This window comes from Acomys russatus, chromosome 14 (genome assembly GCF_903995435.1).
Source record: "Acomys russatus chromosome 14, mAcoRus1.1, whole genome shotgun sequence".
Taxonomy (NCBI): domain Eukaryota; kingdom Metazoa; phylum Chordata; class Mammalia; order Rodentia; family Muridae; genus Acomys; species Acomys russatus.
The window spans coordinates 10,765,824-10,826,771 of record NC_067150.1 but is presented as its reverse complement, the minus strand read 5'-3'; the positions used below and the strand labels follow the sequence as shown (position 1 = coordinate 10,826,771).

Genomic DNA, 60,948 nt, shown 5'->3' with positions numbered 1-60,948 from the left:
TACAGCTTCTTTCTGTCAGTCAACAGTGCTGAGCTTCCATCTACACTTTTGTTTTGGGAAGCAAGGGCCCAAGGACTCCTCAACAATGCTTACTAGATAAGACAAGTTTGTTAAGGATCCCAAGATCAGACTCAAAGTGGCATCAAAGGCCAGTCTGGTCTACAGAGTGAGTTCCATGACAGCCAGGGCTACATAGAGAAACTCTATCTCGGAAGAAAAAAATACCAACCAACCAACAAAACAAAAACACTGGACAGAGTAGCGGGTGCGGGGCGCGAGTTGTGCCTGCCAGGCTGTGAGCCACAGCTGGCAATCTGCTGATGCTCCTTGCTTTTTTTCAGTGCAGCCTGAATACTGACAGGAGGAAAAGGCATTGCTGGATCTGAGGTCTTAACTTCAGGAGAAGCAGTACAGCAGAGTGCCTCTTGGCAGACGACATGAGTAGTAGCCAAAATGGGGCACTGGGGCCAATCATGGCCATCTGTTTGGTTAGCGACAGGTGTTTTTAGTCTGTATGTGTACATGTCTGTATCTGTATGAGTGTATGCCACATGTGTGAGGGTGGCTGCAGGGCTGGACAGACAGCATAGGCCTCTACTTTGTCACAAGCCACCAGTCACAGTGGTCCCTCCACCAGGGCAAGTGCATCCTCTCTAGCCAAGGTGAAAATGATTAATCCAGTTTTGTGACTGCACAAAGCCCTAGACGGAGCTGCGCCTACTGGATCAGGACAATAAGTTGCAATCTTTTGCATAGCCAAGTGTCCTTGGAGTGTTTCAGACAGCTGGTGCAGTCTGAAGGGTAGTGCTGCTGTTTGCTGGAGGCAGCTCCATCACCAAGAGAGACTCCAACAGCTTCTAATTACAGTTCAACCGACATCTACAGGGTCCTAACATAAATGTAAAGCACTTCGTAATAGTACCTTCATGGTTAACTTCACTGAACCTGAGGTTGTTCCCAGAGAGGTTTAATAGGAAAGTGAAAACCACCCAGGAAGTGAGTGGAAGCATCCCATGGTCTGGTAAACTGCGTGTCTCAAAATCAAAAACCTAGCCAACTTAACAAGGAAGCTCTATGTCTCAATAACTAATCCATCAAGTCAACAAGAAAGAAACTATCACGCCAGGCGGTGGTGGCACTCGGGAGGCAGAGACCGATGGATCGTTGTGAGCTCGAGGCCAGCCTTGTCTACAAAGCGAGTCCAGGTCAGCCAAGGCTACACAGAGAAAACCTGTCTTGAAAAAATAAAGAAAGAAAAGAAAGACGGACGGACGAAAGAAACTATGAGCCGGCAGTGGTGGCTTACACGCCTTTAACTCCAGCATTGAGGGAGGCAGAGACAGGCGGATCGTGTGAGTTCAAGCCTAGCTTGGTCTCCATAGCGAGTCCTCGACAGCCAAGGCTACATGGAGGAACCCTGTTTCGAAAGCCAACAAACCAACAACGAAATAAACTATCTCAAAAACTAAGAAACAAACCAAAAAACTTCCAGTGCGCAGCATAACAACCTATGACCAGCCCATTCCCACCGTCTCTGCAGCAGCGCCTGTGTCAGCCGGAAGCTTCCGGGCTCTGGTGTGCCGCACATCGGAACTGTCCGGGCAGCAGGACCGCCGCGCCTGCTCACAGTGTTCCGCGAGACGCGGCGCGTTGCATTGTGGGGTGGCGTTGCGCCGTAGGCTTCCGTCCGGGCGGCAGCGACTGGCTTTGGGGGGAACTTGGTGGCCTGCCGTCCGCGTCCGTGCTCTTTCCTGCGCCTCCGTCGTGTCGCCCGCAGGCCGCCGCCAGCATGTCGGGCGTACGAGCCGTGCGCATCAGCATCGAGTCAGCCTGCGAAAAGCAGGTGCAGGAGGTGGGCCTTGATGGCACCGAGACGTACCTGCAGCCGCTGTCTATGTCGCAGAACCTGGCGCGCCTGGCGCAGCGCATCGACTTCAGCCAGGGCTCGGGCTCCGAGGAAGAAGAAGCGGCGGGGCCCGACGGCGACGCGCAGGACTGGCCGGGCACCGGGGCCGAGCAGGACGACGAAGAAGGTAAGGCTTCCCTCATTGCTGTTCCCTGCCCCTAGGGTTAAAGTGCGTTTGGTGGTGAAGAAGTTCAGAAAGAGATTTGAGCGCCCGCCTAAGGAGTAGGGACAGATTTGGCCTGTAGAAATTAGACTGATACTTGTTTTGCCATAGAAGGAGTACTATATTAAATGGCAACAGTTGAAGATAAGATGGTGAAGCCAGGCGCGGTGGCCCACGCTTGTAATCCCAGCACTCAGGAAGGAACTCCGTGAATAGGAAGCCAGCCTAGTCTACAAAGTGAGTCCAGGACAACCAAGGCTACACAGAGAAACCCTGTCTTGAAGAAGGAGGAGGAGGAGGCAGAAAGAGGGGGCGGTTTGGAAGAAAACTCATTTCTCTTTTTCATACTTTTAAACCTCTAAATGGGCTTTCTAATGTCTTCTATTCCGTGTAAACAGTACACACATGTTTCTGGTTTTCCTTTCCTCTTTTTTTCAGGGTTAGTAAAATTCCAACCTTCTCTGTGGCCTTGGGACTCAGTGAGGAACAACTTGCGAAGTGCCCTCACAGAGATGTGTGTTCTCTATGACGTCCTCAGTATTGTCAGGGACAAGAAGTTCATGACCCTGGACCCAGTCTCTCAGGATGCGCTTCCTCCCAAACAGGTACATGTGGCTTTTAACCAAACAGCTTTCTTTAAGTCCCAGGATCAGTGTTCAGTCGTGTGCATTTTGCTCCCTTTTACTTTCTTGAAAACTTAAAGCCAGGAGCTAGAGCAATGACTCCGTGATTGAGAACACATATTGTTGCAGAGGACCCGAGTTCAATTCTTAGCACCCAGGTCAGGCAGCTCACAACTGCCTGCAGCTCCAGTCCAGGAGACCTAACACCCCTCTGGCCTCTTCAAATGCTCTCTCTCTCTCTCTCTCTCTCTCTCTCTCTCTCTCTCTCTCACACACACACACACACACACACACACACACACACACACACACACAAACACACTTAATAAAATAGCAGCAGCAGCATTATCATCATCATCATTATTATTACAAAAAAGAAAAATCAAGTTCAGGCAAAGATGTCAGGCCTGGGCGCTTCACAGATGAGGAGCATCTTTGATTCAGGCTTCTTATGCAGGAAGAGGTGATTGTGGCCTTGCTCCCAGCCGAGTGCTAACCAGGCCTGACTCAGCTTAGCTAGCCTGTGGTCAGGTGAGTTGAGACATTCAGAGTAATACGGTTGTAGAAGACTCCAGCCTTCTTGTGAAACTTACACATGCAAAACCTTTTGCTTTGTTTTTGTACATGTTCGTACAGTCAGAAAACTTGGACTTTATTAGACTTGTCATTCGGAAGTATAGCTAAGTCAATAAAACACAAAATTGGTGGTTGTGGTATACACAGTCTGCGGTCACTTGTCAGCGTTTTGAGTCAACAGTAACTTCAGTGAGAGTAGTTAATGCAGTGTTAGGGTTAGGGTTAGGGTTAGCTGCCTATTGACACCAGCCTTGATGTCAAAAGCTCATCAGTTAGCTGGCAGCGGTGGTGGCACACACCTTTAATTCCTGCACTTGGGAGGCGGAGGCAAGCGGATCTCTGTGAGTTCAAGGCCAGCCTGGCCTACAAAGTGAGTTCCAGGACACTCAGGGCTACAGAAAAACCCTGTCTTAACCCGCCTACCCCTTCCCTCCCAAAAAAATAAAGTATGTCAGTAGGTTGTGATAAGTTTAAAGTGTGGCCACTGGAGGTACCTACTTGGCCACATGTCAATTGTGGCAAGCTGGGGGCTGACGTGTGCCATCCAAGCAGGGATTTGGAGTTTAATATGAAGTGTTGGTGCCACAGGAGACGCACTGAGGAAGAGGGGCTGGTGAATAAGGGCAAGCACCAGGCCTAGGTTTGCCCCGGCTACTACATTGCTGAGTTCTGGCTTCTGGGCCACTATGATGGTTTTGGCTTAAGGTCTTTTTGTAAGTTGGTCAAGTAACAGGTTATGATTGTTTAAAAAAAATTTTTTTCAAAGTCTTGGTATATGTGACTTGTTGTAGTAAATACAAAAATATCTGGTGTTTATCATAAAATTAGCCTATACTTATAATATGGCGGGATTATCCAGCCCACTATCGAAATCAATAAAAGACACAGGCACCTGTTGTATTTTAGAATAAGCCTCATTTTATCTGGCACTGGGCAGATAGTAACCCTTTAAGCTCTCCTTGATGGCTTCCCAGCGCCCATCCCAGGCCATCTGCTCTAGGCATTCCTGTCTGGGCTCCTTCCCAGCCACAAGCCCCCGTGGCTTGCTGACGTTCTCCATCTGGGCTGCTTCCAGCCATCCATGCCGATCCCACCACGTTCTTCTCTCCACGCTAGCCCACTGAGACCTTCCTTCTCCCACTCGTGCAGGATTCCTCTCTCCTTCTCACCCTGCCCTGCCCAGGTGTGTGGGCATTCGTTCAGCCAATCAGGGATAACTTGGAGGCAAGGCTACAAACATCATTTTGGGCTTTGTGAGTGTCTGCACGTTAAAGACAGGGAGCAGCAGCCCTGGGGGAGGGGTGGAGATAGAAAGTAATTAGCTATCAAGTACAAGGTATCAGACCATGCTGCTACAGTTAGTTCCACACACACCCATTTTTCTTGTACATTTACTCATTTTGTTTTTGTCTGTGGAGCCGCGTGTGCGTATAAGGAGGACAGAGGTTACTGTAGGCGTCGCCCTCAGTTATTCTCTGAATTGTTCTATTTTTGAGTCCGGTTCTCTTTCTGAAGGTAAAATTCACTAGTTGGCTAGATTGACTGGCCAGCAAGCCTCTAGAATTGTCCTTCCTCCCTGGGACTAGAATTTCAGGTGCATGTGGCTGCACTGGGTTTTTTTTTTTATGTGGGTGCTGGGAATGGAACTCAGCAGGCCCCGTGCTTTCCCGGTTTTTTGTTATTGGTTTTTGTTTTTGGTTTTTGTTTTTTAATCATGACTTTTCTTCCAAGTAAAATATTTCCTGCTTGAGAAAATAATGTAGTTTTAAAGTTATCTACAATAACTTAGAACTCAAATTTTTGATAGAAACATGCTAGCTTGTTTTTGGCAGAGTCCTCAGACACTGCAGCTGATCTCTAAGAAGAAGTCCCTTGCTGGAGCAGCTCAAATCCTCCTGAAGGGAGCAGAGAGACTGACCAAGTCAGTGACGGAGAACCAGGAAAACAAGCTCCAGCGAGACTTCAACTCTGAGCTCCTGAGGCTGCGGCAGCACTGGAAACTGAGGAAGGTTGGCGATAAGATCCTGGGTGACCTGAGCTACAGAAGCGCAGGTGCAGTTATCTCACCATAGAGGCTGCTTTGTGTGAGCAGACGGGGTACACTACCATCAGTTCTCAGCTCCCTATAGCACAGTGATATTTAATTTCTTTACCCATAAGCCAAACCGTTCTTGACAGAGCCACGTGTCACACACCTTGAGTCCTAACATGCTGAAACGAGAGGGTCAAGAGTTCAAGACGAACCTTGCCTGCATAAGACCCTATCCTAAAACTCCGAAACCAGATCAGTCTTATCATAGTAGGTAAATTTAAGAAAAACTTCAGCTGGGTGGTGGTGGTGGTGGTACACGCCTTTAATCCCAGCACTTGGGAGGCAGAGGCAGGCATATGTCTGTGAGGTCGAGGCCAGCCAGGTCTACAAAGCGAATCCAGACCAGCCAGGACTATAAGAGAAACCCTGTTTTGAAAAACAAACAAACAAAAAAACAAAAACAAAAACATGAAAGAAAGAAAGGTTTAAAGATATGGGATGTTTAAGGTTTGGAGACCAGTGGGAGATGCCAAGCAGTCCTGCTGGGATGGTTGAGAACAGTAAGAGATGTACAGGACACCTTGTACCAAAGTCAGGCTGCTCAAAAACACTGTCAGTGCCCCATCACTGATGTGACTCCCACTCAAGGTGGGTTGGTGCTTTCTGGTTTTAGACATTGTAAATTCTTTCCCCAAAATGATTATGGGCAAATAGTTCATTTTAATTTCTCTTTGGGGTGGTCCCTTGAGGTTATGGACGAGTTAGGTGCATTCTTTAGTTTCAAGAAGGTCCTGAGTGACTTCCCTTGGCAGACAGGCCCTGCACTTAACCATCCACTTATTAGTGTAACAGCTACTTAGACTTGTGAGCTGCGCAGAGATGCTTCACATAAAAGTAGAGGAACTGGATACAAATAGTGCTGTGGGCACTATTGCCTTGTCTGTCTGATACTGAATTCCGATCTAAGGAATGAACTCAGAGGCATGTTCATTTTATCAAAACTCCATGAGAATGCAGTGTGTGGCCAGTGGGGTCAGGTTATTGTAATGCCTTTAAGCCAGGTACAGCTCATGTAGTGTTATGTTGTGATTGTTGACTGGTTTTATTTTGAGACAAGATCTCATTGTATAGCTTTTGTTGACCTGGAGTTCACTGGATAGACCAGGCTGGCGTACAGCTGTAGGTTCACCTGTCTCCACCTCTCTTTGACTTCCTTTTTTTGGTTTGGCTTACCAGTGCCTCCCTCTCAACATGCACATTTCCAGTAAAAAGGATTCATGTTTTAGTGATGTGGGTGTAAAATGTTATACTTGATAATTTGTGTTAAATTAATGTGCTGTGTTAATTATTGTAATCTTTAATACCCAATTAGGCTCTCTCTTTCCCCATCATGGCACCTTTGAAGTGATAAAGAATACAGACATTGACTTGGATAAAAAGATACCAGAAGATTACTGCCCCCTGGATGTCCAGATTCCTAGTGACTTAGAGGGGTCTGCATACATCAAGGTACTGGGTAGAGTCTTTTCAAGCCATTTCTTGCAGTCACCCAGAAGCTGTTTTGCTAACATTTTTCATGTTGTCTAGGTTTCTATTCAGAAACAGGCTCCAGACATTGGTGATCTTGGCACAGTTAACCTTTTTAAGAGACCTTTGCCCAAATCCAAGCCAGGTATGTCATGGAGTCTAACCTTCATTCTGTACTTAAGAAACCTATGGTGTGAAAACAATAGGCAGTGCATCGTTTAAAAGCAAGAGTTGTCAATGTTATGAGCATTGAGGGTTAAGAGAAGGGGTGCTCAGACAGCCATCCCAGAACCATGGCTGTGGGTGTCTCAAAGACCTGCCGTCTGCTTTTGGCTTTTTGATACAATCTTTGACTTTACATTCATGGTTCTGCCTCAGCCTCCTGCATGCTGGAGTTGCAGGCATGAAGCACCATGCTTGCTTCTGGAAGTGTGCTGCTTTTTTTTTTTAAATTATTTTTTTTCAACACAGGTTTCTCTGTGTAGCCTTGGCTGTCCTGGACTTGCTTTGTAGATCAGGCTGGCCTTGAACTCAAAGCTATCCATTTGCCTCTGCCTCCCAAGTACTGGGATTATAGGCATGTGCCACCACCGCCTGGCTTGTACTTATTACAAATAAAACTAGTGAGGAGCTGTATTTTTTTTTTGGTGGATCTAACAGCACTGTAAAAGAAGTAAGATTTTTAAGCTCCTCCAAGGCTCGGGGAATATCATGGAAAGTGGAGACAGAAAGAATCTCAGAGCCTGGGATTGGGGAGGAGTTCTGTGAAGCAGTGTCTTCCGGGCAGGACACAGCCATTATACCCTGCACTCTGTGCCTGTGGTTACCTGCTGCAGGCCTGAACAAGACTGGGCCCCACCATTCCATTATGGATGGTCGAGGGCCACGTGAGACCTTACCCCTTCCTGAGCAACTATGGGTTATTAATGGTTTCTAGGCAAGGTATTTCATTTTCCTCAGTGGGGGTGGGTCCCTGCAGGCATTACAGCCAGCAGTGAAATTATCCAAATGAGATCAAACTAAAACTTGGTTTAAGTGGACTTAGTTGGCTATCACTGACACCAGGCCATTTATTTTAGCCATATTTAAGCACAATTTTGGAGAAAAGGTTCCTAATGACAATTAATTCAATCCCTGAAGCTCTTCTTTCCACCCTGCCACATACACCCCAACCCCGAGACAGGGTTTCTCTGTGTAGCCTTGGCTGTCCTGGACTCCCTTTGTAGACCAGGCTGGCCTTGAACTCACAGCAGTCAGCCTGCCTCTGCCTCCCTGGGTGGTAGGATTAAAGGCGTGTGCCACCACACCTGGCTTCCCTGAAGCTGTTTACAAAGCACATCTAGCATCTTCTATAAAGATGGCTTCTCTTGACTCAGAAACAGTGCTCAAGACTTAGGGCCTGGGGAGAATGACTGAGGCACGCACATGCTTGTGGGTGTCAGGATTAGTCTGGCCCTGAGAGACCATAGAAGTCACTTAGGCTGTTGTAAAGTACAGGTGACATCGCTTATAAGGATGGGTTTAATGGACTTAAAAGCAGTGCTCAAGATTTAGAGGAAAAGGGTTTGGGATAAACAACACACAATATTGTGGAGCACAGGGGTGAAGCCTGGCTCTCCAGGTAGCACAGGATCACCAGGTTGTAAACGACAGCCTTTCCCAGCCTTCAGGAGGAAGACCGGTAAACATCTTCCTTTGAAGAGATAAGCATGCATGTTTAACTTTTCCTGGATTTTTCCAATACTGATCTGTGTGCACAAGGACCTCTTGCCTCTACAGTTAGACACTGATGAGTTGCCTGTCTTCCTATAAATAACCTCATGCTCATGTGAGCAGCCACAATCCACACACACACACACACACACACACACACACACACACACACACACACACACACGAAGGAGGCTTTGGAGAAAGAATATTAGTAGGAAAGGGAAGGGAAAAGAGACCAAAATGACCAAAAGTTTGTTTGTGTCTGTGAAACTGTTGAAGTTTTTTTTCCTGTAAGATTTATTATGTATAGTGTTTTGCCTGCCTGTACACCTGCACGCCTGTAGAGGGCACCAAATTTCATTACAGATGGTTGTCTGCTGCCACGTTGTTCCTGGGAATTGAACTCAGCACCTTTGGAAGAGCATCCGGTGCTCTTAACCTCTGAGCCATCTCTCCAGCCCTCTTGAAGAAATTTTTAAGTGCGATTTTATGTTTGAGAAGAGATTGTACTAGTATTCTCTGAACCTTTGATTATTAAGCGAGGTCATTGTTTGTGCAGCTGTGTACATAATCTGGCTGGACATGAGTTTATACACATGCCTCTGTCTTTCAGGTTCCCCACACTGGCAGACAAAATTAGAAGCAGCACAAAATGTTCTTCTCTGTAAAGAAATTTTTGCACAGCTTTCTCGGGAAGCCGTTCAGATTAAGTCTCAGATCCCTCACATTGTGGTGAAAAACCAGATCATCTCTCAGCCCTTTCCAAGTAAGCACAGCCAAGCTGCTGAGACCTGCAAGCAGAACTTCATGGGTGGGGTGTGCTGGTAGAGTTCCCTCAGGAAGAGGTTGTGCTGCGCCTCATGGCAGCCAATGAAGCCAGGGGGGCTGCCTGCTCTGTGTCCTGAGGGTGGCTTTCATGGTATATGTTAACAATGAATGGTGCTGTGGCTTCAGACACACACAAAAAAAAAAAAAAATAGAGTATTCCTAATTTGTAGAAACGAAATTTTTGTTTACGAACAGTCAGGCTTAGCCCAGAAATCAGTTATCATTAGCTGTCCACTTGTTGGCGTAGGGTTGGATATGAACAGCTCCTCCCTATACTTTTGGGAGCAGGGAAGAGAAAGCCTGGGAAAACCAGGCGCTAACTTCGTGTTGTGTTTTAACTAGAAAAGCTTGTTTTTAAGAGTCTGTGTTTATAAAAACAAGAATTGGGAGTTTTTCCCAGTCTTTTTCAGTGGCAGCTCAGGATCAGCACCACATTATAGTTTTAGAATATTGCCATTTGCCTAAGCCTATGAGAATTTAGCACGGTAAGTAAGGGAGGTCATTGTAGCAGAGGAGCTCTCATGAGGCCTGAAGCTCCAGCTCAGGGTCTCGAGAGTACTCTGATTGTGCCATGTGAAGATCATCTCCGTGTCCAGTTCTTAGCTTATCTGCATCTGTCCTGCCTCTCTGTATACAGGCTTGCAGTTGTCCATTTCCCTCTGCCACTCCTCAGATGATAAGAAGTCCCAGAAATGTGCCACAGAGAAGCCGGGTCCAGAGGATCACCTATATGTCCTGGAACACAACTTGCACCTGCTGATCAGAGAGGTAACAACTGCAGTGAGGCTCTGCAGTGGGAGCACTGCTGCTGCCGAGAGAGGTGACAACTGCAGTGAGGCTCTGCAGTGGGAGCACTGCTGCAGATGAGAGGTCACAGCTATACTGAGACTCTGCAGTGTGAGCACAGCTGAGCATGCACAAACCCCCTCTGTGAGTTTCAGTAACTTGTAGCAGTGGTGTTCCCTGCATGCTATGAGAGAGCCTGCTGAGTGCCAGGGATTCAGAGATAGTCAGCACACGATCCTTGCTCCCAGGGTGTCTTGTAGCGCTAGGGATGTTCAGCAGGTTCTGGAGTTACGATGGGAAGCACATGCCACTGTACAGAGAAGGGTGGCTCTGGCTGCGAGGCCTGTCCTGTTTTGAGACTTCACAGAAGTAATATTCCAGCTTCCCATCACCCCAGCTCCCAAGATGAAGTTCAGTTGATTGTAATGGTATGAAAGCCAGTGTTTTTTAAAGGATCTTCAGACTGAGGACTTCTCTTAGGGCTGAATACTTGTTTAGCATGGGTGAGGCTCTCAGGTCAATCATAGTATTTTACATGTTTCTTGGGGTTCTGCCAGACAGTCTCGGGCAGTTGATTAACTGATCATGAGGTGAGACTAAATGCAGAATGCTTTGTAATTTAAAACTTTGAAAATAAAAATTACAGTTCAAGAGAGCCCTGCTCTTTACAGGCTTGACTAATGCCTGTGACCACTCGGTACATTTCCCTCTGTATCGACTGAGTGCTGCTGATGGTGATTGTTTGGGGACAGAATCTCACTGTGTAGCCCTGGCTGCCCTTGAACAACTATGCAGACCAGGCTGCTGTCTGCCTCCTGAGTGCTGAAAGTAAAAGCATTGCTGCTGCATCTGGCAAGAGTATTTTTATTTAATACTTTGATTATTTTCAAAAATGTGAGCCAAGCTTTGATAGAACATTTTTTGTTGTGTATATTACATAAGTGTTGGTTATTAAAAGTGGCTTTGTATTTTGTCAGTTTCATAAGCAGACCTTGAGTTCCATTGTGATGCCTCACCCGGCGAGTGCTCCCTTTGGCCACAAGAGAATGAGACTTTCAGGTCCTCAAGCTTTTGATAAAAATGAAATTAATTCAATACAGTCAACAGAAGGACTCCTAGAAAAAATAATTAAACAAGCAAAGCATATTTTTCTACGGAGCAGGTAAGCATGAAGGAAGCTACTGTTTTTCTGTGAAATTGAGGCCTTTTCCTGCCCTCTTTGTGTTTTGGGAACATGTAAGCAGAAGGTGGCTGAGAGCAAGAGGATGGTAACAAACCGGGTCCTCTCCTGTAGCAGGGGGAACTGGAGGGGGAGGTGGTACAATCCTGTTGTTTAGCTGATTGCTCTGTTTGTAGCAATCCCTTGAACCAGTACAGACCTTTGGTTGATAGCCAAAACAACTTTTCTCCTGACTTTGTGTTTTATTTGGTAACCCGTTTTTGAGGCCCTTATTCCCAGATACTGACTTTTTACTTGGGGCAAATAGCATTACAGCCATTTTTTACTGATAAGCTGGTTGAGCCTTAGACAATTTAGTCAGTTTGCTCAAGAATACACAGCTAAAGGTAACAGCTAAGGCTTCAGGCCAAGACTGTGTTAGCCCACAAGTGCCTGTCATTTTTGTTTTGAGAAAGGTTATTTGTAGCCCTGGCCTTGAACTGAAGATGCACATGCCTCTGGCTGCCTTTGATATTAAAATTATGTGCCGCCCCGCCCAGCTCATTGTCCATTTTCATGTACAGTGTTTGAAGAGTAGTGTTACCAGAAATCTAGAGGGGGCCCAGTAGAGCCATCTAGTTGTACCTGAAAATTGGAGTCTCCTCTTAAGATTAAAACAGACGATTTGTTAGAGTTTAAAAGGGAAACCTTAGGGCAGGCAAGCTGTAAGTCTCCCAGCTGCCTGGAAGATGTAAGGAGAGGGGAGAAGGAGGAACAAAGCTGTGCAGCTTGAGTTGAGGCAGCGAGAGGCCAGAGCTTTAGCAAACGAGCAAGGAAGCCCAGGGTGGTTGTTAGGGATCTCTTACTAGCACCTATGAAAGAGAGACAGAAGAAAAAGAAATAGTTACATCTTACTGAGTCAGGCCTGGGAAAAGATGGGTAGGCCTAGCTCAGATTTTGTAGTGGCTCCTGGGGACTGTACCAGGGCGAAGAAATTCTGTCTTAGGGTAAACCTGGCTTCTCAGGGGTGATGGACTAGCCAGTCCCTGCCCTGCCCCACTAGATGAACCCTCCAGGGAAAAGACAAGGGCCTGTCTCCTCCTAGAAGCAGATTCCATTCTTTACAATGGCTTATTAGAACACTTGCTTATGGTCCCAGCAGGCCTAGGAACTTGGATCCTTCAGCTTTTAGGAAATGAAGTTAGGAAGATGTTTTAGAGTGCTGTGAAGGGGGGCATCAGGCTGAGAGATGGCTTTAAGTTTTGGCATACTCACTTGCAAGTCCCTTGGTACCTGTGGCCTCTAGTTTTTCTTGCTTCACTGTGAGTATCTATAAGAGCCTAGTCTTGAGATAAATTAAGTAACTCACGCAGAAGTATCGTGGAAACACTTAATTATTGTGTCAGTGGCGTACTGCTTTCCTTTGGTGACTTCAGTGCTGAACGCTGTTCATGTGAGTGTACTGTCAGTCTTAAATAGACCATAAAGTTAAATAGTCTTAGAAATATGTGACACAGAAAGAAGTATCTTTAGAACCATTGCTACCTGCACTCTGGGAGGCAGAGGCAGGCAGATTGCGGTTAGTTCAAGGTCAGCCAGTTTATACAGAGAAGCCCTGTTTTGAAAAAACAAAACAACAAAAAAAAAAACCATTAGTGATCTTAAACAGTAAGTGTATCTCAGAAATAGAAAAGCTTTAAAATGTATCCCCTGCCCCCATACCCGTTCATAGAAATAATGGACTCGTGTGCAAAATGTGTAGTGAGGAGCACACTGTGTGTATACACTGCCATACCTGGGGGTCACTAATGGGCTGGTGAAGTTTTACACCTGTCAATGTGTCAGCGAATCTTTTTTTTTTCCCCTGAAACAGGTTCATTCTGTGTAGCCCTGGTTCTCATGGAACTTGCTGTGTAGAGCAAGCTGGGACTGCAGAGGGATAGACTGTTTCAAAACAAAATAAAAACTAACTAAATAAATCAACCCAATTAAAAAAACAAAGCTAATGCCCACCAAGGACACAGGCGTGTTAGGGAGAAGAGATGACAAAGTTCTTGACCACGGCACAGTTTTAGATGTCGGTGTTGCTGATTTTCTCAATTGGTGAAGTTTGGATTGTGCTCAAGGTTCTAATGTGCCTTAATTATGATTTTAATCCCTTACAATAACAGGTCTGGGTGTGCCCTGTCATTTGTTACCAAAGATCAGACACTAACAGCTGGGAATGGTACACGTCAGAAAGCTTACTACCTAGTCTTACCTGTGGCTGTAAGCTTTCATGAGCAGGACAAGATGAATGCAGTTATAAGGGAGCCAGCTGTCAAGATAATGACAGGGGTGTGTGCGTGCGTGCGTGCGTGCGTGCGTGCGTTGTGCTGCAAAGCTTAGACCAGCACACCAGTGGGTATGCAAGGGCTCCCAGAACCAACTCACCTCTAGAACCTTCACCTTTCCAGTAGTGATATGATCAAAAAGGAGGCAACATTAGACATTTTTTGTAAAATTGATGCATAATTTAAATCCTTTCATTTTATATGTTGTTGGGGGTTTTTTGTTTGTTTTCAGTTTTTTGGTTCTTGGAGACAAGGTTTCTGTGTAGCCTTGGCTATCCTGGACTCACTTTCTAAACCAGGCTGGCCTTGAACTCACAGAGATCCTCCTGCCTCTGCTTCCCTGAGTACTGCGATTACAGGGCTAGGCTCAGCTTATATGATAATTTTTAATGTTTTAATTTTTCTTTTAAAGAACTGCTGCAACCATTGATAGCTTGGCGAGTCGCATTGAAGACCCCCAGATCCAGGCCCACTGGTCAAACATCAGCGATGTTTATGAGTCTAGTGTAAAAGTTTTAATCACATCTCAAGGTTATGAACAAATATGCAAGTAAGTGTTACCAGTAAGTCTCAGAGACAGTGTGCTTAGTGTTGCTTGTATCCATTTCCAAGGGACTTTATAAAGCCTCAGGCTTTTTGTTCACTAGGATGCCATGGAGTTCCTGTAACGACACCTTTACAGGTCATAGAGTCACCTGTAAAGTGTTTGCAAAAACAAGTGATTTGGGACTGGAAAGATGGCCAAGTAGTTTAAAGTGTCGCAGAGGACCATTCCGAGCACCTACATCAGGTGGCTATAGGGAATCTTCGACTCTCTTCTGACTTCCAAGAGCACCTGCTCGTATATGGCACCCACACATCTAAACACCACAGGAAATCTCATGTTTACCTCACTTGCTAAGATGCTCACCAAGCCTGCCTCGGCTCTTGCTTAGAAGCTGTGCTAGTCTATTGTGTCAGGAGTGAGATGGCCATCCAAGCCTGCCCTTATTCTGCTCTGCCCAGGGCAGTGTGACTTTATAGTCTCCCGTGACTTCATGTTGTCCTTGGTTCTGATTCATTAGTTGATGCTTGTGCCTCTGAACCAGGTTGACCATTGTATGTCTGTGAAACAGCAGCAGCATCCTTGTCCCAGCATTCTTAGGCAGATGCTTGGGCAAGGCGTATGGCTCAGAAAGCTTGCTTGGCAAGGCCCTTGCATGCAGAGCTCTTGAGTTCCGTTCCCATGTTGCAACAAGAAGAGCTGTGCTCTGGGTATGATCTCCAGCAGCCTACGATAAAAGTGGGTGTGGTAGTCACACCTGTAATCCCAGAGCTTGGGAGGCAGAGGCAGGAAGCTTGTACCGAGGACAAGGCTAGACTGGGTTTTACAAGACAAGAACCTGTCTCTTAAAACTTCAGTAAAGAAAGGTACAAGCCAGGCGTGGTGGCGCACACCTTTAATCCCAGCACTCGGGAAGCAGAGGCAGAGGCAGGTGGGTTGCTGTGAGTTCGAGGCCAGCCTGGTCTACAAAGCGAGTCCAGGACAGCCAAGGCTGCACAGACTCTCTCTCGGAAAACAAAAAACCAAAAAAAAACAGTACAGCCACAGTACTCTGTTGGTCTGAGCAGTTGAGTCCTTCTAGCCGTGGTCTGAGAGCTCCAGCCCTGCCTCTCCAGGCTCTGCAAGTGCTTAGCTTCGTTATTTAAGACAGAGCACACTGGCCACCGTGAGCAAAGCCCTGTGATGTGCAAAGTCCTTGCCTTGTGAAGGATGAATGGAAGATCTGCATGCACTATCTTTTTGTTTTGTTTTTGTTTTTGAGACAAGGTTTTTCTGTGTGGCCTTGGCTGCCCTGGAACTCCCTCTGTAGACCAGACTGGCCTCAAACTCAGAGATCCAGCTCCCGGTCATAATGACTAACAATAAGCATAAGATCAAAGACAGAAAGTAAAAGTATATGATGTGAAGGACCTGAGGGGGGGTGTGCTTTACATTTAGCTTCTTATTTTGGGGTTGCTGCACTATGGCACATGTGTAGAGAGCTATAGAGGGCAATCTGTAGACGTTGCTTCTCGCTTTCCACATGTGGGTACCTGGGATTGAACTCAGGTCCTCAGGCTTGGATGTAAGAGCCCTTACCTACCTCTTTAAGAGCACTTACCTACCTTTAAGTGGCCATTATCTTTCCACTTGGGAATTGGGAGGTGCTGCTGTGTGGGTGTCCTGCTGTGACAACTCCAAGAGAAGACAGTCATCTGACTAGCCTGCTGTGGAGTAGGTGCCCTGTGCAGTCTGGGGAAGTCTGCCTTGGATCTTATTCGGTGGATGCTAAGCGAGCACCCTCCTCCCTGTAACCTAACAGTTGGTTTAGGTTGTCAGACCTGTTGCGTTTTGTCCGTGCTGTTGACATGATGTACAGTTGCGTGTGTCTGCAGGTCCATCCAGCTGCAGTTGAACATTGGTGTTGAGCAGGTGCGTGTTGTACACAGAGATGGGCGGGTGATCACGCTGTCTCATCAGGAGCAGGAGCTGCAGGATTTCCTTCTGTCCCAGGTGTGTTGCTCATTGTGCTTTTAGCTGGAGTTTTGTTTTATCTCTTTGAGATAGGTCTCACTGTACTTCAGCCTGGAATGAGCTGTGCAGCCCAGTGGTCCTCCTGCTTCTGCCCTCTGGTTGCTGGCATCGCAGATGTGCAGCACATGCCTGGCCACACCTCAAGCCTGAGGTCCCTAGTTTGGCTAATTGCTTAAGGAACAAGCTGCGCAGTCGGTAGCAGCAGTGCTTACAGAAGAGGAAACCATTTTTCTCCATCACTTATTTCCAGTACACGCTTTTGGCTCACAGTCTGGTTTTATTGGCACTCGCTTTATTGAAGTGAAGATCAGTTCTGAAGCCAACAGGGCTTCTGTTTGTCACAATTGTCAGATGCAGACCCCGTCCAGGATTGGGGCAGTATTAGCCCAAGGAAACCAGAGAGGGAAAGTTAGATGCAGCACACAGCAGCCATTATCCATAGTAACAGATGCAGTGCTTTATTTAGTCCTTGGCCCTGGAGAGCATTGCTCATATGAAAGGATACGATGGAAAACACTGCGTTCTAGCCCCTGTTCCTCAGACTTCTTTGTGACACTGCAGTGCAAGAAGAGAAGTGGTTTGTCACCTTAGAGTTAGGATTGTCTAATAAAGAGATGAATTGTGGCAGAGAAGGGAGGGGTTTTTAATGCTAATGTAAAATAATGATTATCACACAAATTAAGAAAAAATATGCTAATACTTTCCTCCAGGTGCAGTACTCTCATAGAGGATTTGCCTCTTTGATGCCAGGTAATCAGGTGCATCTGTGAGGGGCGCGGCTAACTTAGCCGCTGCCAGTTACAGCCTAAGTGGGTTTGGTTAGCTGACGTGTGCACAGAGATGTGTTCGAGTGTCGCAGAGAGAATGGCATGTCTAGTGACCAAGGTCTGCACATGGACCGGGCCAGACAAGGCAGGGAGTGGTAGTACTGCTGCCCTGGTCCTGCTGGTGGCAGAGTGTATTCCACCAGTGAGAGAACGAAGAAGAGTGGGTGCTGTTTCCTGAGAGTCAGCTGACCATGTGGGTGTGGGAGACCCAGCAGTCATTGAGGGACAGCCTGAGACCAGGAGCCTTTTGGCCTTGAGGCTGTGATGCCACATGACCAGATGAGCAGCTTTTTCTCATGAGATCCAGCTGACGCAGCCATCCACACAGGAACAAGTACCAGGAGGACAAGAGCTGAGCCACTCTGTTCCTTACCATTCTGCTGGCTGCATGGGTGGCTGCCAGCTTAGATGGCTGTCATTACCTAAAGCCAGAGAACGTGGTAAGCTGACGTGAAGCCTCCCCAGCACAGGGTAGGGTGAGACTGACTGTGTTTGAAGGGCAAACGAAAGACGCTTGTAGCACTACATCTTCTGATGCTGCTCCACATTCATTGATCCAGAGAGCAAACTCCACGGGGCAGCCCAGGCCTGAGTCTGCAGTGGAAAGTGGGGACCCACCCTCCTTGCTAGTAGTCGTGTCACAGAGTTCCTCAACAAACTTGAGTACGTCAGGTCACCAGAGCGTGCCTGTCATTCAGTCGCATCCTCTCATTCACAGATGTCGCAGCACCAGGTGCACGCAGTTCAGCAGCTTGCCAAGGTTATGGGCTGGCAGGTCCTCAGCTTCAGTAATCACGTGGGACTCGGGCCCATAGAGAGCATTGGCAATGCCTCCGCCATCACAGTGGCCTCCCCAAGTGGTGACTATGCTATTTCAGGTAATTTCCACTGCTCCAATGGGAGGTTATTCTTATAATTCTGCTTTAATAACTAAACGTGTGTTGTCTATGATGAGTTAACATGTTTACACTGCTGTTATATGATGTTATTTGTCATTCAAGACAGGATAGTATTCGTGTGTGTGTGTGTGTGTGTGTGTGTGTGTGAGAGAGAGAGAGAGAGAGGGAGAGAGAGAGGAGGGAAGAGTGCATGTGAGAACTTACTAAGTAAGCATTCTGATCTTGCAACTATGAATATTAAGTTCAAAAAGCCAGTTTTACATCTTACCTATGTCAGTTAAAACTTCATTAAAACCAAGACTTCTTCCATTTATTTATTTTATTTTATTTTGGGGGGAGACCAGGTCTTGTGTGCGGTTTAGGCTGGCTTCAAACTCTGTAGCTGAGGCTGGTGTTGAACTTCTTTGTGACCAGAGCAACCTCAGTGCACCTGGGTCACCTGCTGAGGGTTTGGCTTGCAGGCATAGGTCACCACACCTGCCACATCTTGCATAATTTTTATAAGACAAATAATAATTTAGAAATATTTAGATCATCTTAGAGTGTCAGTGTGTACAAAACTTTAGCATTTGGAGGTCTGACAAAATGTTTTAGCAGGAAAAGGCCCTTGCCAGCAGCCCAATGACCCGTTTGACTCCAAGCCCTACATGGTGGTCAGATAGAACAATTGGAAGTTGTCTTCTGACTTTCACATGTGCATACACCCATGCATTCACACATACACACTTATGTGCATAAATTAATAAATAGTGTTTTGGAACTAAAACACTGCCCTTGAACTTACTCTGTAGCCAGAACTGGCCTTGAGCTCCTGGTGCTAAAGACTGCACCTCCCAGGCGCTGGGGTTAGAGGTGAGCCTCCCAGGAGCTGGGGTTAGAGGTGAGCCTCCCAGGAGCTGGGGTTAGAGGTGAGCCTCCCAGGAGCTGGGGTTAGAGGTGTGCCTCCCAGGAGCTGCTCTGGAAACACTTGTTCACGAGATTGTCTCAGCTATTGGGCAGGGTTTTCCATCACCTTCTAAGTTGCAAAGTGACTGTACTGATGTTTGTTTTCCTCAATAGTTCGTAATGGACCTGAGAGTGGCAGCAAGGTTATGGTTCAGTTTCCCCGTAACCAGTGCAAAGACCTTCCGAAAAGTGATGTTTTACAAGACAGCAAGTGGAGTCATCTCCGAGGACCATTCAAGGAGGTTCAGTGGAACAAGATGGAGGGCCGTAACTTTGTTTACAAAATGGAGCTGCTTATGTCTGCCCTGAGCCCTTGTCTGCTGTGATTTTATCCAGAACATTGACTTGCATTTTTGCAGATGAGTCACAAGCATGGGAGAGATTCCTTCCATATAAGTCCTGAGTGCCGGCTCATGTGCACTGCTGCTCTGCCCCTTCACAGGAGCCCTGCTTACAGTTAAGTGTTCGCCTAGCAGCTCGAATTCTCTCACTTTATAAGTGACAAGAGCTTTGGAATGAAAAAATTATGTACAGTTGTAGTATGCAGTATGAGATGTAAAATAGTACATTTTTTATACAGCTAACATGAAAACATTACTAACTTAAGGGCTTGACTTTTTTAAAATAAATAAAAATCCATCTTTGATGGTAACATAAACTTTGTGTTTAAAAATCTCCAAGCATTCTGTGAATTTCTTGTAACCCGTACGAGCCACTCCTGCTATTTACAGTCATCTAAGAACATTGTACAATGCAGAGCTGCTGAGCACACCGAGCACTTTCTCTGAAGACCTCCAAGACCACCCGCCCACAGGAGCAGGCTTCCCCAGCACCCAGGCTCTGGGGTGCAGTGGGGGTGTTTGGGATGGAAAGTGCCATTTTAGCATCTTCTTACCTGTGTCATCATGAGCAGAGCTGGGCAGGTGGAGTCTAGGGCTTGCAGCTCATTAGGCTCTTTTCCCCCTTAGAGGCCCCTTAGACACGCCCCTGCTGGCTGCTCCACTCCCCTAAGAGGCCTCACTTCCCCCCAGGACACACCCCCTGCTGGCTGCTCCTCCCCTAAGACATGCCCTCCCACTGGCTGTTTCCCCCCCCCTTCTTTAGAGTCCTCACTCCCCCCCCCCATTCATGCCCCCTTGCTGGCTGTTCCCCCTATCCCCCTAGAGGCCTCACCCTCCCCAAGACACACCCCCTGCTCTGGATTCTTGTTTCTCATTAGTCTTTGACTCCCTTGGAAGAAAGGTTATCAGATCCTGCTGTTTGGGTTTTTGCTTTGTGGTTTTTTGGTTTTGGTTTGGTTTGGTTTTGGTTCTTTGAGACAGGGTTTCTCTGTGTAGCCTTGGCTGTCCTAGACTCACTTTGTAGACCAGGCTGGCCTTGAACTCACAGCGATCCACCTGCTTCCACCTCCCAAGTGCTGGGATTAAAGGCCTGCATCACTGCGCCCAGCTTGCTTTGTGTTTTGAGACATGATCTTACTTTGTAGCAAAGGTTGACCTTGAACTTGTGACAATTCTGCCTTAGCCTCTGAAGTGGCATCATTCTAGACATGCCAAGTTTGGATGTTCTTCATCTTTAAGGTGTTTGAACTCCAGTATCTTGCCTCCCTTTGTCCAGAAAATAAGAAACCTACCACAATGCAGTCTCTGTTTTCCCTGTTAGTGGTGACTTAAGTCTTTTTGGCTGTAAAGGTACCTCCATAAAGATAATTGCACTACACTTGAAATTTGTCAAGTTAAGTTTGAGATACAAAGGAGACATGCAAGTGTGATGGCACATGCCCAGGACTAGGGAGCTGAAGACAGGAAGATCAAGAGTTCAAGGTCAGCCTGCTCTGCATGAATCCTTGTTTCAGGGGGGAAAGTGACATATAAACTGAGAAACCTGGTAGTAACTAAATGAAGTGAGTATGCCAAGGAGACGCAGAGCATAGTCCAGTCTGCTCACAGCCTCTTCTCCCTACCTTGCGGGAGAGCCCTCTGTGAGTCCCTTGGGAATTTGTCCCCTGTGACATTCTAATTGGTATCAAAACTATTGTTGAAGAATAAAATGAGGAAACTGAATTACTTAATAAGTCTACTTTGTCTAGCCAGGAAAAAAGGCCCTAGAGCAGGAAAAATATGAGATTGCTGAAGGAAATATTTGCAGGCCATCTTCTCTGCCCATGCTTACCTTTCTCCAGCCCTCTGAATGACATCCTCCACAGGCCTTGTCCTGGCCAAGACATCTGGCAACCTCCCTATCTCTTCCTTACTGTGGTATTGCTCCATTTAAGCCTGAGGTGGTCTCTGTTCACACTCTGAGAAAATACAGCTGACACCAGTGTGTTCTACAGGGCAAGGTACACACCACTGAAGTATGTGGCATGGCAGTCTCCTGGTCTCTAGAACTAGTTAAAATTCTGGAAGCACACCTTTCAAAAACAGTCTTCTGGCTACAGCACAACAGGTTTTGTTTTTCTAAGGTTATAAAACTATTTTGATAGTTCCAATGTGGTAAGCTCTGTTGGCACTTACAACATGTATCTGACCCTCCACTCTATTTGACAGTTTTGTTCCATACCAAGTAGAAACTTCACCCACATCCTTTGCCTTTTTTTTTTTTTTTTTTTTTTTTTTTTTTTTTTAAAGTGTGTTGGCTGTACTGCATGCATGCCTGGTGCACAAGGAGGCCAAACAAAGCATCCAATCCCCTGGAACTAGAGTTACAGACAGCTGTGAGCTGGAATAGAACCTAGGTCTTCAGGAAGAACGGCCAGTGCTCTTAACCACTCAGGCCCAGCATTTATCTTCTTGGTGGGAGTGGACCTTATTTTCAGAACTATTTAAACATTTTTTTTTAGTCTCTGAAACAACTTATTTAACACTACACTGGTAATTCTCTATAATTTAATATTGTCTTAAAAAAAAAACCAAACAGACGAATCTTTAGACTCTGGAGTTTAAAACAGCAGCTTTAGAGCAGGGGAAAGCCCCTTTCCAAACAGAGCAGCAAAGAGAATGAGACTGGCCCAGGACAATGTGGTTTGCAGACGGATTTGCCCGTGGAATCCTCTTGGGGTCCACTTCCATTTCTCTCTATTCAAGTCCCTGACTCCCAGCATGGGCATGGGGGGTGTGTTGAGGGTAGTGCGGCCCAGGCTCCCACACCACTGAGGGCCTCTGAGAGGCTTGTATCCTTGCTTCCTGTTCCCAGCAGCCCTCACCCTGCTTCTTCCTGACATGGGTGGAAACTGACCTGGCCCAGGGCCTGCATCCTCAGACTGCTACTAGATCAGGGGGCACAGGGGTGGGTGTCTGTACCTGTATACAGAAAGTGTTGAGGTGCCATCTGAACCCCCTCTAGCCTGCTGCAAGCTCTTGTCTTGGTCTTTAAGGAATGGCTTCCAAGTGACTCATTCAGATAACGCTGTTGCACATGGGTCTACTGTCCAGCTTCAGTTCTGGGCCTGTTGACTGCCTACTCTCCCTCCTTGAGGGGGGGAAACGGGAGGATCCTGAACATTTCCCCTGAGTATCCAACCACCCCTCCCAGCCAGACGATGCAGCTCTGCACTATTGCATGTGGTCTCAGGGAGAGGCTAGAGCACATAGGTGGGGGAAGAAAGGGTGCTCCATCAAAGCAGCCATTAGGAAACCATCATCGCCAAATCCCTGCACCCAGTGCTCTGTAAGAAACCTAATAAAAGCCGGGCGTGGTGGTGCACGCCTTTAATCCCAGCACTCAGGAGGCAGAGGCAGACGGATCGCTGTGAGTTCGAGGCCAGCCTGGTCTACAAAGTGAGTCCAGGATGGCCAAGGCTACACAGAGAAACCCTGTCTCGAAAAACCAAAAAAAAAAAAAAAAAAAAAAAAAAAAAGAAACCTAATAAATTCATTGGTTCCTGAGTGGACTTTGGTGGAATTGCTCCTTGCTTTGTTGTTGGGGCCTGAGGAGGAGAGGTAGCCATTGTTTTCATCTCCCAGAGGAAAGGAATTTTAGCAGCAATTCCTCACCTACCCCATGGGAAGTAGAAAACATATGGGCATTGGGGACCTGAAAGGAAGGAGAAAGAAAGGAATGTTCTAGCACACGTTTACCTTTGTGTGCAGAATCTGCAGCCAAGGCCCTGTACACAGCTACTGACCTCAGTTTCCATCATAGCTGGGGTGGGTAGCTTTGATAGGCAGCGGGGGGGATGAGAACCAAGAAGGGAGGGAATCCTTGATGACAGAGCTCGGCAAATGGAAACTAGGAAGAAGAGCCTTTCAGGTAAACATGACTACAGCCTCAGAGTGTGAAAGCCAACGCCAACTGAGACCCAGCCCCCAAGCTCAGCTGATAACCTAGGTTATTAAAACAAAACAAAACAAAACAAAAGCCAGGCATGGTGGCGAACGCCTTCAATCCCAGCACTCTGGAGGCAGAAGCAGAGGCAGGCGGATCGCTGTGAGTTCGAGGCCAGCCTGGTCTACAAATCGAGTCTAGGATAGCCAAGGCTACACAGAGAAACCCTATCTTGAAAAGAAAATAAAAGAGAAACTTTTTAGATTGATTTTTTTTTTACATTTTTATTTTGTGTGCTTGTGTATTTTGTTTCATGTATATGTGTGCCCTGTGTGCATGCAGTGCCCATGGAAGCCAGAAGAGGGCATTAGATCCTCAGGAACTGGAGTTACAGAAGATTTAAGCCACCGTGTTGGTGCTTGAAGTGAATGTGGGTCCTCTGCAGGAGCAGCAAGGGCTCTTACCTGCTGAGCCATCTCCTTAGGCCTATCTCAGGGCATTTCAACCTTTGCTATGCAATATTGCACTTTCCCAAATAGCTTTCCAGATCCTTCAAGGATTCTCACTCTGAGAGATCGAGGCTAATGCTGGCTTCTCCTGATGCCACATGAGGTAGGTGAACGCCACATGCCCCTCAGCCCAGGATCTGGAGACCAAGCAGGACGAAGCCTTACAAAGTTTTTTCTGTTGTGCCACCCCATCAACTTAATGCACGTTTTTCTCAAACTAACCCAAGTTTAGGCTACTCAGTTACTTTTGAATAAGGAAGGATGAGAAAGACGTCGTCTGCTCCCTGCACCCAAAGCTGGTCCCTCAGTGCACTCAGCTGCTCCCCTGAGGTGCAGTTCACTCCAAGAGCCCCAGGTCTGCTCATGTTGTCTCCACAGCAACATTTATGGGATGTAAAACAAGCAGGCAGAGGGCGCCGCAGTTTGCAGATCAGGCAGGAGCTGGCATGTCCCAGTGCCAGCTGCACATCAGGCTCTCTGTGGACACTCTGGCCACAGAGATGGGAACTCCAATAGGCCAGTGTGTGACTGTAGCCCGGGATTGCATGTGGCAGCTGTGTTGTGTGTGCCTGCCTGTGTTAAGGATCAGCATGGCCCTGAAGCTACAGCCAAGGACAATCAGCTCCTGGTTGAAAGCCTTAGTTAAGCTTTTCCTTGGACTACGTGCAAGTCTGAGAACTGGCTTATAGAAGGAAGCCATCATCTTCAGCTCCACACAGTTTGCTCATCTTCTGGCTGATTCACCAGCTGGTGAGCGGCTGCAGCAAGGACTGGCTCAGTTGGTTCCTTCAATTGGAAAATACTGCTCTTCTCTTGAGGTAGCAATGTAATCGGGCAGAGTCTTGGCTAACACTGGACATCTTTCATCTCAATGTCCTCAGTGGTACTTTCTGCGAAGCAAAAGGCAAGTCAAGGGCTTGGGGAGGTGGCTCGCTTGGTAACACGCACAATCATAAAGACCCGAGTCCAGAGCCCGAGAACCCATGTAAAAATTATGGGGAGCATATCTGAAATCCCAGTGTTCAAGGCATGGGTGGAGACAGGCAGATTTCAGGGATGATTGGCAGCTAGTCTAGCGAATCAGTGATCTCCAGGTCAGAGAGAAATTCTGCCTTAAAAATAAGGGGTGGAATGTGCTTGAGGTGGACACTATTGACCTCTCTCTCTCTCTCTCACACACACACACACACACACACACACACACACACACACACACGACAAAAGATTGAAAACCTGTCACACAGTGGTTTCTTGGTGTAGATGAGGTAACAGGTGCCATCCTGGCCTCAAAAAGCATGAAAGGATTATCACAGGGCCCAGAGCATTACCTTTGAGTTTGAATCTCCTCTTCCTTTGGAGTTTGTAGGCACACTGATTGCAAACCCACATGAGGCTGATTAGCACCACAGCCACAGCGGCCAGTAGAGCAAAGAAGACGGCAACGAAGTGGAGGTCTTCATAGCGGATCTCTGGGGTGGGACAAGAGGGAAGGCAAGGTCTCTCTTAATACAACAAAGTCGCCCACCTGTGTCTGTAGCTTGAGGAGCCCTGGGGCTCTCTTACCAGACACACGTAGCACGATGGTGCCAAACTGGCTGCTCCCCGGGTGCTCTGTGACAGTGATGACGTAGCAGCCAGCATCCCTCACGCCCACACTGAAAAGCTGGATGGAGCCATTGTCAAAGGTGCAGACTCTGTCTCTATGGCTGTGGGAGACATTGGCTGGGGTCCCTGGTTTCCACTCCACAATCCTCTGCACACCCCAGTTAGATGTGTACTTCCACTCGATTGTGGGCACCCCATGGCAGGAATATTCCACTGACAGCAGGATATCTTCTTGGACAGTGGCATTGATGGCTGACTGTGGAATGTACAGTGACACGCCCTGACCTGTCAGACACACATAGGAACCTACTTGAGTCAACATACTCATCAGTGTTTTTATGAGCATTTACTGAGCACCTGTTACATGCCAGGTGAGAAGACACAGAGACCCCTCCAGCTTTGCTCTGTATTCAGCAAGTGGTGGAATACTGGGGACCAATAAACAAACAAACAAAAAAAGCCTGCGCACTGACAATAAGCAAGGATAACAGTGAGCAGTGGAAGGGGACACACACGGCTTAGGAAGACTTCCCCAAGGAAATGGCATTTGAGCTCAGACATAATGGGAAAGCCCCTGTGAAGGAAAGTGTGAGGTAGACATTCTTGGCAGAGGCAACAAGAGATCTGACGCCCATGTCCCCGAGGGTGAGCAGGGTGTGTTTGAGGGTGGCCAGCAACAAAAGGCAAGAAACACTGGGTAGAGCTTAGCATGAAAAAGCTAGAGCACTGGGCAGGAATCCATACTGGCAGTATCCGGAACTCAGGGGGCATGGGAACTGCAGAATGCCTTAAGCCCAACAGTGATGCTAATATCTGCTATGGTCACCAGCCTGGGGGCTGCGCAGGGGGGTGGCAGGGGGGGGGTGGGTGGGGCAGATAAGAGTGGAAATGAGAGGCCACCAGGTGGTTATTGTGAGAGAGAGAGAGAAGAGGACAGAGAAGGGTGATTGAGGACCTGTGTTAGGAAGGACTTGGAACTGTGCATAACGATATGGCTTGGGGTTGGATAGGCAGAGATTTCTGCTGAGTGTGTAAGGGAGTAGCAATGCCTAGGCCGTGTACACATGTGCTTCACAAGCACTAAAGGTGCACAGAGTACACCATGCACCAGGGCCATGCTGTTGAAGCCTCCCATGATCCACTGCCAGTTAATCAGTGCTTATGCCTCGGGCTCATCATGATTACGAAGCCTGCCCAGGGTCCTCCTGCAGGGCTGAAGTTTACACATGGGCAGCTGACTTCAAAGTGCAAGCGTTTACATCTAGGCTCAAGTAGAAGGCCAGTGGCTGGCAGTGGAGGGGACAGAATGTGACAGGTGCCTCCCACATACAGGGAGGCTAGTGATGGGAGAGTGACTGGGGCGGGATGCAAGCCTGGAAGCCAAGCCTGGTGTGCTGCCAAGTTTTATGTCGACTTGACATGGGCTAGAGTCATTTAGGGCAAGGGAACCTCAGTTGAGGAAATCCCCACCCCCATCAGATTAGACTGTGGGCAAGCCTGTGGTGCATTTTCTGGATTGATGATTGATGCGGGAGAGCCCAGATCACTGTGGGTGGTGTCACCTCTGGAAATGGTTCTGGAGTGTAGGAGAAAGCAGGCTGAGAAAGCTCCTCCTACGTGGCCTCTGCTTTGGTTCCTGCCTCTAGGTTCCTGCCTCCTGGTTCCTGCCTTGATCTCCTGACCTGACTTCCTTCAAAGATGGACTGTGATGGGGAACTGTGGGCAAAATAAACTCTTTTCCTCCCTAAATCACTTATTGTCATGGTGGTTTATGCCAGCAATAGAAACGCTAACTAGGACACTTAGTTTCCACCTTTATTTTCTGATTGCCTGTCATCCTCGGGTGCCCAGCTGCCCTGGATACTGGTTGTAGGTAACCCTACAGGTAAAGTTTGCAGACACTTTCTTTTGTCCTCTACCACCAATAACAGGATCCACTTGTACCCATTTCCTCAGGCCTGGCAGGTAATTAAAACAATGCAATGGATTTCATGTTTTAAAAAAAGGGGGTGTAGGGGGTGTAATATGGTTACAGAGATAGCTCAGTGGGTTAAGGGACTCCTCACGAAGGCTGATGGCCTGAGTCCTGTCCCTGAGACCCACATGGTAAGAGAGAACTGATGCCTTCGAGTTGTCCATTGAGTGCCACACAGTCCCCGTGGTATGCGTGTGCGTGCATTTGTACCTTTCTCCACACAAAATAAGTAAATAAACAGAGCAAAACATCTTAAAGTAGTAATAATGGCTTTCTAGAGCGAATCTGCCATGAAACAGGAGCGCGTTCACTTTCTCCCTCTAATACTATTATGCAATTTGCTTTCTGCCTCCACTTCCTGTTACTCAGCTCCTAAGACTGTGGACTCCCCCAGAGCCATGGAAGTGACACAAAGCCTCTGTATCTACACATGACACAACTGGTGGCTGGCGATCCCTAGAGTTTCAGAAACGGGACAGGTTACCAGGAAGACAGGGGTGACTGGAATGCTAGACCATCATGCCCCACTTCCAGCCTCCAGGGAGGGGGACGGGGGCTGAGAGGTAAAGCTGCTCCCCATTGGTCTGTGATCAGTCATCCATGACCACGTGCAGAAGCATTTGCAGAGCCCTGAGGACAGTGTTCTGAGAGTTCTGGAGAGCCAAACACAGGTGGCCGCAGGGCAGCTCACATAGAAAGGGTAAAAAGTTCTGAAGGGCCCCGCAACACCTGCAGCCCGGGTAAGTGCCTCGTGAATGGGTAAATGTAAAGAAAGTGTCTTCACATGTTTTTATGAGTTGTTCTAGCAAACTAGTTGAGTACAGAGACTGGGCCAGGTAGTCAAAGGCATGCGGCACGACCTGGGACTTTGAAAACCCAGATTTATTCGTCTTTCTTTTGTGTGAGTCCTCCATCTGCATTTTTTTTTTTTATATACACCATGTACATGTGGTACCACAGGGGACACAAAAGGGTGTCAGTCCCCTCGGGACTGGAGTTACAGATGTGAGCTGCTATGTGCTTGCGGACAACTGAACCTTTGCCCTCTGCAAAAGCAGCAAGTGCTCTTAACTGATGCACCATCTCTACAGCCCCAACCTACGCTTTTGATTGGCATTTGAAGAGCAGGGTGGTCTGAGGGACTGAACCATTAGAAAGTCACTACAGGCACCCCAAGACTTCACCTAAAAGCAGGTGTTCTCAGACACACGCACACCATCACCCACCCCTGAGATTGAGTTTTGGAATAGCACATGTTAATCTATTTGTATGTGTGTGTGTGTGTGTGTGTGTGTGTGTGTGTGTGTGTGTGTGTCTGTGTGCAGTGTGTGCTACGGTGCATGCATGGGGGTCAGAGGACAACTTCCAGGAGTCAGTTCTCTCCTTCTACTGCATGGGACCCGAGGATCAAACAGGTTGTCAGTATTGGTGGCCAGCACTTCTACCCACTGAGCCATCTCTCCAGCCCCACGAGCAACACTACTTCCTAATGTAGAGTGAGTGTTTCATTAAAGTTCCTTAGCTGAGCCGGGTGGTGGTGGCACACGCCTTTAATCCCAGTACTTGGGAGGCAGAGGCAGGTGGATCACTGTGAGTTCCAGGCCAACCTGGTCTACAAAGAGAGTCCCAGACATCCCAGGCTACACAGAGAAACCCTGTCTCGAAAAACAAAAACAAAAACAAAAACAAAAAACCAAAAAGTTCCTTAGCTGTTCACAGAATGACCCATTGTGTTCTTATGCAGAACCCACTTCCTGCATTTGGTCCTTACACCTTGTTAGTCTTTTACAATCCAGCAAAGCTTCTCCCCCTTAGAATGCTGTGAGACCTTCACAGCAATATTTTAAAACATTTGACTCTAGATTTGTTCGGAAACAATGGAAAACCACTGTGGACATGAGGTTTTCATGTTGCATCAGGCCAGAAGACAAGCAATGGAAGTTTGTCCCGTGGCTGGGGGAGCTAAGATGAGTAGAGCACCTGGGCTGTGATTGGCATGTCACTCTTTCTCTAGAGACCACATGACCACCTTGAGCCTTGGAGGGCCTGACTCCTGTCCTCCGCCCATGTTGGGGTACATGGTGGCTGGTCAGTCGATGTCTGTTGAGTCAATAAATATGTGAGTGACAGTGAGAATTGTCTGCTTTTCCTCCCAGGGAAGCTGCTGCTTTGTGACTGTGGAGATGAGGCTTGTCTGAAAGCCAGTGTGTGGGAGGACAGGAACTGGTATTTACTTCTTGGTGTGCATACGCGTGTGTGTGTGTGTGTGTGTGTGTGTGTGTGTGGGCCTTCTGGGAGTTGGTTTTCCGAATCAAACTCAGGTCATCTAGTTTGCACAAAGTGCTGAACTGCTGAACTGTCTCTCCAGCCTAGAATCTAGGCTTTTTATATATATAGTATATATATATAAATATATATATATGTGTATTATATCTATCATCCATCTACTTATTCATGTATCTATCTAGTATCTATGCATGTATGCATATATAAATATATTACTGATTAGTATTTATCTATCATCTACCTGTTTATGTACTATCATCATTTATTTTTTAAAAATATTTATTTATTATGTATATAGTGCTCTGCCTCCATGACAGAAGAGGGCATCAGATCACATTTATAGATGGTTGTGAGTCACCATGTGGTTGCTGGGAATTGAACTCAGGACCTTTGGAGCCACAAACTGTGCTCTTAACCTCTGAGCCATCTCTCCAGCCCCACTATCATCATTTATATATCCTCTACCTACAACCGATCAGTCGTCTACCTTCTATCATCCATCTATCTGTAACCTATCATTCATCTAATATCTAGCATCATCCACATATCTTTCAGTTTATCATTTATTATCTCTGAATCTATTTATCATCTACTATCTACCATCTTTTTGCTTATCATCTCTCTCTCTTAGTTACAATCCCGTCCTGGCCGTCAGCTCACACTGGCACACCATGGAAGCCTTACAGAAGGAACAAAGCTATTCAGTCAGCTAAGTGTACCACCGGTCTGCTCCCTGACCCTGAGGCTACTTCTTGACTGACGTCTCAGTTTCATGGTTTGCTTTTCTTCTTTTTGTTGAGAAAGCCCTTGTATGTTCCAATTTGCCTTGGGCCTCCTTTGTTTACTCCCCCCACCCCTGCTTTTTTGAGACAGGGTCTCATGTAGCCCAGGTTGTCCTTGACATCACTATATAGCCAAGGATGACCTTGGACGTCATATCCTCCTGGCTCTCCCACTGTAGGGCAGAAGTTATAGTCACAGACCACTATGCCCAATCTAGACTGTGCTGGAAGTTGAACCCAGGGCTTTGTATAAGCCGGGCAAGCACTCTACCAACTCTATATCACCAGCCAGTCTTTGTCAGGCTTAGCATATAAACCCCCTGCCTCCCATCATCGGGTTCCCAGGCCCCACTATCTACAGTCTCTGAGACTCAGTAAGATGTGTTCTGTGCTGCAGTCCTGCCTGTTACCTTGGCCTCCCGCTACCTCCTCCCTTTGGCAGCTGGTTCTTGTGTACTGCATTTTGCAGACGTATCCAGCTGTTTTGTCTGCCTGCACCCTAGTTGGGTGACTGTGCACAGATCCCTTCAACTCTCTCTGATGTTTCCTCCTCATTTGTAATTGGCATTTTTATGGCTTGACAGTCAACAAGTGAAAGAAAACTACTTTTCCAGGAGAACTGGCCCACCAGAAAAAAAAAAAAAATGAATTCCAGGGGCACAGGGCTTCTTTGCCTCTCACCCAGGGCTGTTCTGATTCCATCCACAACAGTGATGTAACATGGGTGTTACGCTCATTCTCTGTTGGATTAAAAAAAAAAAAAAAAAAAAAATATATATATATATATATATATATATGTATATATATATATATATATATATGCTTTGTTCCTTCTGTAAGGCTTCCATGGTGTGCCAGTGTGAGCTGACGGCCAGGACGGGATTGTAACTAAGAGAGAGAGATGATAAGCAAAAAAAAAAAAAAAAAAAAAAAAAAAAAAATATATATATATATATATATATATATATATATATATATTTTTTTTTTTTTTTTCCCCTGACTCCACCAGAGCTAGCTTGACGGTGTGGAGCAATGAGTGAGAATGGACTTGGCAAGGGCTGGTTGGAGTCAGAGGCCGCACTGAAGAGGCTCTTCCAGGCTTGTGCCCTACCCAGAGGTCCACGCTTCCTGTCTGCCTGTTACAAGGTACCCCAGAGATATGATGGCATCCTAGCCTGTCTTTGTAGGATCTTTAGAGATTGTGTCTGTACAGAGGCAATCAAGTTAAAACGCTGTCATCTGTGTGGGCCCAATTGGCCTGGACACGACTGACCTGTTGTCTTTTGAAAAAGACGGATCTAGATCCAGAGCGACATGTGCTGCTAGGTGAAGGCAGAGATACGGTGGTGATATGTGCACAAGCCAAGGAACACCAGAGAACCAGAAATTGCCAGCGGAAGCTGAGAGAGGCCTGGAGCAGAGTTCCTCACAGCCCACCCGCCCCTCAACTTTGAGTTCCATTCAGAATGACTTGGGTAAGCGGCCCAGCTGTGGAAGGTGGGCAGGATGCTGAGTGTCTCCGAGAGTCAAGGTCTTTGTGGGTATTTAGTTTCCCGAGGGCAAGTCGCCTTGACTCTGGAAGGTCTCAATGCTGGTTCCCACTTTCTTTTCCTCCTCTGTCTCCCACGATTTCTTCCTCACCCTCAACTCCATTCACCCCAAACTCTGGGCCACTCCCCAGTGAGCTTTATCTCCTTAACCTCAGTTGAACTCACCCCTCCCTGGTCTCAGGGTTATTCTTCCTCTCCAAGGACTGTCTAAAATGCCATCTGTCTGTCTGCCAGGCCAGGTCACAGGGGCCGCTGAACTGAACTGAACTTTAACCCTGTTCATAATCAAGAGTTGTTGCCTTCCAGATCAGGCCACACCTGCTGCAGCCTTTCTCCAGGTGCAGGTGTGGGGAGCTGACAGGAAACGCCTGCTGTAACCTTGCAGACCTTCCCCCTTTCCTCTGTTACCTGGGAACCAAGGCAACCCAGCCACATGCACATACTGTAGGGAACTTATCAACCATTATGTATGGGACTGCCCCTCCCCAGCACCCGCCCCTCTGTAATTCTGACAGCTCATTTCATCCAATGGGAAACTGAAACCTCTATGGGTTTGGGGCCCTGGTACACTCTGTGATAGCCAATAACTCCCCTAATACACCTTCTAACCAGAGGATAATTTCTCTCAGCACCTTCCTCTCAAGCCTCTACAATGTGTCTAACTCACTTATAACCAAGAAGAAAAGCTGTAGCTCAAGATTGTCTCTAAAAAATCTCGCCAAAGGCTGGGTGATGGGGAAAGGAAAGGGGAGGAGGGGGTTCTGTTTCAGGCCTGGGCTGGAGCCTAGGGGAGCAGTCTTATTAATATAAGGTTGTCCACAGAGGGGAACAGACAAAAAGAACTTGACATCAGGTCCCCTCACCAGGGCTTAGTGTCCAAGGCTGTGCCCTCCTCCTTCTGTAGCACTAGGGTTTAGTCCAACAACTTTCACCCAAGATCCATGACCTTCCCAACATCCATCTTCTTAACTGGGAGGGTGTTGAGTGGAAGAGGAAGGGGCTGTGGACTCACTGGGAACTGGTCTGGTGTTTGGCAGGTCTGAGGTTCCCTGAACTTGAGTCCCCCAGAAAATAGCATCAAGAAAGAAGCACATAGCATCGTTGCTTAATGACGACATGCATTCTGAGAGAAGAGTGATTAGAAAGTGACTTTTTCCCAGGATGGATTTACTGAGTGGGGAAAGTACCACACAGGCCTGTAGGTGACAGGAAACTGACACACAGGACCACAAAGTCGAGTATAGCTAACGAATGATCTCCTCTTCTCTGGCCTAGGCCCAGGAGGCTCCCTGTGATTCCGGCAGCCCAGGCTTCTCTGATTACCTACTTACTCAGCCTTCAAGGCTTCCTCTTTAAGAGGATCCACCGTACTCCAAACTGAGCCCCAATCTCAGTGCCCAGTGCTAGGTACCCTCTTGGCATTAGATTTTCCCAGGAGATCCCTCAGAATCTCCAGCTCCTGATAGCCAGTTGCTGTAAGTGTTCAAGAACTTCTGAGACAAGTGAGACCAAAGCAAAGGAGACTTGTTCCTTACCCTAAGCCCCATGGGAACGACTTTATAAGTCTGGGTGGCTGAAACCACACAATAAGCAAGATTCTAAGAAATGAAACGAAGGCAGGAGACACCTGAGTATTTCTTGGCTGGCTCTTCCCCTAGGACCAGACTAATGGACATTGTCCAGGAGAGACATGCTCTGCCTTGCTACATTTTAGCCAGAGAAGCTCAAAGACAGAATCAGTCTAGTCCCTGCCCTTGGCAATGCTGGTTATACCAATCTGGGGCAGGGTTAGGCCTCTGCTTCTCTTTTGAAAAATGACTTATGTGTTTTTATTGTATTTTGTGTGCACGAATGCTTTGCCTTCATGTATGTATACGCATCACATGTGTACCTGGTACTTATGGAGGTCAGAAGAGACCATTAGATTTCCCTAAGACTGGAATTGCAAGTGATTGTGAGCCTCCATGTAAGTGCTGGGAATTGAACCTCTTGGAAGAGCAGCCGGTGTTCTTAAGCACCAAGAGTCATTCTGGGCCCCTTCCCCCAAAGTTTGTGTGTGTGTGTGTGTGTGTGTGTTTGTTTTTGTAGCACCCATCTTTGTAAAGCAAGTTCTAATGGACAACATGGTTTCGGAAGCACTGAGCTCCCTTCCTCACTGTCCTTGCCCTGTGAACTCAGGGCTTACAAGGCTGGGACTGGTACGGAGCCTCTGACAAGTCCCTCCCTCCCATCTGGAAAGACTTCATAGCGGGACTTCTCTGGGTCAGCAAGGGTCAGGCTTCCTCAGCAGGTGGAAAGGGTGACATTCATTCTTAACTGGCTGGACATGTTGACAAGAAATGCCCTGTTGGTCCCTTTCTGATCCATTTTGTCATCTCTGTGTCCCCTGTGTCCAGAGAGTTGATTGATATCTAGCAGGCTGGTGAATCAGTTAATGAGAAAGTCACTTTGAAACTCTGAACTTGTCAACTCTCTCTCTCTCTTCCTATTTTAGCTATGCACATAAATGCAGGCATACACCACACAACTATGGACCACATATGTGATCATGACTCATGAAAACACATCTCCTGGTGACATCAGAGACACCTTGGTTTCTGTAAGCACTGTGTAAGGTGTTCTCATCACATCAAGATCAGCTGATGATGTAAGTCTTGGAATGTATGTCCACCTTAATGCCACGACTATGCTTTTGCCCCACAATCCTACTTTCCAGAGCATCTGTGGTCCTTGGTGTGGGAGGAACCTCGTCCTGGCCATCAGGCTGTCATCATCTTGCTGGCCTGACATAAGAGAGAGAAGGCAGACTCTCATCTTTTTAAAAGTTTGTTAGGACACATTCAATCTACACCTTCCATTTCTGGTCTCCCAAACTCATATCCATTCTACATTTTAAAAAAAATACACTTATTTTATCTCAGTAGCCTTGAAAATCTGAACTCATTTTGGAGTCAACTCTCAAATTAATTTGGAAGTCTTACTTAAAAGTCCTCTCAGGCGGATATGGTGAGATGCCAGGGACAATCCTGAAGCAAGGTTCTTTCTGGATGTGCACTGGAAACTACAGAGGTGACATTTTCCAAAATACACGATGTGGCTACCACCTGACAGGGCAGAGATTGTCATTTTATTAGAAAGACACTGAAGGGAAGATGGGGATGGTGGGTCCCAAATTTAGTAAGACACACTGTGAAGATTGATAGATTCTTTGGTTGGATGCTCTGCTTTCAGACACAATAAGGTGACCTGTGATGTTCTTCCAGGTGGCCTGTGTCCACTATCTGATCAGTTGACACTGAAACATCGTCTTTCTCCTTTGTACCAAGAAAGCCCTAATGACCTCTTTTATTTATTTTTTATTTATTTTTTATTTTTTTATTTTTTCCTAATGACCTCTTAATCAGTCTTGCTTACTTTCCTGTTGGGAAGACCATGACTACAGTTGCATAGCTCCCTGAGTCAGTCAAGCTGGATCTAAGACGCCCACATTCTTCCTTCATTTGGTCCTGGCCCCTTCAGTTCAGCTTGGCAATGTTTCTGTTGGGGTGGCAGATTAGTGCCTATGTTCACACCCACACTTATCAAGGCTGCTCACCACACCCTTGCTGTTCTCTTCTTCATACACCTTTATTATAACTTTCCCCCTATAGGCATGTTACAGGCAAATCTTTAAGATATGGCTTGTTCGTTTGTTTAGTTATTCAACTTAAAAAAAAGAAAATGTGGTCTCACTATATAGTCCTACTTGGCCTAGAACTCAGGCTGGCCTTGAACTCCTGAGTGCTGGGATCCAAGGCATAAATCACCACACCCAGCTCAAATCATTACTCCCCTCTTAGATTTGCTATAAGCAGCCAGGAGGGACCAAGTCCCTTCTTCAACTTTTTTTTTTTTTTTCGAGACAGGGTTTCTCTGTGTAGCCTTGGTCATCCTGGACTCACTTTGTAGACCAGGCTGGCCTCGAACTCACAGCGATCCGCCTGCTTCTGCCTCCCGAGTGCTGGGATTAAAGGCGTGCACCACCACGCCCGGCTTTCTTCAACGTTTTGCTTAGAAATCTTCTCAGCTAAATAACCAACTACATCACTAGTGACTTGTACCTTCCCCAAAATACTAACACACAAAGACAGCTCAGCATGGATCTCTGCTATTTCACAGGGATTCTCTCTCCATGGTCCAAGAACACTCCCGATTTCTCTGTAAGACCTCACCCGAACGTCCCTTCTAACCCATGTTTCTAGTACACTCCTCAAAACCTCCCCAGCCTCCACCCCAGTACCTGTTTCCACAATGACATCTACATCTTTAAATGTTTATTACTGTAGCTCTCTATTTCTTGATCCAGGTTTCTCTAGTCTGAGCTGTTGTTAAGATTCTGTGCTCTGGGTGACTGAAACAACAGGCGTTTATTTCCCCTCAGCTTTGGGGGGCGGCAGTAGGAAGTGCAAGATCCTGAGTATTTAATGCAGTCATATTTTATTTTACTTAAAACGTATCTTCACGGGCTGGAGAGATGGCTCAGTGGTTAAGAGCACTGACTGCTCCTCCAGAGGTCATGAGTTCAATTCCCAGCAACCACATGGTGGCTCACAGCCATCTATAATGTCATCTGATGCCCTCCTCTGGCCTGAAGATGTACATGCAGGCAGAGCACCATATACATAATAAATAAATGCATAAATAAATACATCTTTTTTAAAAAGTATTTTCACATTTATTTATTATTTATTTATGTGTGCCACGAAGTGTGTGGAAGTCACAGAACGGCCTCACATGAGTCAGTTTTCTCTTTTCACCGGTGGGCTCCAGGGATCAAACCCAGGTCTCCAAGAGTGGTGAGAAGTGCCTTTACCCGCTGAGCCATCGCACTGGCGATAGAGTCATAGTTTGGCAAATCCCCTGTTCATGGCCTGTTCATGGCTAATTAAGTTGCTCACCGTGTTCTCACCAGCAGAGGAAGAGCTCTGATCTCTCTTTGATAAGGATGCTAATCTCACCACAGTTGTTCTAACTTCCCATGAAGGGCCCGACTCCAAAGACATCACATCCAATGGTTCCAACCAATGCATTCGGAGCCCATATTTTTAGTCCATAATACTACCATTTATAGAGAAAAGGCTTCCAAATACAGGAGTCTTGTGCTTGGGGGCAAAGTTTTAACACAGGATTTTTGGAATGAAGTGTCTTTTCTCATTTTCTTTCTTCTTCTATATTGTTATCTTTTTTTGAACAGTGTTAGGTGCCAACACAAGGTTTGCTCATGCTGGAAGAGAGCTCCGCCATGGAGCTATATCCTAGCCCTGGACTGAAGCTGGGCAGAAGCTGGGGAGGCAGAGGATGCAGGGAGCTGGTGAGAAGCAAACAGCTTGGGTGGGCCTCCAGCACAGACCATATCCGGGCAGGTTCACGCCCACTCATCATTTGAAAAGAAGGGCTACTGGGTAGCATGGGGCCAACGCCAGGGACTGATCACAGTCACCAAGTGATGCAAACTTTCACCTGTTACTTGTCAGGAACAGTCTGTATTTCCTCCATCACACTGTCATGGTGGCTCCTATCCAACCACTGGGTCCAGGTTAAGTGTGATTCCTTTAAATAGAGTGCTCTGGTTTTCCAAATCGGAGTTCCTAAGTGTCCCAGAAGGCGGCACCTACCTCCTGCACTGGCTACTTCAAAGGAAAAAAAAAATGGCCCCTGTATCTGCCATAGCCTGCTTCCTGGAGGGGGAAACAGTGTCTGGACCTCCTGATCGTCACAGACATATGTACTAAGAGCAAGAATGGTGACTGTAATCCCAGCACTTGGGAGGCAGAGGCAGGTGGATCGCTGTGAGTTCGAGGCCGCCCTGGTCTACAAAGTGAATCCAGGACAGCCAAGGCTACACAGTGAAACCTTGTCTCAAAAAAAAAAAAAAAAAAAAAAAAAGAAAGAAGAAAGAAAGAAAGAAAGAATGGTGACTGCCAACTTGTGCTTGGGGCTTGAAAGACAGCGAGAAAAGTCATTGCCAAGATTCCTAACTGCTGGCCTAACAACCACCTCTGCCCTGCTCCCCAGCTGTAGGAGCAACAGCTGCCCCACCCCCCCCCCCCCCCACGCCCACCTTCACCCCCCACCCTCAGGGAGTCTTGCAAACACCAAATGGCTGGTCTCCAAGAAAATCCCTAGAGGCTAGTTTGAGCCCTCCCTTTACAACATACCGACACACTTGAGTCTGTCAGCTTGTCCAGGCAGCATGGCTTTCCTGTGCCTCAGTTTCAGTACTTGTAGAACGCAGAAAAAAAAAGGAGGGGGGGGGGCTCTAATTTTATAAGGCTGTTCTGAGCACTGAATGGTTTAGGAAGCGGGTTAGAGGCCAAGGATCTGTGGACGGAAGGGTTTGATAAAAGGCGGGCTCTCTCAGCCCTCTCAACCCCAGTCGCCCCACTGGGTCTCCCTCTAAACCTCCGTTGACTGATCTGTAAGGTAGGAATGGTAACAATGCTAATCCTTGAACAAGAAAGTAAAATTGCACTATAATCTGTTGTGTCTATAGGTAATGGTGTGTGTGTGCTACACTCTGACGCACAGGGCTTCTAGCACTGGCTCACCGGAACCTTCTTTGGTCTTACTCTCCAACGAACCCCAGGACCTCTTTTTCTTAGCCTTAGGCTACCTGAAAGTCGGCTGCAGGTTAAGGGTGGCCCATAGGATCCAGGAAAACCCATAGAAGATGTCTACCATCAGAAGCTAGCGGTGGGTGAGCGTCCTTGGGGTTTGCAGCCTCATTATTTCCAGAAAGAAAATAGAAATTGCTGGCCCCGGTCGGGAGCGTGTTATCTCCAGGCCGATTTTCTGCTCCAGTCACACAGCAGCGGCCTAGGACTCTCCAGCCGCTCCCCGCCAGCCTGGAGGCGAAGTGACCCTAGTCCGTATCACCGCGACACCGGACTGGTGGCCCCTTCCAGTGACGTGGTTCCCACCCGCCATGTCGCTCCCACCTGCGAGGTTTCTCCGGGTCAGGTACTTACTCTGCAGGCAGCGGGCGGCAGCCACCCAGAGCGCGAGCAGCCCCAGCGGGATGCCGCGGGTCCTCCTTCCGCACCACGGCGGTCTCATGAGCCAGTCGCGAGCTGTATTGGCTCCGCATGGGCCTCGGGGAGGCGACCGGGCCAACTGCTAGCCCTCGGTGTCCCGCAGCGCGCCAGCCTAGCCTCCCTACCCTCAGCTCAGCTGCTCTGCATGTCTCAGCTTCTGCGGCTGCTCTGCCGGAGGCAGATGAGCGAGTTGTACTCTGGTTGAACCAGTTCCCAAGAGAGAGGGAAGAAAGGAGGAAGGGAAGAGGGAGGGAGGAGTGAGAGAAGGAAGGGCTATGAACATGGAAAGATAAGGGATAATGGGAAGGTACTCAACTCAGAGGCACTAATGGCAAATAATGAGCAATTTCCTGAGGGGCACACCCACTGTACCAATTCCAGGGTCAGAGCTGGGAGGCAGCTAGTGCTAGCTGCTGCCCAAGGACCCAAAGACAATCTGAGGGCTTCGTGGGCAAGGGGGAGGCTTTTTAGGAAAACCAAGTTACAGCCTGGGTTGTGAGGAGTGAAAGGAGACGGACAGGAAGACACAGGCTGGCTCTGGGTGGAGTAAACTCATGCCGTCAGTCCGTCCGTCCATCCACCCATCCATCTATCCATCCATCCATCCATCCATCCATCCATCCATCCATCCATCCATCCATTCATCCATCCAGGAAAGGGCTCTTAAATCTGCTTACTACACAGGATCTGACTCAGGTGGGCATTTTGGTCTCTTACAGGACTGTGGTTGAATGATGTCCGAGCTGAACTAGAGATATAAGCACTGGTCCCGAGTGTAATCCCAGTATTCTGGAAGCCGCAGGAGTGACTAGTGACTAGGTACTTTAGGAATTAGTACGGGGGTGGGGTGGGGCGGGGTGAGGGGGCGGGGTGGGGGGGAAGGGGTGGGGTCGGGGTGGGGTGGGATGGTGGGGGGGTGGGGCTGGGGGGGTGAGGTGACGGGGCGGGGTGGGGGGAGTAGAGTGGGGTGGGTGAGGTGAGGAGTGGGGTGGGGTGGGGTGGGGGTTGAAGTGGGGGGTGGGAGTGGGGTGGGGCTGGGTGGGGTGGGGTGGGGTGGGGTGGGTGGGTGGGGTGAGGTGAGGGGGTGGGGTGGGGGAGTGGGGGTGGGGGGGGGGGAGTGGGGTGGGGGGGGGTGAGGGGGCGGGGTGGGTGGGTGGGTGGGGCCTAGAAACAACCATCAACCACTATATAGTCTGCCCATTGCTGTTAAAGGAGGAGCCAGGATGCTATAGGGCTCAGAGCAACTGGCCCCCAAGAGGGATGTGATGGTGTGTAAAGATGTGGGAGGTGGGGACTAACAGTGGTCCAAGCTAGCTGTGCCGTTCTGCTCTACTTCGTCAGAACTGGATTTCCTCACCGCCCTTGCAATCAGGGAACAGGGAACAGGGAAGCCTACTCCGAGTCTCTGGGAAAGGTTTCTTTCCTGGTTAAAGGGACAGAATAGGCCACCGCTGCCTGTTGTGTAGCTGTTTCCTTCAGATCAAGGCCTTCTTTCCTGACAGGAGAAGGAAGACTCACAAAGCACAAACAACTTTTTTTTTTTTAATAACAAGGAAAGATTTATTTTTACTCATAATTCTGTGGGTTTCAATTCACCACTGGTGGGTCCCAAAGCCTCTAAGCCTATAGCAGGGGGGCACATCTTGGTTGGAGTTTGGAGTACAGCAAAGCGTCATGCCCTTTCCCCCATGAAATGGCATTGCCTCATCATTGAAACCCCCAAGTCTTCCCATCTTGAGGCTAATTACAGTCAACTTCACCATGACATGAAGTTTTGAATTGTATGATAGTCCATCACTCTTATTTTCTTTTTTTCCTATTCCTGCCCCATTCCAGTCGCCTCTCCCACTGCTCTCTCCCTCCACCCCCCTCAACATACCTGATCTCTCCTGTTCTCACCCCTACTGCAGTCCAGGTCTGTACTCCTCCCCTGCTCCACCCCATCCACCTGAAATGTCTATTTGTTTTTTTTTTTTTAATTTTTAAATAATTTATTCAGATTATGTCCACATTGTTATCCCTTCACATGTATCCTCCTGTCCCCCCTCTCTCCCTCTTTCACTCTATTCCCCTCCTCTAGTCCTGTGACAGAAGGGGACCTCCTCCCCCACCATATATATGATCACAGCCTATCATCTGGATAGCCTGCTTCCCCTTCCTTTGAGTGCCACCAGGCCTCCCCGCCAAGGGAAAGTGGTCAAATAGGGGACACCAGAGTTCATATCAGAGTCAGTCCCTGTTCTCCCCACAACTATGGAGAATGTCCTGTCCATTGGCTAGATCTGAACAGGGGTTCTAGGTTTACTGCATGCATTGTCCTTGGTTGGTACCACAGTTTATGCAGGCCTCCCTGGGTCCAGATCTGCCAGCCTTGATGGTCTTCTTGTGGGGTTCCTAGACCCTCTGGGTCCTTCCATCTCCCCAGTCTTACATACCCTTCTCACCTGGAGTCCAATAGTGAGTCCCAGCATCTGTCCTGATCCCCCACTGAGTGAAGACTCTCAGAGGACATCCATGTTGGGCTAGTATCCACTAAATAAGTGAGTATATACCACATGTGTGTCTTTCTGGGTCTGGGTTATCTCACTCAGGATGATCTTTTCTAGTTCCATCCATTGGCCTGCAAATTTCAAGATTTCCTGGGTTTTAATAGCTGAGTTGTATTCCATAGTGTAAATGTACCATAGTTTCTTTATCCATTCTTTGACTGAGGGACATCTAGCTTGTTTCCAGATTCTGGCTATTACACATAAAGCTGCTATGGACATAGTTGAGCAAATGTCTTTGTTGTGTGGTGGAACATCTTTCGGGTATATGCCAAGGAGTGGAATAACTGGGTCTTGAGGTAGTCCTACTCCCAATTTTTTGAGAAAGTGCCAGATTGATTTCCAAAGTGGCTGTACAAGTTTGCATTCCCACCAAAGCACAGGCAACTTGTAAGATCCAGGGCACTAGGGCAGGACCAATTGCCAGGAGACAGGAGAGTGTTCCACAAAGCTGCAAGGAAGCTGTACAGGGACCGCCAGTGGTGCAGCTGGGATGGTTGCTTCTGTAATACAGGTGCTTGGCTCACCCGTGCTCCTGACCCTTGCTAATGTAATCTTAATAAGCTCATTTGCTTCAGCAGCCAGGACTTGGAATTCTTTCTTTCTGCTCCACCATAGACAGAAATAGTCTCTCCAGCAAAAGCCCCCACAGCTCTGCTCCTGCCTCAGAGACATTTCTTCTCCCTAGATCTGTGGCCCCTGGCATATTTCATGAAGTTTCAAGTGAGGACAAATCTCTCTAAGTAAGGACGGAAGAACAGAAAGACAGGCCGCTGGGATTGCTAAAGCTGAGGGCATGGAGATGTAGAAATGAGCCTCTCACCCACTTGTCACATGAGCGGTCCTGGACTAAGGATGACGCTAAGTCAGGCAATGTGATGCAATCAAGACGTTGAGGCAGAAGGCTTGCAAGTTCAAGGCCAGCCTGGGCTACCCAGCAAGACCCTCTTTCAAAAATAACGACTAAATAAAACATTTTAAGCATCAAAACCCTGAAGCTAAGATGAGACAAACTTGGCTGGGAAGCCCGGAGAGGCAGACACAGTGTGTGCTCTGAGGTGCAGACACAGTGTGTGCGCTGAGGTTCCAACTCCGTTTTACCACCAGATAAATATTGTTTTGTTTCTTTGTTGGTTGTGTTCTGCTTGGGTCGGATTTCTGAGGCATAACTAATGGTTGAAAGATACAGCATTTCAGTGTGTTGGGGGAATAAATTCAGGACATGTGTTGCACAGCACAGCAATGACGACTGATGATGGAATGTGCTGAGTGGGTGAGCGCCCTCATGAAGCAAATGACAAGTGTGCGAGCAGCTACATCTAAGCAGTTCGCAGTGTGCACACCCTTTAAAACATTAGGTTGTGCATAGTAATTGCCATCTGTCAATTTAAAGTTGTGTGTGTGTGTGTGTATGTGTGTGCGCATAGGCCAAAAGTCAAGGGCAAGATCTTCTGTGGTCTCTCTTCATCTTATATTTCTGAGACAAGCTTTCTCACTGAACCGAGAGCTCACAGACTCTGCTGCACTGGGTGGCCAACACGCCCCCCACCCTGCCCCCGCTGAACCCCCATCTCTAGTCTCTGGGTCTCTGGGTCTGGGACCACTGATGTGTACAGTGGGGGGAGGGCGCTTCAGGGTCTTCCAGGTCTTCCTGTCCGCACAACAAGCATTTTCACTGACTGAGCCATCTCCCAAATCGTCCCAATTTAGAACCCCAGCCTTACAGTTAGTGTCCAAAGTGTTCTCCTTGGGGTTGTGTTTTGAGTGTGCTTTGCAGGAGGCTCAGGGACCTGAAGGGTGTGTCCTAAAGCAGGTCCCTGGGGTCAGACACTTGCTAGTTACCTAGTCCTCTTTCCTGCCTTACGCTTCCTGATGGGCTGTGATGGGAACAGCATCTTCCACACAGGGTCGCTGGCAGGAATGGAGCTTTCCTGTCTTGCCTTCGCCCCTGTGACAGACTGAAACCTTCTGAAACTGAGCCCGAATAAGTCCTGGCCCACCAAGTTGTTTCTGTCAGATACTGTGGTCACAGGATAGAAGATTAATAAATATACTTACAGACAACAATCTCATAAGGCCAAAGAGCCAACTATCTTTTATTTTTAATCTTATCAAAATTTGCAAAAAGGGAGGGCCTGGAGGTAGAATGCAATGGTAGAGCCCTTGCCTGGCATCTTGCAGCCCTGAGTCTGATCTCAAGCACAGGAAACACAACACACCAAAATGCTAGAAACGATTTTTAAATTGGCAATCTCGTGACTGAAATACAGGGTCTTTCAAACGTTTCGGTTTCCTGTATCCTTTGCATTTACTTGTTAGTTCATCAAACATTTACCCAGCATGCCCTGTAGCTGGCACCATCGGCACTCCAAAGATGAATGACTCATGGATCGAAGTGCCAAGGGACTCACACACTGATATTGATTCAATGGCTCAGATTAAGAAAGGCCTCTAGGCCCATCATCTCTTTCTGTGGAGCCCAAGGTTAAAGAAAAATGCTTGGTTTGCTCGCTGCCATTAACCTGATATGTGACGAGCACTTAGTGACTGTTTGTCACATGAATGTCTGAACCAGGAAGGCTGAATGAAGCCTGAGAAACACAAGTTAGAAGAAAGAGCCTCGCTGGGTGTGGTGGCCCACGCCTTTAATCCCAGCACTCAGGAGGCAGAGGCAAGCAGATCGCTGTGAGTTCGAGGCCAGCCTGGTCTACAAAACGAGTCCAGGACAGCCAAGGGTAACACAGAGAGACCCTGTCTCAAACAAACAAACAAACAAAAAGAAAAGAATAAAAGAAAGAGTCTCTTGAGAGAAAAAGCTGGTAGAAGCAGATGATTCAATAATGCTTTGAATTCCTCCTGTCACTGCCGCCACCTAACTCTCAGGTCATGGAAAAGTGATGTGGACCTCCAATAGGTTCAGACTGCGCATCCAGCAAGACGTTAGGAAAAAGGGTCACAGTCCAGGCCTCGCAGTCAGAGGTTCTGCGAGTCGGGTTGTCTGAGTTACTTGCCTTGTTGCTGAGATAAAGTACCCGGCAAAGCAATCCAGGGAAGACTGGGTCTGTTCTGGCTCACAGTTCAGGGGTGTCATTCGGCCACTGTCAGAGCGTGGTCCAAGAATAGAGTCCTGTGAGGAGATTTCTGAGTGCTCCTGAGAAAACTCCAAGAAACCAAGACAAGAGTCTTGTGACCTGAGCTTCTGAAACAAAACAAAACAAAACACAGAATTGTTCTTGGCTTATGCTTGCGTGCTTCTCCCAGGTGTAGCTGATAGGAGTGAGTTTACTTCTGATTAGTCATTACAACTGGTTCTTGTTATTTGTTTCTGTGCCTCTCTGGAGAAGCATGTTTCTGCCACATGCAGTTTGCCTTCAGGATTGCATACGTTGTCTGATGCTCTGAGTAAAATTGGCTAGCACACTTTAGTCCGCCACATCTAAGAGACAGTCTCACTGTCTCTAGAGCAGTAAACACACCATGCTGGTGAAAGGCATGTCGACAGAAGCATCGGTTGGTCACAAATTGTCAGAAAGCAGACAGTGAGCAGGAAGTTAGGCCAGGCTACAAAAATCTCCAGGCCCACCTCTAGCAGCCCACTTCCTCCAGCATCTGTTCTGCTTCTTAAAGTTTCCACACTCTTCCAGAACAGCACCACCAGCTGTGCGCCAGCCCATGAGTGGACATTTCAAACTGTGTACCCACAAACCACAACAAGGGCTCTGCAGGCATTTATGTTATATTTATATTGTATTTATATGTGTTTGTGCATACACATACATACATGTGTATGTAGCAATAATGAAGAAAAAGGTTATAGGCCTGAGAATGGGGGTACCATGAAAGGGGATTGGGGGGGGGGGTAGCTGGGAGGAATAGGGGGAAGTTACAAAGGGGGGGAAGTGTTATAATACTATTTCTTTTTTGTTTTGTTTTCTTCGACACAGGACTTCACTGAGTAGCCCCAGCTGTCTTGGACTCACTTTGTAGACTAGGTTGGCCTTGAACTCACAGAGGAAGATACCAGAAGAACTAAAATTGGATTTCAGAGTTACCGGGGCAAAGGTTAAGAAATAGGCCTATAGGAGAGAATCTGGCCAGCTGCAGAGAAGAGCCCCACTAGAGATAGCGTTGCCTAGTGACTGACCCAAAGGGTCCCACCTGAGATAGAGTTGATAAGAGACCCAGTTTTATGGCCACGTTCCTTCCTGCCCACTGGAGATGGGGTTGTTAAGAAACCAGACACTTCCCTGGACAAAGTGAACAAAGAGAACAAAGAAAGCTAAGCCATAGGTGGGCTTGGCGCCTTTTTTTTTTTTTTTTTTTTTTTTTGGTAGCCTGTCACTTTAGACATTAGACCTCTTTATGTTACTCAACCAATAGATGATCGCCAGGCTAGGAACCCCCTGCTTTGGGGTACTGGGAGGGATAGGAACCTATAAATTTACCCTCACTTCAGAGATCAAGGCTCTTTCTGGATACCACTGTGTTGGTGACCGATCGGAGCCCAGCTCAAGTCGATTAAAGGTCCTCATGTATTTGCATCGGTATTGAGTCCTGGTGGTCTTTTTGGGGGGCGGGGTCTCAAGATCTGGCTACAGCAAGAGACCCACCTACTTCTGCCTCCCAAAGGCTGGGATTAAAGGCTTGCACCACCACACCTGGCTGTAATCCTATTTCAGGTAAAAGTATATTTAAAAAGAATAAAAATTAACCTAGAAAAGTAGACTGAGAGTAAGGTCTGAGTACTGAGCACTGCTGCTGAGAGGTCAAGGGTCCTGGAGCTTGAAAAGCTGGCTATTTCCTCACAACTTTTAGCAGTCACTGCAGCCCTCAGGCACTGGCAATTCTTCCCAGTCAGGAAGAACAATCAGGGTTTATGTTCTCAAAACCCTAGAGGCCCTTTTTCACCTTCAAGAGAATAAGTGTATTGTTCCTACTATGGTCCCTCCTTGTGACAGCTTCATTTCTAACGACAGTCCAGACGTTAAATATGTTCTGTTATTCTGAAAAGCATTTGGATACGTGTGAACTTATACCTGGGTGTTCTGCAAAAACTTGTCACCACATCTGGAGGCCTGTAGATGCTTCTTTTCTTTCTCTAGAAAATGTACTTGTTTCTTTTCTTTCTTTCTTTCTTTCTTTCTTCTTTTCTTTTTTTTTTTTTTTTTTTTGAGGCAGGGTCTCTCTACACAGCTCTGGCTGTTCTGGAACTCACCATGTAAGTAAAACAGGATGGGTTTAAGTTCAGAAATATGCCACTTCTGCCTCCCAAGTACTAGGATTAGAGCCATGAACCACCACACCTTGCCACTTGTTCCTTGGTGTCTGATGTAATGCTATGGTGACACGTGGGCAGCTGGAAGAGAAGGTGTTGCTTTCAATGCTACACTATAGAACACCCTCATGGACTTTTCTTAGGGCCGGTTCCTTTAGTCCAGGCTTCTTGTGTGCCATCTGGGGCTGTCTGAGTCTTTAAGAAGAGCTTGCTGTGGTATCTGTATCACCCTGAGACCTCCCTCATGGAGGCCAGTCTATAGTCCAAAGTGTCTAAACCACAACCGTTTCCAGTCTCTGTGGTCGGAAGAGGTTGCTGGTGTCTGCAGCCTGAGTTCCCTGGGTGGCCAGCAGGTGCCTAAGGAGTGTCCATCCCGGGCTGTGTTTGAAGCAGCGGGGAGTTAGAACCAGCTTTAGGACTTGAGCACATGGCTCTACTGTTGTAAATTCAGGCGGCTCGCCTTTTGAGTTGACTGTTATCAGTCCACAAGGCTGCTGTGGAATGTAAGTCCGTCACTAACAGCGGCACGCAGGTGCTCCCCAGGGTTGCCTACCTGTGACAACACAGTTTTAACTAACTCAACTCCTCGAGGAAGGACCACTCTCATGGAGTCCCACTTATCTTATTTTCATCCAAGCAACTGTGACTTCCCATAAGCAAGCATCCAATGGAGTCTGCTGACATTCCTTACGATACAGGGGGTGGGGAAGGTTATTTGACCCTTGCCTGAGATCTCAGCAGGTCCCGGCTGCACCCCCCTGTCAGCCTCAGGCAATTCTCACAGTGGCAGGTGATGGCTAAAGTATAACCCGTTGAAGGTCATAGAAAGGGGGAGGGGGCTCCATTTACATTATTTGATTCCATTACTCATTGTGACAGTTATTCTTGCTTGTAACTTGACTACATCTGGAATTAACTAAAACTCAAAAATCGAGGACCCACCTGAGATTTGACACACCTGAGAGATTTTTTTTTTTTTTTTTTTTTGGTCTTAGTTCGAAGTAGAAAGATCCACTTCTAATCTGGATCTTCAAGGTGGGAAGGCACACCTTTACCCTAGAGCATTTGCTCTGGGAAAATCCAATCCTGGCTGTATCTGGAAGCCTAAGTAAAGAACACGGAAGAAGGAGCTTTTGCTCTTTGCCTGCTTGCTCTCTCTCCTCACCAGCAAGGTCATTTCTTCACTGGTGCTAGAGCCGACTTCTTCAGGATTCCAGTGTACGCTGAAACCCAGCAGAGGCATCCGGCATATACTTGTCAAGGAAACAGGCCGAACACACACTTTCCCGTCAGTTGACTGTGATCCTTGCTTGTGCTCCACCTCCAGAAGGCGCCTCCTGTGTGCTTCCTAAGGCCACCCTGACAGTGTAAGCAGCCCACGGCCAGCCAAAGGTGCCAGTGCATGTCAGAGAGTCAGTGTTGGAGCAGACACCAAACCTCAGGGATGGGCCAGGTGTTTTCTGATTTAGATCCTAAAGCACTCTACTGGGAAAGCCTCTTTGAAACATTCTTAGGCTGTGAACTCTGTTTAAAGTTTACAGACTGGCCATACAGTCTGAACTTACTATTTCAACCTCATGCCCCATTACTACGCACAGAGAAAAGACCAGGGCTGGAGAGATGGCTCAGCAGTTACAGAGGACCTGAGTTCAGTTTCAAGCATCTACATCGGGCAGCTCTCAGCTTCTTACAACTCCAGTTCCAGGGCATGTGATGCCTTCTTTTGGCCTCCGCAGGTACTGCAAGCATGTAGTGCACATAAATCAAACAGGCACACACGTACACTTAAAGATAAAAAAAGTGAGTATCCTTCAACAGGGAAATGATCCAGGAAATTGAAGCATACTTAGAGAGAGAGAGAGAGAGAGAGAGAGAGAGAGAGAGAGAGAGAGAGAGAGAGAGAGAGAGAGAGAGAGAGAAACATAAAAGCAGTGAAGTGGGAGTGGGCACGGGATAAAGGAGGAGAGAGTTAGTGAGAACGGAAAGAGGGAGAAATAAGGACAGAGCAAGGAGAGGGGTAGAGGGGTAGAGGGGCAGGAGACAGCACAGAAAAGATGCTGATGGTGATGAGAGATGAGGAAAAGAGACAGGCCAAGGAGAGGGAAAGAAGCCAGGCCATCCATGTATTAGGCAACCTTCATGTGGCCAGGACCAGAGGGAGATGCTTTTGACAGCAGCCTTGTCTGTGTTCCTGGTGAGTTGACACTGAGAGCATCCTTCATTAATATGAGCGGCTCCAGCCAGCCTTAATGGCCCCTGGGCTTCTGGGACGAAAGGGAGCTGGGCAGCTGCCATGTTGGTGGGTGAATGGCAGACTATGCTCGGATAAATGGCCTCTCCATTTATCTGAACTAATCCAGGTTCTGAGCCAGTCCAAGGAGATGTGGATGCTGCTGGGTGATCTCAGTTCAATTGTTTGAAGCAACTAGTCTTAGTCTTTGTCCCCCACATCTCTGCACAAACAAACTAGGAGCTCCACTCGGTAACAGTCAGAGGGAAGCAGCCTGTGGCCATGGTGTCATCCAGTCTTTTGCAATCTCTCCCTTGGCGTTAGACGTTTGTAAATATCTCTCTTCAAAGAGCTTACAGTGTGGTTAGGCAGTGACAGTCAAGTATGGCACTCATAAGACTAAACTGTGTTCTTCAAGAGATAAACAGTGCATCTCTTTCAGGCCTCAGGGGCTTGGTGAAGATTATGTAAATGGGTAATGGATGGATGATGGATGGATGGATGGATGATAGAGGATGAATGGATGGATGGATGATGGATGATGGATGGATGGATGAGCGAGGACATGGAATGGATGGATGATATAGGCTGCATGAGGATGGATGGATGATGGCTGGGGATGGATGGCTGCTGGATGCTGGCTGGCTGCTGGCTGCTGGATGCTGGCGATGGCGGCGCTGGCTGGCTGCTGCCTGGCTGCTGACTGGCTGGCTGCTGGCTGCTGGCTGGGCTGGGCTGCTGGATGCTGGCGGCTGGCTGCTGCTGGTCTAGCTGGCTGCTGGCTGCTGGCTGCTAGCTGCCTGGCTGCTGGATGGCTGGCTGGCTGGCTGCTGGCGGCTGGCTCGACTGGCTGATGCTGGCTGGATGCTGGCTCGCTGGCTGGCTGCTGGATGCGGCTGAGCTCGCTGGCTGGCTGCTGCTCGCTGCTGCTGGCTGGCTGCTGCCTGGCTGGCTGGCTGGCTGGCTCAGCTGGCTGCTGGCTGGCTGGCTGGCTGCTGGCTGGCTGGCTGGCTGCTGGTCGCTGGCTGCTAGGCTGGCTGGCTGGCTGGCTGCACTGCTCGCGGCTGCCTGGCTGGCTGGCTGCCTGGCTGCTGGCTGGCTGGCTGCTTGGCGCTGGCTGCTGGCTGCTGGCTGCTGGCTGGCTGGCTGCTGGCTCGCTGGCTGCTGGCTGGGTGCTGGCTCGCTGGCTGGCTCGCTGCCTGGCTGCTGCTCGCTGGCTGCTGGCTGGCTGGCTGCTGCCGGCTGGCTGGCTGGCTGGCTGTCTCGCTGGCTGCTGGCTGGCTGCCTGGCTGCTGGCTCGCTGGCTGCTGGCTGGCTGCTGGCTGGCTGCTCGCTGCTCGCGGCTGCCTGGCTGGCTGGCTGCTCGCTGGCTGGCTGGCTGCTGGCTGGCTGGCTGGCTGGGTGGACTGCTGTCTGCTGGCGCTGGCGGCTGCCGGCTGGCTGGTGCTGGCTGCTTGGCTGGCTGGCTGGCTGCTGGCTGGCTGGGGCGGCTGGCTGCTGCATGGGTTGGGGGTTGCTGAGTAATAGATACTGTGAAGTTCATGTTCTGCTGCTGCAGAGGCAGAAGAGAAGTAGAGGGGCAGGAGACAGCACAGAAAAGATGCTGATGGTGATAAGAGATGAGGAAAAGAGGCTAGTTAAAAATCAATTCTAATACAATTTTCTCTGGTGAATGTCTGGTTATATTTCACTGCAGAGAAAAGGAAATGCTCCTCCAGGGAAATGACTCCACCTGCTGCTGGTTCCTGGAAAGTTAGTGTGGCATGCCTAATGTTAGTGTGACATGCCATCTGCTTTTGCTTATGATTTACACTGATGGGTTGCACTATCCTTCATGTGGCACCCCCCCGGCCCCACCCCAGGGAAGCCAGCAGTGTCAGCTTGGGTCTTTACATTTTCAGAGGACAAAGGCACCTAAGGCTGGGCAGGCTCCTTATAGGACTGAATTGGGCCATTCAGGCTGCGTTTGGAATGTAAGACTTCTGATGGCAGCTCCATCCCCTGTCCCTGTGGCTATCCCCAGGTGATGGCTGACACAAGAGGCTTTGAGGCAGTTGAAGGTTTCAGAGGGGAAAACTGATGTATGCTGGGGCTGGGAGCTAAGTCCCAAGCTCTAAGGCCTGCAGCCTCATGTAAATCATCTCCCTAATTATCTCAGCTACCTTAGGACAGGGACCTTCTTTTCAGTGCTGGGGGATTGAGCCCAGAGCCTGGAGCATGCCAGGCAAGTGGTCTGCTGCTGAGCTAGGGCTTTGTTGTTAAGGAAATAGGCTCAGACACATCAAATGCATGGTCCCCAGGCAGAACTGCCATGGTTACCATTTTGGAGAGAGCAGAACAGGATGGCAGCTTTAGGGCTTCTCTAGCAAGCCACAGTTGCTCTGTGATGTGGTGGGGGTGGAAGTGGGAACATCTCATGACTCCAGGCTCCTGCACTCAGAGAGAAAAGAGGCCATTACCACATAGGAATTTGCATTATTTAGAGACCTGGATTCCCGATACAGGCTTGCTGAACAGTCTAGGGGGAAAAAAAGGACTAATGCATTTCTAAGAACAGCTCGATGCTCCTGGGTTGGGGGGGGGGGGGAGGTGGGGGCTGCAGTCAGAGTGGGTCTGGCAGTCTTGAGCTTAATGCCAGTGCCTCTCAGAACTTGGAGAGGGAAAGAAGGAAGACAGAGGACGGAGAAAAGAGCAGGCGTCCCAGCCATGTCCGGAGACGGGATACAGCCCCAGCCTGGTTATACCACTATTCAGGAGGCCGCTCATTTTCCACACGGTGCAGTGGGACAGTGATGTCCATGCTTCCCTGTTGACCCACTTGCCCATGTCTGCGTACTCACTGCACGTTGGGTCAATCAGTCAGTCAGGCTGTGGTGTCCCACTCTCTGGTCACATACTAGTCTTGAGGTTGCTATGAATGTACTCAGGGCTGTGCTTACATTCACAATCAGTTTTTTAAAAAAGATTTATTTATTATGTATACAGTGTTCTGTCTGCATGCCAGAAAAGGGCACCATATTTCACTATAGATGGTTGTGAGCCACCATGTGGTCGCAAGGAATTGAACTCAGGACTTGTGGAAGAGCAGTCAGTGCTCTTAACCTCTGAACCATCTCTCCAGCCTCACAATCAGTTCTTTTTGACAAAACTTCTATAATGTGATGAGCCCCAACCAGTCATTCAAATATGTGTGCATGCGTGTGTGTGTGCATGCGTGTGTGTGTGTGTGTGTGTGTGTGCGTGCGTGTGTGTGTGTTTTCTTCATCTGCCCATGGTTCTTCTAGCTCCTACACTGTCTGTACCCTGTGAAGCTGCCATCAGCTACACTGTGCCAGGCCCAACCAGGACTGGAAGACTTGGCCACTGAGTCTGCATCACTCCACTCCTCTTGGCAAGGTTGCCCCATTGGTCTCAAGGCCCACCTGCCTTTAAAGCCTTTGCACTGGGACGTGGCCAGTGATCATGAGCACATTACAGTTATATACACATACACACCAAGCTCAGGTACATCCAATATTATAAAATAGTTGCTGCTAGATGTAAGGCCACAGATTAAACCCAACACAGTGACAGTGGGAGATTTCACTATTCCATTCTCACTAATAGACAGGCCATTTGGACAAAAGTGAATAGAGAAATGCTGCATTAAATGACATTATGCATCAAATAGATCCAACATATTTATAGAGTATTCATCCAAAACTAAAGAATGTATGTTCTTCCTGGCAGCTCATGGGATCATCTCAAAAACACAGCTCATGCTAGGATGCAAAGCAAGCCTCAACAGACATTGGATTTGAAACAACTGTCCATAAAAACCTTTCCTCCACTAAATTGGAAAATCTAATAGAAACTGTTAAATTTTTAGGCACATGTGACCTACCAAATGAAAAAAATATGAACAAATAATTTAAAAAGAACAAGGATAAAGCTGGGCATGGTGGTGCACACCTTTAATCATGGCACTCGGGAGGCAGAGGCAGGTGGATCGCTGTGAGTTCAAAGCCAGCCTGGTCTACAAAGTGAGTCCAGGCCAGGCAGGGCTACACAGAGAAACCCTGTCTGGGTAAAACAAAAAATAAAAAATTAAAATAAATTAAAGATGTGGGATGAGATTGAAGCAATAATAAAATATCTTTTAAGTAAAGAAAGTCTGGGTCTGGATTGGTTCATATAGAATTCTACTCAAAAGTACAGAATTAACACCAACACTAATCAAATTGTTCCATTAAAGAAAAGAAGGAAGACTTCTAGACTCTTCTTATGAACCCAGTGTTACCTTGACTCTAAAACTGGAAAAAGGCACAGAAGTGGCAATAACAAAACCACAGACTCCATGATGAACATAGATGCAAGCTCTCAGTGTCAAGCCAAATTTAAGATCATGTGAAAAGGGTTGTTCTGTTAGTAGGGGCATTCTACAGCTTTGTGAGGCTCATTGGATTTTTATTTAGTGTTTCTATGTCTCTGTGCAATTCAGTTTTCATATCCTGCACTGTTCTCATTATTTTTGTTAGCCACTGTGTGTGTATATATACACACATTTATACACATATGTATATATATGTATGCAAATAGCTGAGGGAAATAATGCATACTTTTCTGCCCCATTTTCCTTTCTCCTTCTTGGACTTCAGTCATTTGTACTTGTCCTCTTTTTGTTTTATTTTTTGTTTTTTGAGACAGGGTTTCTCTGTGTAGCCCTGGCTGTCCTGGACTCTGTAGACCAGGCTGGTCTTGAACTCACAGGCTGGCTTCTGCCTCCCTGAGTGCTGGAATTACAAGTGTGCACCACTGCACCTGGCTGTCCTTGTCTTCTTTAAGTGCATTCAGGCTCTTGCTTTTTCTTTTCTTCATAAGCTTTGAACGTGGCGACGATGCTTAGAATTGTTCTTTTGAATTCTATGTCTAATTCATGTAAGCGTCTCACCTTAGGGGACATTGCCATGGAGTAGATGATTTGGGGGGACATCTGTCTGTGCTCATGATGTTCACTGCAGTGTTTTTTGGCAGGCAGCATTTGTTGAAGTACTACGACCTCCTTCATTTACAGCAGACAATTCCGCTCCCAGACGAAATAGGAATTTAATACCTTAACTTCCCACCAGGTGGTGCTGCAAGGCTGCTAAAGGCAGGTTGTACTTATTGAAAAGGGCGCAGAGGGGGCGTGTGTGCCTTGGTGTAAAGGCGGAAGGAGGATGGGGCCGGAAAAAAAATATTATATTTAAAAAATATTTTTTTCATACAATATATTCTGATTACAGTTTCCTCTCCTCCAAAGCCTCTGCCATCCTCCCTACCTCACCATCTCCCCAAATCAACACCCTTTTCTTCTCTCTCATTAGAAAACAAACAGGCTTATTTAGCTGGCAAGGGTGATACTATGATGGCGAGGGTGGTTTTCCCAGGACGAGGTTCATCCCTTGCACCCTGGTTGTACTGACCCCTGTGACTTCCCCAAACCCAGGAAACTTGACTGCATAATCTGTGGTAGTGGGGAAATAGTTTGAACAATATCCTCTGAAGAAAAGCAAAAAGATAACAAAGAGGCATCTAAAAATAATGGTAATAAAATAGAATAAAACAAAACAAACAAAACAGAGTAGGACAAAACAAACAGGAAAAAAAAGAAGACTAGAGAAAAAGCACAAAAACATGTATAGATGCAGAGGCACGCACATTTGTACATACAGAAATGCCACAAAACCACAAACTGGAAGCCATAATATTAAAGAAAAAAGACTTGTAAAGTTTAAAAACAAAACAAAACAACCAAGTGTAGAGTGAGCATTAAAAACTTCTAAAAGCGCTGTTGAGTTTGTTTTGTGTTGGCCTTCTACTGATGGCCATGGGACCTGCCCTTAAATGAGGTTTGTATGTCCAGGGAGACTTCATTGGCGAACAGTGATCTTTTCCTTTGAGATTTGTTCTCTACTGGAGACAACTTGTGGGTTAGTGATCGGGGCTTGCATCTGCTTCCCCTCTCAGCACTGGGACCCTCATTGGCTTAGACCCGTGCAAGCCCTGTACACGCTGCAGCAGTCTCTGTGAGCTCATACGTGCGCCTGTCCTGTTGTCTCTCAAAGGCCTCATTTCCTTGGTGGCTATCCACCTTCTCCTCTGCAGAACTCCCTGACCCCCGAAGGGAGGGATTTGATAGAGACATCCCATTTAGGGCAGAATGTTCCAAGGTCTCACTCTCTGTGCGTTGTCCAGCTGTGGGTCGCCATCTTTGTTGCAATCTACTGCAGAAGCAAGTGTCTCTGACGATGGCTGAGCAAGGCACAGACCTATGGCTACGGCAGAATGCCATGAGGAGTCATTATAATGCTCTGCTCCCTAAGCAGAACAGTAGTATTCGGTTTCCCTTTTGGGTACACGGCCTATCTCGTCTCAGGTTCTTTGGGTATGGCTTCCATCCCATGGAGTGACCCTTAAATTTGGCCAGATGGTGGCTTGTTACTCTCACAACTTTTGGGCAAGCATGTATTGCAGGCAGGTCACCATCGTAGACGGAAGGGTTGGTGTTTACCTCTCTCCTCCGGCATCTTCCAGTACCATGAACACCAGTCAATAGTGGTGAAGGCTTTATCTAGGTACCAGATTGACCTCTCCCCCGTCCATGAGTTAGGCAGCAGCTGTCTTCAGCAGCAGGGCCTTATCATCAGTTTGTGGACGGCAACCAATAGCCTTGGATTGTTTGGGGGTTCTCCATGGGGCCCCCTTGGCCAACAACTTAATTACAATGTAATCCATTTCTGGCACTTGAGATTTATTTGTTGGCTTAGTAGGCACATATATTTCATGTTCTGATCCACTATGTGGTGACTGGCATTAGAAGTCCCTAATATTTATTGCATAACTTAGCTCTTCTAGGACACAGTTTTCATATTTTGTGGTGAATACAAGGTCCACCCCTTAATAAATTGGAGTTCATCTGAGCCCCCAAAGTCATCTTGGAGTTAAGCTCCCTTCCTCTCTGTTGTCTTTCTTGGCCTATAGCATCTGCTGTGTTAGGTCTCAGAAGTATTTTCCTATCTATCTATCTTTCCAATTTTTTCTTGTGTCCCTGGTTGGCTTCTGGTTCCTTTCTCAACAAGAACTTTTGTGGTCTCTCTCTCCCTCCCTCCCTCCCTCCATCCCTCCCTCTGTCCCTCTCTCTGTCTCTCTCTGTCTCTGTCTGTCTGTCTCTCTGTCTCTCCTCCTCCTCCTCCTCAATGCCTTTCTCCTCCTCCCTCTTTCCACCCTTCTCCATCCTCACCACCCCTCCTTTGATCATTCATCTTCACAGTCGGCTTGAATGGGTTTGGAATCTCCTAGGAGAAAGGCCTCTGGGTGTGTCTGGGAGGAATTTCCTGGCAGGGTTAACTAAGGAAGGAAGATGGATCCTGGACATGGGTGGTACCATCCCACGGATTGGAATCTTGAATCGGATAAAAGCAAGAAAAGGGAAAAGATATCTGGTGCCAGTCTTCCCTGTTGTCTGCTTCCTAATCTGCTAGGAAGTGAGCAAGCAGCTGTTCACAGACAGCCATAAGCCTTCCTCATCATGGTGGACAGTGTGCGCCAAAACTGAGCCACAAAAGAGCCTTCTTTCCTCATCTTGCTTGTTGTCGGGCATGTTGTCACAGCCATGAGCAAAGTTCCCAAACCTCTCCCTTCAGGAGGCAACCTGACGCCACCACACGGATAAGGTCCAGGCCTCTCGCCTTCCTAACGCCACACCTGTTAGCTGCCTGTCCCTACCTGTCCTCTCCTGCTTCTCTCCCGAGATGCTGGAAGTGTGTTTGTATTTCAGTCACCATGACTCCAAGCCTCCCATAGCCTTCCATTTACTTGTCATAGGGATTTAGCATGTGGGAGAGAGGAACAGCTAGCTGGAGCCAGGTGGGCTAAAGACTGTGTGAGCACTCCTTGCTTCTGAGCATGCAGGTGGGCGTCCTGCTGATGCTGGGCTCTTATGAGCATCTGTCCTAGGAGCCAAAGCATCTCCAGGGACAAGGGGGTCTGGGTGTGACCGTGAGCCGCAGACCAACTGCTGCCTCCTTCTGCCCCTCCATGTCTTGAACAGTATCACCATGTGGCCCACTTCAGGCAGAACCACAGAAGCTGCCTCAGCAGGGTAAATACAGTGGGGCACACCTGTGGTCCCAGAATAGAGGCTTGAGAACTCAAATCCAGCCTGGGTCACATAGACCTTTTCTCAAAAACAAACAAACAAACAAACAAACAAGCACAAACAAACCATTCCTTTAATGTAAAGAAGCATTTCAAACACAGCAGACACGGGGCTAGGCAGCATGGTAGCGCTTCAAAAAATTAAAAATAGAATTACTGCATGATCAAGCAATTTCACTTCTGGATATGTACCCGAAAGAATTAAAAGCAGGGCCTCAAAGACATATCAGTACATCTGTTCATTGCAGCTGAGCTCACAGCAGTCAAAAGGCAAAAGCCATCCATGTGTTAGTAATACTCATTGCACTTGGGAGTGCATTGATTCCAGCTAAAGTTAAATGCTTCCATATGTCACACGCATTAAGAGACCGAGTGGCTGGGAAACAGTGGCAGGAGGGGAGAGTATAAATGCAATCAGTAAATAATGCAAGATGTCAAGCCCATCAACTGTCACGGGGAAGGGGAGACTGCAGGGAGACTGTGAGAAAGAGGGGGGCTCTAGCTCAGCAAAGTCAGACAGCAAAGGGGACCAAGGAAAGGCTCAGAAGACGGAGGGAGCAGATGTTGGGGTGTACGAGGGAAACCTCAGGGTGAGAGTATTGAGGACAGAGGCCCTGGCATCCGGTGTGAAGACTGTTAGGGCAGCTGGGTGCAGGGAGAGCCAGAGCTGAGCAGGGAGTATGGGAGAGCCCTGGGCTTTGGTGGGCACTGTTTAGGGGCACCTAAACACCTTCCCTCTGGTGTCTGGTTGTTTAGGCTGTGAGAGTGAAGAGCTGTGAGCTGGGACTCTCAGGGGGAGGCAGGGATGGGTGGAGCAGCAGGGACTGATTCTGGAGGTATTCTGGGCATAGAAATGGTAAGATGGAATCTCAGAGTCATTTTGATTTGCATTTCTCTGATGACTACAGACATTGGAGCATTTTTTTAGGTGTTTCTCAGCCATTTGATATTCCTCTGTTGAGAATTCTCTGTTTAGGTCTGAGTCCCATTTCTTAATTGGGTTGTTTGGTTTGGTGGTATTTAATTTCTTGAATTCTTGATATATTTTGGATATTAGATCTTTGTCAGGTGTAGGGTTGGTGAAGATCTTTTCCCAGTCTGTAGGCTGTCATTTTGTTCTGTTGACGGTGTCCTTCACCTTACAGAAGCTTGTCAGTTTCATAAGGTTTCATTTATTAATGGTTATATAATAAAAAGAAATGGTTCATTTATTAATGGCCTGAGTTGTTGGTGTTCTGTTTAGGAAGTTGTCTTCTGTGCCAATGTGTTCTAGGCTCTTCCCACTTTTTCTTCTAACTGATTATGTGTACCATCAGAATGGCTAAGATCAAAAATTCAAGTGACACCACATGCTGGCAAGGATGTGGAGAAAGAGGAACACTTCTCCATTGCTGGTGGGAATGCAAACTAGTACAACCACTTTGGAAACCTATCTGGCACTATCTCAGAAAACTGGGAATAGGGCTTCCTCAAGACCCAGATATTCCACTCCTTGGAATATACCCAGAAAATGCTCCACCACACAACAGGGACATATGCTCAACTATGTTCATAGCAGCCTTATTCATAATAGCCAGAACCTGGAAACAGCCTAAGTGTCCCTCAGTTGAAGAACGATATAGAAATTGTGATACATTTACACTATGGAATACTACTCAGCTATAAAAAACAAGAAACCCAGAAATTTATGGACAAATGGGGGGAATTAGAAATGATCATACTGAGTGAGTTAATCCAGAAGCAGAAAGACTCACATGGTATATACTCACTTATAATTGGACACTAGCCCAAAAAAGCATGTCCCATGAAAGTCTTCACTTACCAGGAGATTGGGATAGATGTGAGGACATCCCACTGGGACTCTAGGTAAGACGAATATAGGATATGGGGAAATAGACATATCCAGAGGATCTTATAAACCTACAAGAAGAACATGGTAATGGGTGGATCAGGGCCTGGGATGTCTGCTCAAACTATCACACTAACCAAGGACAATACAAGTAGTAAACACTGAACCTGTGCTCTGATCTAGCCAACAGACAGGACATTTTCCACAGTTATGTGGAAAGCAGGGACTAACTCTGACATAAACTCTGGTGCCCCATATTTGATGACCTCCTCTTGGTGGGGAACCCTGGTGGCGCTCAAAGAAAGAATAGGCAGGCTATCAAGATGAGACTTTATAGCCTGTGACCATAAAGTGGGGGAGAAGATCCCTCTTGATCATGGACCTAGAGGAAGGTAATAGGGTGGGGGTGGGAGGAACAAGTGGATACAAGTGGTGGGAGAACAACTGAGTTGTAATCGGAATTAATTAATTAATTAATAATAATAATAAGAAATGGTAAGACTGACTGGTGGCTTGTGTATGAGGCGTGACTGAGGAAAAACGAAAGGGAGTCCAGAGTGGCTCCTGGTTTGTGTGCCCAGCATGTGGAAGGGTGGAGCTGGCTCTTTTTTTTTTTTTTTTTTTTTTTGGTTTTTCAAGACAGGGTCTCTCTGTGTTAGCTTTGGCTGTCCTGGACTCGCTTTGTAGACCAGGCTGGCCTCGAACTCACAGCAATCTGCCTGCCTCTGCCTCCTGAGTGCTGGGATTAAAGGCGTGCGCCACCACGCCCGGCTTGGAGCTGGCTCTTAAGGGGAGGAAGAAAGCAAGTCTTAGTTCCCCTTCCTCTTCCTCTCCCTACTGTCTTTTCCTTTCTCCCTTCTCCTCCTCGTGCCCTCCCTTCTCCTTCCTCTCCTCTCTTTTTCTCCCTCTTTCCTTTCTCCCCTCATCATCTTTCCTTTCCCACCTCCTCCTCCCCCTTCCCTTTCTTCTTCCCCCTCCCCTCCCCTCCTCTTTCTCTCTTCCTCCTTCCCTCTGCTCCCTCTTTTCCTTCTTCTCCTTTTCCTTGCCTTCCTCCTCCTTGGAAGGCTTGGTCCCGCTGGCCCTTAGAACTGGTGTCACAGAGAACCTTCAGCCTGCGTCAGAGAGGAGCAGACAGAACAGAGAGGCCTGGGCCGGACCCTCGGAGGGGAAGGAACTGGTCCCTTTGCTACTGTGCTGTTGATGTATGTGTGGCCCCAGAAACAGCGCCCCCCCATCCCAGTTCTTCATTCACCTGTAAAATGGGTGCAGTAATATTTTTTTACCTACCTCAGAGGTTGGAAGGTATAATTACTGGTTAAAGCAATGTGAGGGCAGATGAAAGGCTGGTATAAACACAGGCCATCATTACTGTGAATGCTGTGTCCCTTTGAACAGCCTGGAGACTGTCCTTTTGACTGAGGTCACTTAATTGTGTCTCAGCTCCTTCAGCAGACAAGAATATTACAGCCTCCAGGCTGGCCACGAAGTCTTTAAACTTTGGCCATCTAAAAGTGATTTTTAACCTTTCAATCACTGGCTTTTGACAGTCCCCCCACCCCCAGTTTTTCATACAGCAAACAACCTGTTGAATCTAAGCCCTTTCAACAGGTGTGAAGAGAAGGGAGAAAATTCCTCTCTATTTAACTGACTAAGTCTTTCTTTTCCTGGATTACAGAGAAAACCCAGACATCCATAGGCCAGCGAGGATATCCCCACAGGGATATAATGGAGGCACTATAGAGCTCTTGAGGCTCCCGTTCCCGAGGCAGCATTTGCTTGGGGTTCCCTCTCAGATGTCCCGCCCTTCTGTAAAGCTTGTTCCATGAAGAGTGTGGTCCAACCCGCACCCATGCTGTGGTCAAGCCCCCAACACTGAGTGCAGGTTGTGGTCCAGCCCCCCCGCCCCCGCCCAGTGCAGGTTGACTGCAGGCTGTGGTCCAGCCACCTGAC

The 60,948-nt window shown here is 47.7% G+C and overlaps 2 protein-coding genes and 1 non-coding gene across 3 annotated transcripts; 2 read left to right on the top strand and 1 right to left on the bottom strand.

The window, feature by feature from the left end:
* The first annotated feature begins 1,647 nt into the window (after positions 1-1,647).
* Med17 (mediator complex subunit 17) lies at positions 1,648-19,519 on the top strand. Its single transcript, XM_051155929.1, has 12 exons — positions 1,648-2,033; positions 2,508-2,674; positions 5,101-5,320; positions 6,673-6,809; positions 6,888-6,972; positions 9,154-9,306; positions 10,006-10,136; positions 11,132-11,316; positions 14,059-14,196; positions 16,065-16,182; positions 17,749-17,908; positions 18,989-19,519. The coding sequence occupies exons 1-12, from the start codon at positions 1,790-1,792 to the stop codon at positions 19,198-19,200; spliced, it is 1,950 nt and encodes a 649-aa protein (XP_051011886.1). The 5' UTR covers positions 1,648-1,789; the 3' UTR covers positions 19,201-19,519.
* A 4,870-nt stretch (positions 19,520-24,389) lies between these two features.
* Positions 24,390-39,230, bottom strand: Vstm5 (V-set and transmembrane domain containing 5). Its single transcript, XM_051155764.1, has 4 exons — positions 38,855-39,230; positions 25,213-25,539; positions 24,978-25,118; positions 24,390-24,539 (listed from the first exon to the last, which is right to left on the bottom strand). Exons 1-4 carry the CDS (start codon positions 38,940-38,942, stop codon positions 24,496-24,498), a joined length of 600 nt encoding a protein of 199 aa, XP_051011721.1. The 5' UTR covers positions 38,943-39,230; the 3' UTR covers positions 24,390-24,495.
* Positions 39,231-54,329: 15,099 nt separating this feature from the next.
* On the top strand, positions 54,330-54,493 carry LOC127198790 (U1 spliceosomal RNA). Its single transcript, XR_007831838.1, has one exon. It is a non-coding gene; the product is annotated as a U1 spliceosomal RNA (small nuclear RNA).
* Positions 54,494-60,948: the final 6,455 nt, after the last annotated feature.

What these genes read in the sequence shown, in the direction of transcription:
- Med17 (XM_051155929.1), top strand. Translation starts at nt 1,790, where the DNA reads ATGTCGGGCGTACGAGCCGTGCGCATCAGCATCGAGTCAGCCTGCGAA. An exon ending in GGTTATGAACAAATATGCAA is followed by an intron (nt 14,197 to 16,064) that starts GTAAGTGTTACC and finishes GTGTGTCTGCAG; the next exon opens with GTCCATCCAGCTGCAGTTGA. An exon ending in AGGATTTCCTTCTGTCCCAG is followed by an intron (nt 16,183 to 17,748) that starts GTGTGTTGCTCA and finishes TCTCATTCACAG; the next exon opens with ATGTCGCAGCACCAGGTGCA.
- Vstm5 (XM_051155764.1), bottom strand. Translation starts at nt 38,942, where the DNA reads ATGAGACCGCCGTGGTGCGGAAGGAGGACCCGCGGCATCCCGCTGGGG. An exon ending in CATCGTGCTACGTGTGTCTG is followed by an intron (nt 25,119 to 25,212) that starts GTAAGAGAGCCC and finishes GTCCCACCCCAG; the next exon opens with AGATCCGCTATGAAGACCTC. An exon ending in GAGGAGATTCAAACTCAAAG is followed by an intron (nt 24,540 to 24,977) that starts GTAATGCTCTGG and finishes TTTGCTTCGCAG; the next exon opens with AAAGTACCACTGAGGACATT.